This window comes from Athene noctua, chromosome Z (genome assembly GCF_965140245.1).
Source record: "Athene noctua chromosome Z, bAthNoc1.hap1.1, whole genome shotgun sequence".
In the NCBI taxonomy this organism is placed as follows: domain Eukaryota; kingdom Metazoa; phylum Chordata; class Aves; order Strigiformes; family Strigidae; genus Athene; species Athene noctua.
In genome coordinates this window covers 50,715,519-50,787,607 of record NC_134077.1, presented here as the reverse complement: position 1 = coordinate 50,787,607, position 72,089 = coordinate 50,715,519, and the positions used below count along the sequence as shown (strand labels likewise).

At 40.7% G+C, this 72,089-nt stretch overlaps 1 protein-coding gene and 1 long non-coding RNA gene across 2 annotated transcripts; one reads left to right on the top strand and one right to left on the bottom strand.

The window, feature by feature from the left end:
- Window positions 1-27,593: 27,593 nt before the first annotated feature.
- MFSD14B (major facilitator superfamily domain containing 14B) lies at window positions 27,594-66,272 on the bottom strand. The gene is made up of 12 exons (XM_074931351.1): window positions 65,924-66,272; window positions 54,159-54,254; window positions 50,664-50,726; window positions 48,711-48,838; window positions 47,732-47,846; window positions 45,800-46,018; window positions 44,544-44,657; window positions 37,744-37,815; window positions 35,698-35,810; window positions 34,741-34,838; window positions 32,729-32,886; window positions 27,594-29,218 (listed from the first exon to the last, which is right to left on the bottom strand). The coding sequence occupies exons 1-12, from the start codon at window positions 66,128-66,130 to the stop codon at window positions 29,015-29,017; spliced, it is 1,587 nt and encodes a 528-aa protein (XP_074787452.1). The 5' UTR covers window positions 66,131-66,272; the 3' UTR covers window positions 27,594-29,014.
- A 2,389-nt stretch (window positions 66,273-68,661) lies between these two features.
- On the top strand, window positions 68,662-70,546 carry LOC141973906 (uncharacterized). Its single transcript, XR_012635621.1, has 3 exons — window positions 68,662-68,766; window positions 69,275-69,382; window positions 69,914-70,546. It is a non-coding gene; the product is annotated as an uncharacterized LOC141973906 (long non-coding RNA).
- The last annotated feature ends 1,543 nt before the right edge of the window (window positions 70,547-72,089 follow it).

Below are 72,089 nucleotides of genomic sequence, written 5' to 3'. Positions count from 1 at the left end.
CATCAGCAAAACAAACATGAAATGGATACTAAAGGGACAAGAAAAATGCAGGAGCATAAATTTATAATAAGGTGTGACTTTGTAATAATTACACTTACAATATTAATGATGCATCTTTCTAAATTCCCTCTGCAATCTAGCTTCAAACTGGCTGTTTTGTGAAGTAGAGTGTAAAGGAATAGGAACACAAAGTAAAGTAAAATACATTGTAAGAGAGAGTAGAGGAATGGAAAGAATTGATCCTAAAGTAAATGTCATGTCCTGCAAAAACATATACACTTAACTGTCTTTCTATAGATCACTGGCTATGCTACCTTTGTAAAAATTAAGTCAGTCAGTATTTGCATGTCAGGATATAAAAGTCATAGAGCAGAATACACATCTTGGAAGCAGAGAGTTCCTAGAGATTAACATAAAACAATTGAATTTGTAGGAAATTATATAAGAAATTACAACTAACGAAATTTTGAAGGCAAGCTTAAGATGCTACGAAAAGTTATCACCAAACAGTTTCTATTAAGGCATTGCTGGGATTAATACTGGTTTAGTATGCTAAAGGGTGTATCTGTACCACCATTTGCAAGCAGTTTTAAACTTTGTCTGTCCACACTTGGTTCAACTGGGATTGGGAGCTACCATCACCTTGCAACAAATCTGTCTTAATTCATCTCACCTTGTAGCCAGATTTTTTTGTGTCGGCTTAATTTCTGAGCTAGCTGTGGTTATGAGGCCAGGCTGGCTCAGAGTGGGAACACACCAAGGTCGTGCTGCAAGGAAGCACCAACAGAATGAGTCTGGTTTTGCCTGTAAAGGACCAGCAAACATATCCTAAAACACAATCTGTTTAAGGGCCTTCCAGCCTCAGGACAACATTCTGTAAAGATTTACATATCCATTTAATTGTATTCTGACTTCAGCAGAAGTACTCAGCATGGACAAATACAAGTGTAGCAGGCATCTTTGCAAATGATTCTGATAGCCAGGATAAGTACAAGGTGCAAACTGAGACTGAGTCTGAAGACCAAGTCCACAGTTGTCTGGAAAATTGTGCTGTGATTAAAATTCACCCAAGTATCCCTAGAGGAACAGATCTGTCAATAAAGGCACAGAGCTACTACTGAGGACTGAATATCCGTCCTGACTCAGAATCCCCTAAAATTATCCACTACCTGTGATGTAAGCCCTAATTTAGGGGGTGTCTTTAAAAAGGGGAAAGAAGAGAGATTTTACCTTTTACCCTTCAAGAGGGATTAAAGAAGGCAAAGAAAAATTTGTTCCCTTCAGGCTTCATCTGCACTAGCTATTTCTTTCACAGCAGTTTTGAAACACTTCCCTTAATTGTCTCTACTGAAACAAAGAAATTGAAACAGTCAGAATCCAATATTAAGCAGGTACTGGCGTCTCCCTGGGCATTCTCCACCATAAGGGTTCCCAAGAACTAGCAAGGCACATCAGTTTACATACACACAAATCATACATATTCATTAGATTTTCTGGAAAGGGGTGTCTTATTCATTTACATAGTCTGAGCATGCGTAGTAAAAAAAGAGTGGGAGTCTGGTAGTCAAGGGAAGAAGTAGTCTTCTTCACAGTAGTTGACCTTCTTCCAGAGCATGGTTGTAATGTAAAGTCCAGGTGTCTTCTTCCTACATCAGCAAGATCATCCCCCCTATAATAGGATCTCTGTGTCCTTTTGTTTGAGTCCCCCCGACCTTAGTTTTCCCATTCTAGGAGTTGCCCAAGTGTCCGTTGAAGACTTTGAGTCTGCTATCATTGATTTACATAGGGAGATCTAAACAGACAAAAGAGGTCTAGGGAAACAGTTAAGGAGTCCTTGGGAAACAAAACACACAAGCAAGGATTTGAAACAAACGAAGTAAAACACAAGCAAAGCTTCTATGTACCACAGTTTAGTCTTAATCAATGACTGTCAGAAATTTATTTGATTGAGCCCTTTCACTACTTAACAGTCTCTTTGCTCGGAGTGGTTTTCTTGTACATGGAACAGATTTCTTGGGCCTTGTACAAGGTGCATCTCTAAAGAAAATCCAGCCAGTCCTTAAGCCTTTTTCCTTTAGCTATCTCCAAACCACATGTGTGATGGAGACTTTTGGCCCAGGGGACCAAGCTTGATGTAATTCAGAGTAAATGCCTTGAACCACCACTGTAAACAGAAACAGAAGTTCAGGACCACACTACTGATCCCCTTCTATTGTGCCAAATGATCTCCTAATGTAGATATAGCAAAAGAAACTGAGTAAACAACTCAAAGCCATCCTTCTGTTACATTGGTCATCACTACTAACAGAAAGTAAATCTTCAAACACAGAAGAAGCTTGTTCATTAGCAGATTATTTGATTAGCCTCAGCAGTGTCAGGTACTGTGAAGTGCATATGTAAGCTTCCCAAGGCACAAGCGGGTTTGCTGTCAAGCAGGGGAGTTAATAATTTTAGTTGGGTCATTGTCATCCCCACAACTGCCCAGAGATGACTTCGATTTTGCTAACCAACACAGTGCACCATGGAGCTCATTCATTCAAGTTCTCAGATTCTCCTTAAATATTTGCAAAGAGTATCCAGTTGCTGTGATACAGAGAAATGATTATTTGTTTTGAGACTTATTTACTTACAGAAAACTGCTTAGCAACATATTTACTTACTTATAGCAAGTTACACTATTGATTCGCGGAAAAAGACTGTACAACTCGAATAGAGTTATACAGCAGGTATGTTTGCTCTGGCGCCGGGGTGCAAGGGGATTTCTCCACAAAGCTTGCACACCCACCGCACATTTTACCAATCCACATTTTTCCCAAGAGCATGTGCAGATTCTCTTGGCCAATTCCTTGAATAACAAGAGTGTTTTTCAGCTGGTTTACTCATTCTATCTTATCTAAAAGAACCCATAGAACTTCTACCATTCGTATATGGCTATCTTTACTCATTAGCAAAATTCCAACTAGTTAGAGCACACCTGTTCCTCAAGGACAAAAGTATAATATTTTGCTGAACATTGTGGTCCTTGGTAGATTTTCACAGTAAATTGCTTTGTTTTGATGAACACAGCAGTCCTTGGTAAAATTCCACAGAAGAGTCTGGGCAAGCAGGATTCTTAGCAATATTTTAAAAATATTATAACTTGTTATAAGTATGTAAATAAGTTTCTAAGCAGTTTTCTATAAGTAAATAAGTAAATAAATATCAAAACAAGTAATCATTTCTCTGTATCGGTATTACTTACAGTATTTCTGAATATTGCTAAGAATCATTCTTGCCCAGCCACCACCCACTTTACTAAAATGCTGTCAGTCATGACAGGGCTTTTAAATCACTTGGGTATTTGTGGAAAGTTAGTGTAGCAAAATTCAGTGCAAGATGTTACAGAAGAGGAATGTAATTTCATTTAACTAAATGGTCTCAGATCCACTGTTCATACAGTTGCATACTAAAAAGCACCAAGGCATGTGACTAAGCAGTCTAGCCAGGATCGCTTTGGCATGACATGGAGGACAGGGAACACTGTCTACTCAGATCTCACACATCTTGATTTCTTTTTGGTTGACTATGACACATTGACGGGGGGATGTGCTTTTTACAGTCCTTCAGTGTGGACACTGCTTGGGATCTTTCACCTCTGTAAGTTTTCTCACCCCTTGTAAACCTTGAGCAAAATGCCCAAGACTTGTGGTTCTTTTGTTTTCCTGTATGAGTATTTTATGGCTCCAGACCTCTCACCTTGTCAGCATTAATATTTCAGGGTTTTTTTTCTTTCTGTCAAGTCATATGAATGAAACTATTTGTAGCAATTAACATATACTATATCCATGTTTGGCTGGTTCTAAGGCTTTAAGACTTCCTTCTGTTCAGTCATACCAATCTTAATATTTTTCATACAAATCTCTATACATTCTTTAGATTAATTATCTTAGTTTGTTTCCATTTGTTAACACCACAGAGGCATGGCTCCTCCTGTCTGACTACTTTCAATCACAAGTTCATTTAACACAGTGGCTGACTCTTGCCAAAGGTATCCCACTGTTTGCCACGTTTAATTACAAAACAGGAACATGTTCTACTTTCCATCATCTGCTTTAGCACATACTTTTCTACTCACAGAGGGTAATTATTTTGGAAAAAAAAAAAAAAAAAGTTTAGTGCAATCCAGACTAATCTGTACACAAACAGACAGAAGACAACTATTCAAGATTACTAAAACTTTTCTGAGCTGTGAACAACAGAGACTATACTGCATTATGCATGAGTATGTGAGGATTTTTATCCATTCACAGAATGCATAAATGAAACTAATCTCAGATTTCACAGCTGGCAAAGAAATCAACACATAGACTCTTCACTCCCTCAGCCTGTCCTTTACTGGGGGTTGTCTTATGTAGCATTAGAAACAAAGTTTGCATGCAGTTGGTAAAGCTCTTTGTGGTCCTTTGAGTTGAAGGGTGATGCCAGATGTAACTTTTTTAGATTGTTCAATAGCCTTTAACCAGAATGCAGGACTGTATTTTCTAAAAGAGCTGACAAGAAGGTCTCAGACTAACATCCAAGAAATATGTGTAATGTTTTACCCAAGCATTTGAAGCTCAGTGCCGTAAGGCACTTTCTAACTCAAAAACCACAGTGGGTTTTGTGGATGGATATAGTACTTCCTCAGCCAATATTTTCTTCTTAGGAATAAAGTGGTACAATCTTTTTACAAAGACACTTACACCTTGAAGTACTCCTGAGACCATGATGTGAAGGCTAACACTGTTACAACAAAAGTCAAGATTTCCTGATATTTTTACTACACTAGTCTTTCTAGACTGCTGCAGCTAGCAGTGTCACACACTTCCAGCCCCTGCTGTCAATGGATTAATCATCTGAATCTTGGCTAGTAAAAAAAAAATGCAGTCAAGACTTAAGTGACCAGGACATACAATGCTCTAAATAGCACTGCTGTGTCACCCCTTTAGATCTTTTTTATGCAGGACAAAAAGGACACCAGAAAGCATCAAACTAGCTTTCCTCTGACAAGCCACATCTGAACACTTCAAGCACGGTTATTTGCTGCTAAAGACTGTCACGTACCAACTACTAGAAATCTTCTGTATGGTCAGAAAATAATTGTCATCTCCAGGGGAAAAAAATATTGGAGCATGAACAAATAAAAAAAAGACATTTTTACAGCACTGGTGTTAAGAAAATTTATCCTACTGGAATCAGCTGCCAAACGGACACTAGGGACTGCAGCAGTCGGGCTCTCCCAGCTTTAAAGAACAAGGTACCTGAAGCTGTAAGTTTTCCTCTAAGAGGATGAATAAATACTGGAAAAGCTTGTGACACCCAGGGTATCATGAGAAAATTGGTCTGTGAGACGGGGTTGAATTCTATTCTTTGAAGGCCAAGTTTTTCAGTTTTCAGAGATTAAGTTTGGTGTGCAGGTTTTCCTACAACCTTTGATTCACAGGATTAATTTTTTAAAATCTGAATATATTCTAGATACAACCTTGACCAAAGTCATTAAGCAATGGCATGTCAGAAATATTTCATCTCAAAGCTAGGTCTTACTACAAGTAAAGCACTTTTTACCTGAATGATTTTAACAAACCTACTTGCAACCAGTACTAATCTTTGTTGTATCAACTACCAGATAAAGCTTGCTTATTTCATAAGATTTTTACAGGGTTTGAAAACTAAGTCTGTAAGGAGCTCATGCCGCTTTCTTTCCTTCTCTCTCTACAGTAACCCCATGCAACCTCAGATGCACTTTTATTACACTTACCTTGCACCTTAGATGAGTCAGCATTTCTAGTAATTCTGTTAGAAATGTAACAGCACAAGTTGAAAATCTCAGGCTGAGTTTGGAGTCTTTCCAACTAAGGAAAAATGAACATCCTGTTTAAAAATAAAATTTTAAAATATTATCTCCAAAGACAAACACGGAATCTTTCCTGTTCCATTTTTATAGCCCATTTTCCAGATATAGCTACATTCAACACTGAAGAAAAACAGATAAATTCGAAGATATTTGCCCTGGTCTCCTTCCACAGAGATAAGCTTTCACCTTTATGCATTTCCTAATAAAATAAAAGACCAAGACTTCAACCAGCTGCTTGAGGCACCTGGACAGAACTTTTTAATATTATTGCTACATGGTGGCTTGATGTTTTATCCCCCCTAGAGATAGGAGAAATAGGGCAAATGGGTTGGTTTTACTACCTTCAGTTATTGCCTATAGTCATGAGTTGTTTTCCTTTTGACAGATACTGTAATGTCAAGGTGGTACCAGCCCACTCTTGGTGAGGCTCTACCCTAGGAAGTGTTTTGCTCACAATATGCTGACAGTCTGACCTGTATCGTATTTTTCTTTTCTTTCATCTTCAGGAAGGGCAGCTGTTGTGCTGCTTAGGTATTGCATATACAGATAAATAACTTCAGAATTATTATCAAACACTAAAAATTGAACTCTTCCCTTGATTGTGCCATATATTCTGGTTTTATGTGGTTTGTATTAAAAACAAAAAATCTGAATTTTTTTTTTAATACTTGGCTCCATAATCATTAAGATTTTTCAGTGTTCCATATTTCCTAAGGTATTTGCCCAAACATGACTTCATGTTTGAAAAATGAAAGCTAATTCACTGGCAGGGAAAGCTTGCATCTTGAGGAAAATGGAAACACATTGTTCAAGAACATAAAATCCTTAACCACTCAGTTAAGATTGCAGATTAGCAGCTCTGCCAACACTTTTTTTTTTCTCTAAGGACTGCACAGAGGCCTGCAACCTCTCCCAGAGGTCAAAATGCGTGCCTGACAAGGATCTACAGAATGCAATTGGCTTTACGTGGCATAGTCTAGCCACTACATTCTTCAAACTTCTTTTTCAGTTTTATTTCTCTCTGAGTGTTAACAAAAATATAAAATGTTCCTTTTGCACACTTCTTTAAATATTGTATCTCAAGAATTCTACTAGCATTTAAGTGCATGTTTAAAACTTTCTGGGATCACTAGCTGCATTGAATCAAAACTCCCAATGCATTTAACAAGCTATACAGGCTGCAGGCCTAGATGGGCAAGCCTACAAAGGTCTGATGTTGCAGCTTGTTGTAAGACAGTTACAGGTGCAGCCAATGATTACCAAATACATTTCAGTTATTATGCAAGCATAAAGAAGTAAGACATCAAGAAAAAATGCTTTGGAGCTTTAAGCAACATGGAAAGATGCTGAGACCTGTATGTTTCATTTTTTCTTAAGGTACTTAACACTTTAGTCTATTACTAGAAAAATTTTGTCATTTTTCTTCCTTCACCATTTTTGACAGGGATGTCTGAATCACTGCAGTGAGAAAAGACACCAAGTTATCAAAAGTGGTGCCTGCATACCATACAGCAGACACCTCCTGTTTGTTTAAGATGAGGTTAAATTTGGTAAGAGACGAATCCCTTTGGATTCTAGCTGATCCTCAGAGATTAGAGGGGCCAGGGGAGGCTGGACTTATCTTGTAATAGTTGTGCCAGTTGGGGCCATAGCTATACGCCTGACACCAGATGTACAAACAGCCCGTATGCTGTAGGTCTGTGTGGTGTTTTAGGCCCTGCCGGGACCCGAGACCACGTTGCCGTTGTCCATCCCCCACCCTCAGACTGGACAGGGCAGGGAGTGAGATACAAACCCCAGCGTTGAGATAAGGAAAAATTTAATACATCAGTGTAACAAATAATAAAGTGAACAACAACAATAGCAACAGCAATAAAAATAAGCAGTAATAACAATGAACAGGACAAGAAATATACAGAGATGTACAAGGAAAGAGCAGAAAAGGGTAATGATGACAAACAAAAGCTGTCGCTGCTCTTCCTGCGCCTGGGCGCCCAGACCTGATGTCAGCATGGTATTGAATAACCCGGCTAAGAGCTCTCTCCCCACTGCTGGGGAAACTTAACCCTATCGGGGCCGAACCAGGACATAATCCACCCCTTTATTCTATACCATCTGCGTCATGTCCAGCTGCCATTTAGCAGTTAACAATAACACAACAACAATTTACAAAGGCACAGCATAAGTCACGGTGTTCTCACTCAGAATCAGTTCCCCCTGTGGTACGCATTGGAACTCTCCACCCTCCTGCATCACCACCAGGTACACCCAGGACCCTGAGCAAAAGCAATCCCATAGATAGGTTTGCCTTTGCCTGGCGCAGGACTAACCCAGATCATTTTTCCCAGCACATCTCTCATGCACACCACAGGGACTTTATTCCCATCTACAGCACGTGGAGGTTTTGACTGAGCTGGGCCAGCTCGACTGGCAGATCCTCTTGTGTTGACTAGTCAGGTGGCCTTTGCTAGATGCATGTCCCAGTCTTTGAAGGTCCCACCTCCCAGTGCTTTCAATGTGTTTTTTAACAGTCCATTGTAGCGCTCGATCTTCCCAGAGGCTGCTGCGTGGTAGGGGATACGGTAGACCCACTCGATGCCGTGTTCTTCTGCCCAGGCACTTATGAGATTGTTTTGTAAGTGGGTCCCATTGTCTGACTCAATTCTCTCTGGGGTGCCGTGTCGCCACAGGACTTGCGTTTCAAGGCCCAGGATGGTGTTCCGGGTGGTGGTGTGGGGCGCTGGGTAAGTTTCCAGCCATCCAGTGGTTACTTCCACCATTGTGAGCACGTGGAGCTTCCTGTGGCGGGTCTGTGGCAGTGTGATGTAGTCGATCTGCCAGGCCTCTCCATATCTATATTTCAGCCATCGCTCTCCATTCCGCTGGGGCTTCACCCGCTTGGCATGTTTGATTGTGGCACACGTCTCACATCCGTGGATGATCTCTGCAATGGTGTCAATAGTGAGGTCCACCCCTCGATCTCGAGCCCACCTGTATGTTGTATCTCTACCTTGGTGGCCCGAGGTCTCATGGGCCCACCGGGCTATGAACAGTTCACCTTTGCGCTGCCAGTCCAAGTCCACCTGAGCCACTCTGATCTTAGCAGCTTGGTCTGCCTGCTGGTTGTGTCGATGTTCATCAGTGGCCCGACTCTTGGGTACATGGGCATCCACATGGTGCACCTTCACAACGAGGTTTTCCACACGGGATGCAATGTCCTGCCACACTTCAGTGGCCTAGGTGAGTTTACCCTTACGTTTCCAGTTGCTCTGCTTCCACTGATGCCGCCATTTCCACAGGGTATTTGCCACTGTCCACGAGTCGGTGTAGAGGTAGAGCTTCGGCCATTTTTCCCTCTCAGCAATATCCAAAGCAAGCTGGACAGCTTTCACCTCTGCGATGTGGCTCAATTCACCCTGTCCCTCAGCAGCTTCAGTGACCTGTCGTGTGGGACTCCATACAGCAGCCTTCCATCATTGATGTTTTCCCACAATGCGACAAGACCCATCAGTGAACAGGGCATATCGCTTCTCCTCATCCGGCAGCTCATTATATGGTGGGGCCTCCTTAGCACATGTCACCTCCTGTTCTGGTGACATCCCGGAATCTTTGCTCTCTGGCCAGTTCGTGATCACCTCTAGTATCCCTGGGCGGCTGGGATTCCCTATTCGAGCCCGCTGTGTCATCAACGCAACCCATTTACTCCACGTGGCATCTGTTGCATGATGCGTGGAGGAGGCCTTTCCTTTGAACATCCACCCCAGCACGGGCAGTCGGGGTGCCAGGAGGAGCTGTGTTTCAGTGCCGACCACTTCTGAGGCAGCCCGAACTCCTTCATATGCTGCCAGTATCTCCTTCTCAGTTGGTGTGTAATTAGCTTCAGACCCTTTGTATCCCCGGCTCCAAAAGCCTAGAGGTTGGCCTCGGGTTTCCCCAGGTGCTCTCTGCCAGAGGCTCCAGGTAGGGCCATTCTCCGTGGCTGCGGTGTAGAGCATGTTCTTAACCTCCTGGCCTTCCCGGACTGGCCCGAGGGCTACTGCTTGGGCAATCTCCCGCTTAATTTGTTCAAAGGATTGTTGTTGCTCAGGGCCCCATTCAGAATCGTTCTTCTTAGGGGTTACGTGGTAGAGAGAGCTCACGATCAGGCTGTAGTTCGGGATGTGCATCCTCCAGAACCCCACAGCGCCCAGGAAAGACTGAGTCTCCTTTTTAGAGGTTGGTGGGGCCATGGCTGTTATATTGTTTATCACCTCCATTGGGATGTGGCGACGCCCATCTTGCCATTTTATTCCTAGGAATTAAGTTTCCCTTGCAGGCCCCTTAACCTTCTTTCACTTGATGGCAAAATTGGCCCTCAGAAGGATTTCAATTATCTTCTTCCCTTTCTCAAAGACCTCCTCGGCTGTGTCCCCCCATACAATGATGTCATCAATGTGCTGCAGGTGTTCTGGAGCCCCACCTTTCTCCAGTGCAGTATGGACCAGTCCATGGCAAATGGTGGAGCTGTTGTTCCACCCCTGGGGCAATCGATTCCAGGTGGACTGGATGCCTCTCCAAGTGAACACAAACTGTGGCCTGCACTCTGGCGCTATCGGAATGGAGAAGAACGCGTTAGCAATGTCAATCGTGGCGTACCACTTGGCTGCCTTCAACTCCAGTTCATACTGGAGCTCGAGCATGTCCGGCACTGCAGCACTCATCGCTGGCGTAACTTCATTCAGGCCATGGTAGTCCACAGTTAGCCTCCATTAGCCATTAGGCTTTCTCACTGGCCATATAGGACTGTTGAAGGGTGAGTGAGTTTTGCTGATCACCTTCTGGCTTTCTAGCTGACGGATCAGCTGATGGATGGGGACCAGGGAATCTCGGTTGGTGCGGTACTGCCGCCGGTGCACCGTCCTGGTAGCAATCGGCACTCGCTGCTCCTCAACCTTAAGCCGCCCCACCACTGAGGGATCCTCTGAGAGGCCGGGTAAGGTGGACAAGTGTTCAACCTCCTCCAGGGCAGCTACACCAAAAGCCCACCGGTACCCTTTTGGGTCTTTGAAGTACCCTCTCCTGAGATAGTCTGTGCCCAGGATGCACGGGGCATCTGGGCCAGTCACAATGGGGTGCTTATGCCAGTCCTTCCCAGTCAGACTCACTTCAGCTTCCAGTAAGGTCAGCTGCTGGGATCCCCCTGTCACTCTGGAGATGCAAATAGTTTCAACCCCACTGTAGCTCGATGGCATCAGGGTGCACTGAGCGCCAGTGTCCCCCAAAGCCTTATACTCTTGTGGGTCTGATGTGCCAGGCCATCGGATCCACACTGTCCAGTAAATCCGATTATCCCTTTCCTCCACCTGGCTGGAGGCAGGGCCCCTCTAATCCTGCTCACCATCACTCACTTCTTGTAAGAATGCCTCCTGCAAGAATGATTTACTAGTCCCCTCAAGAGGGTCAGACATAACATTCACCATTCTATTCTGTCTGGGGGATTTCCGACTGGACACTGGAGCTGCGCTTTTCTTGGAGGACTCCCCTTTTCGTGATGGTCTTCCCTTTCAGCTGCTCTACTCGTGCAGCTAGGGTGGCAGTGGGCTGTCCATCCCACCTCCTCATGTTTTCTCCATGGTCGTGGAGGAAAAATCACAGGGTGCCTCGTGGTGTGTGCCTTCTGCTGCCTTTCTCTTGGGTGGGGAATCGTTTACGGCTAATGGCTGAGACATCAGCCCTTGCAGGTGGAATGCTCTTCCACTTTTTGGAGCCTCTGAGACAGCTCCTTTACAGCTGAAACCCAGGAATGTTGAGATGAAGGGAGTCTGGTTTTCTGTATTGGGGCGACTGATACCGGCACTGGCTGTCTCTCTGGCTCAGTCGCTGCGCTGGTGGAGGCAACTGATACTGGCTCTGCCTGTCCCCCCGGCCCAGATGCTGTACAAGTAAGTTCATTCTCAGATCCTGCAGCCCTCTCTCCCCCTTGAGGGCAGTGAGTAGTGTTAAGGATGATACGGTAGGCATGGGCAAGTCCCCAGCACATCACAGAGAGTCGTGTCTGCTGGGATTTGTTAGACTGGCAGCACACCTGTTCTAAGCACTCCACCAGTTTATCAGGGCTCTGCATTTGTTTCAGAGAGAAATTCCAAAACGTTGGGGGTGGCCACTGACTCAGGTACTTGACCATCTTTTCCCACACACCTTGCCACTCATAACTATCTGACCTCAGGGCAGGTTTCTGGGTGGTGCCATTGTTGGAGAAATACTGCATGGCCCTAAACAAGATCTGGCAGGCATTCAGAAAGCATTGTGCCACGAACACACTGGCCTGCAGGCTCCAAGGATAACTGAAACTCTCAAAAACTGAGAGGATCTCCTCCCCTGGCTCATCCATAGAGGGGGTGAGACCCCTAACAACAGCCCAGGCAGCAAACAGGTACCGGCTCACCCCCACAAGCAGTGGTACAAGCACATTATAAGCAGTCAGTAGCCAATATAGCAAAATAAGCCTCTTTGCACATTTTCCATCAATAACAAACACCAGCACTGGGATCACACAATGGATATAAGGATTAATCCAGTCCCACCACGCAAGCAAGTGGGCCAGCATTGAAAATGTTCCTTATCAAACAACGCAAATAAAACCAGAAAGATTGCACCTAACAGATTGCTCTAACACACTCTATCTGAGATAAGGTTTGTCTTGTGCCCCATGTTGGGTGACAAAAATGCTGTGCTGGTTTAGGCCCTGCCTGAACCAGAGACCACGTTGCCGTTGTCCCTCCCCCACCCTTGGACTGGACAGTGCAGGGAGCGAGATACAAACCCCGAGGTTGAGATAAGGAAAAATTTAATACAACAGTGTAACAAATAATAAACCGAACAACAACAATAGCAATAACAATAAGTAGTAAGAAAAATGAACATGACAAGAGATATACAGAGATATATCACAAGGTTAGAGCAGTGAAGGGGAGCGACGACGAACAAAAGCTGTCGCTGCTCTTCCCGCGCTTGGGCACCCAGACCTAACATCAGCATCGTATTGAATAACCCAGCTAGAGCTCCCTCCCCACATGCCGGGGAAACTTAACCCTATCCTCGCTGAACCAGGACAGTCTGGCTGCATTCAACAGAAGCAGTCAGGTTCACAAATAGTACGGTTTATTTTTTATGCAACATTTACAGATTCTTAAAGATTGCCTGTGATAAATGCACAAAATGCAGGTTGTTTATATAGCACTACACACAAAAGAAAAATTATTGCAATCACACACTTAACTCCCAGGTAATCACTCAGCATAGCCAAGGGAATCTTACCAGAAGCTGTCCCTTCTCAGGGGGAGGAGCAAGAGCACAAACCTGTCGATCTGTCCCTCTGATTTGATGTTGGACTATGATGCTCACCAATTAGGTACAAACTTGGGGTGATATTTATCATAGCATGTATGTGTGAGTGGGTGAGACTGTGGTCAAGCAACTGTTTCCTGAGTAATGACACAGCACATTCCTTGGCGCGAGGGGTGGCTGCTTTTTGTGGGAGAAGAGGAAGGGTGAGAGACAAGGTGGCAGACTACTGCAAAACAGTCCTTGAGGGGAGAAGAGTGAAAGAATGGGACCATGTGGCCTCCACCTCCCTTCACATTCCTCCTTGGTGCCACAGAAAACACAAGTCACTGGATCTTCATGGTGCCCAGTTTGTTCTGGGCACCATGTGTCAAGGAAATGTGTGTTTTGCAGATTTTCCATTGTTTTGCTTTTCCACACTTCCAACACTTAACACTTCCCTATATGATTAAGTATCTCTAACAAAAGAAAACTCATCACTTTCAGAAAAGACTGCAATATTTTTCTGGAAAGCATAAAAATATGCTTAAAAATACTCTTTATCAAAACTAGGAGGAGGACAAAGGAAAGAAAATATAGCTGTCTGTAAGACAAAGTCTGCCTATAAGTCAGATTTACTGGACAAAACAATAAAACCACAGCAAAGTTTTCAAGAGCATCAAAAGTTCCCACATGTGAAGAAGTCATTTGACATGGCTGATGCTGTCCACTGTCAGTTTTTGTTGTATCGTCACTAAATAAGGCCCTTTTGAGCAGATTTTTGCCTTCATTCCGATGGAGCAGACCTAGCAGCACAGTTTCCTTTACAGCCTGTTTCTTACACAATTATATTAATACATAAAGCATTAAGAGATACATAAGGCATCAATTAAGGGACACCAGATACAAGCAAATTTCTGAAATCCATAAACCTAAATTCTCATTTGGGTATGCAATCGGAAGTGGCCATTGTTTCCTACCAGTGAAGCCAAGGGTTATAAAAAATATTCTGACCTCAAAATTGTTAGCATATTAATTCAGTTGATAGCCTTTACATTACTCAGCTCTGTACTTCTCAGGGATTCAGCAACTGATCCAGCAATTTCATTCAAATTAAGGAAATATTTAAACACTTTTGCTAAGTTGCTGATGCTGAATATGCAATACATAAGAGAAAGACACCTTTGTATCAACACAAAATAGACAGGCTGCCAAGGGCCAGGGAGTAGCAATGCTAGGCCTGGGAGTGTATCTTGATCCTTGCCCAACATCTTCCATCCTCTTCTTGCAAAGTGTTTAGAGAACAGAGCAAGGCTTCTTCTTCTGAGGCAACGAGAGATATAAATAGTCCCTTCTTTTCTGCAAACCTTATTCAAAAGTAATTGTCTAGAAAATAAAAAAATGGTTTAATACTGTTCTTTAAACACATGGGATTCAAGTGCTTCCCTCTACTCTTGGATCAATCTCCTCCCCACTAAGGTCCTGAAACACAACACAGAAGACAGCATGCAAATAAACAGAGGATTAAAAATCATGCTCGTTTTCCTCAATCATATGAAAAATTAGTTATTCTGCTTGTCTTCTTATCCTGTTTACAAACATTTTCAGGTTGACCTTGAAGTGTCTGAGCTTAGCCAGTTAAGCTTGGAAGATTCTATAAGTTAAGGGTTTTGGACCACATCAGCAGGAAAGTCTGAGCAGGAGATTTTTTTAACAGCTTTTTAAATCAAATTCTCTTCTCATTAGAAGACATTCTGATGTCAGTATATATAACAGATTGGTTAACACACTTGTTAACACACTAGATCAATGTTTTATTATAATATGTAATATTGTTTTATTACAATATATAACATGTATGTTATAAACAATGTACAGTAGTATCATATTTTTGTGATAAATGCACGTACACAGCAGTGCAAAATCTCCGCAAGAGGAAACGGAAACAAGAATTCTAAGCATAGTTTTACAGATCTTTCATCTCTCTTCCCTTTTCCCCTTCCCTGCTTTTGTGGGGGCAAGATTATGTTATATTTCACCTGAAAAAAAAAAAAAAAACAAAAAAAAAAAAAAACCAAAACAAACAAAAACAAACAAACAAAAAAAAACCTTGTGCCAGAACAACTTGAATTTTGTTTCTCTGGCAGGCAAGCAAAGCTCAACACAACTGAAGACCAGCAGCTGCCCTAAAGAAGCATGCCCACAACCTCCCTGAGGAAATGTGGCACTGTCTTACTGTTACTGCACATTCTTACACTACAATAAAACATGCTCTGAAGCAGTAGTCTCCCAAATGGGGGGTGAATACCTCAGGGGTGTGCAAGGCAATCCACTGGGTTGCCGGAAGAAAATATTAGAACTTCTGTTTATTTTTATCTAAAAATGTAAGAAAGAAATCAAGCTTTATTAATATTTAATGTCTTGACATTGGCACCTTCATTTGGTCTGTACATCAGAAGTATCCTTGGGGAAGAGTGGGTGTTTCACCACACAGGAGAGGGGCTGACAGTAGCACCCTCACTCATTCATTCACTTTCAGTGCATTGTGACATACTGCAGTTTACATGTGCACAGTTAAGGGCATCTATGGATTATATTATCTAGCTGTAACAAAACCCTTATGACATGACCAAGTAGCTTAAAAAGATTCCTGAAAATAAAACTATAGATTGAAGGTAGTACTAATAATACGAGTACAAACAAACAAGAAAGTTGCAGAGCTGACACTTCTGCTCCTAGTAAGAACCCATCATCAATCAGTTTGCATGGTAGTATCAATGACAATCAGACTGACAAAAAATTGGCCAAAAAAATCCAAAACTACCAAAACAACTATATGAAATACAAATGTACATCCACTATCAGTATCAATGAACCCCAGTTTAAGTGTATATTGTGCCTTTAGGTTTTAGCTAATAAGAGTATGAAGTCATCACCATTAGCAGGGTATTTAGAAACTAACCATCAAGGACATGAAGACAAATCTTTAGAAGATTTTTCAGCAGTGTTTAAAGTCATACAATACCCAGTCCAGGACTTCACAAAATTTTTTAGAAAGCATTGATGAAGATTTGAAGAAACTTGTATTTAGAACAAGTTATAGGAAGTTTCCTATACAGAATCACAGAATCATTCAGGTTGGAAAAGATCCTTGGGATCATCGAGTCCAACCATCAGCCCTACTCTACAAGTTCTCCCCTACACCATATCCCCCAACATCTCATCCAAACCACCCTTAAACACATCCAGGGATGGGGATTCCACCACCTCCCTGGGCAGCCTATTCCACTGTCTGACCACTCTTCCTGTGAAGACTTTTTGGCCTAATGTCCAGTCTGAACCTGCCCTGTTGCAGTTTAAAGCCATTCCCTCTTGTTCTGTCACTAATTACCTGTGAGAAGAGACCAACACCAACCTCTCTACAATGTCCTTTCAGGTAGCTGTAGGGAGTGATGAGGTCTCCCCTCAGCCTTCTCCTCCTCAAGCTAAACAGTCCCAGCTCCTTCAATCGCTCATCATAGGATTTATTCTCCAGGCCCTTCACCAGCTTCGTTGCCCTCCTCTGCATTCGCTCCAGCACCTCGATATCTCTCTCGTATTGAGGTGCCCAAAACTGGACACAACACTCCAGGTGTGGCCTCACCAGTGCAGAGCACGGGGGGACTGTCACCTCCCTACTTCTGCTGGTCACACTGTTTCTGACACAAGCCAGGATGCCGTTGGCTTTCTTGGCCACCCGGGCACACTGCCGGCTCATGTTCAGCTGCTTGTCAGTGAGAACCCCCAGATCCTTCTCTCCCAGGCAGCTCCAGCCACACCTCCCCAAGCCTGTAGCCATGCAGGGGGCTGTTGTGGCCCAAGTGCAGGACCTGGCACTTGGCCTTGTTGAAGCTCATCCCGTTGACGTTGGCCCACGGATCCAATCTATCCAAGTCTCTCTGTAGAGCCTCCCTATCCTCATGCAGATCGACACTCCTGCTTAACTTGGTGTCATCTGCGAACTTACTGATGATACACTCTATGTCCTTATCAAGATCATCCATACAGATGTTGAACAGAAATGGTCCCACCACCGAGCCCTGAGGAACACCACCTGTGACCGGCCACCAGCTGGATGTAGCTCCACTGACCACCACTCTCTGGGACCGTCCAGCCAGCCAGTGCTTGACCCAGCAGACCGTTCGCTCATCCAGGCCATGGGCAGTCAGTTTTTCTATGAGAATTCTATGGGGAACTGTGTTGAATGCTTTTTGAAAATCCAGGTAGACAATATCCACAGCTTTTCCCTCATCCAATAGTCAGGTCATTTTGTCATAGAAGGAGATCAGGTTTGTCAGGCAGGATCTGCTTTTCATAACCCCATGCTGACTGGGCCTGATCCCCTGGTTGTCCATTATATGGCTTGTAATGGCACTCAAGATGACCTGCTCCATGACCTTCCCTGGCACCGAGGTCAGACTGACAGGTCTATACAGTTGGATGAAAGTACAAGTGTTCCTAACCTGTCTCAGTTTATGGTATTTGCTAGATTTTTAAAATGATTAAATACATCAAGAACAACGTTTTTTGTCAGTCACTAAAGAAAAAAGGTATTGGAGAAGATATATTCTCAACAGTAAACAGCTTCTTTAATAAAAATAATGTTTTATGGAGAAACTGTCCAAGTGTAACCACCGATGGAGCGGTTGCTTTGACTGGAATAAAAAAAGGATCTCAGGATAAGGTTATAGTAATAGTGAAATTGGATTCACTGGATCACCCATGGGCAAGCTAGTGCAGCAAGTCAGAGCCAGAAGCGCAAAAAGTGCTAAGAGATGCCATCAATGTGATTAATTTTATAACAAGACCTTTCAATACTAGAATCTTTATAATACTTTGGAAAGAAATGGAGTGTGCCCATGAATGTCTTTTTACCACAAAGTTTCACTGGTTATCTCATGGCAAAGTGCTTAAAAGAGTTATCAAACTTAAAGATGAATACACATTTTTCTTTCACAGAAAGACAAGCAAGTGTTCCAAATCTGCTGATGTTTTCTGTGATGAAAAAGGCCTGTTAGTGCTACACTACCTAGGCCAATATTGTAGAAAAATAAAAGCATTTAATCTGTCTCTTCAAGGTAAAAGTGACATTTTAACAAGAACCGATTTTTTTAAAGAAACTCATTATATGGAGAGATCCTTTTGCAAACACGTTTGGAAATGTTTCCACCACCATGGGTTTTTCTGCAAAAAGCAGTGCAAAGGTATAAAAACTCTCACATCTGTACACTTCAACTTGGAATCCATTTTTTAACTTGTTTAAAAATCCTCAAAATGAAGAGTTTTAGTGGGTTTTCAATCAACTTGTTAAAAAACACAAAAATTAAAGACCTTCCAGTTAGCTTGCAAGAACAACTGATTGTTGACATCAGGGAAGATGCAAACTTACTAGCTGAACTTTAACAAACACTTTTGCATAATTGGTGGATGGGACTGAACAATGAACATCATGATTTAGTAAATACAGGCAGAAACACACTTCTTCCATTTGGATCTATGTATCATTGTGCGGCATCTTTTTCAGCAATGACAGCCACTAAAACCAAGTACCAAAGTAAACTGAAATTCAAACCAGACCTTTGAATCACTGTAACACTGTGTTAAACCAAGATTTTAAAAAAACAATGAAGCATATTCCACAGCATTTTACTAATTTTCTAGTGAGATCAAAAGGGTACTTGTACCACTAATAAACTTTTTTGTTTAATCTCTCCCCTTTTTTATTTTTATTTTAATAATGTACTCTATTAATACAGTAGTACATCTATGTGATTTATAAATGGGTGTCTGGGTGCATGCTCAAAATATTTCTTTGCATCTAGCTCTGGGTTTCCCAGCACAAGCCATTGACCTGTTAGTTAACAAGTCAATTGGTCCAGAAGAGGGCCACAAAACTCAGGGGGCTGGAACACCTCTTCCATGAAGAAAGGTTGAGAGAGTTGGGGTTGTTCAGCCTGGAGAAGGCTCTGGAGAGACCCCTTCAGTATACAAAGGGGGCTTTTAAGATAAGACAAAGGAAGATGTTTTACCAGGATCTGTAACAGGACAAGGGGCAACAGTTTTATACTGAGAAGTATAAATTTAGATTAGACACAAGGAAGAAATTTTTTATGATGATGGTGGTGGTGAGACACTGGAACAGGCTGCCTAGAGAAGCTGTGGCTGTCCCCTTCCTGAAAGTGTTGAAAGCCAGTTTGGATAGAGCTTTGAGCAACCTAATGTAAGGGAAGGTGTCTCTTAAAGGATCCTTAAAGGTCCCTTCCAATTCCAACTATTCTATGATTCTGAGATTCTACTTTAAAAATTCAAAATTTGATCCATTGCTGGAACAGTATTAGCAGTAATAAATTTGACACTTGCTACTTTTAACACTAACATACTGTATGATCTCTTATGTTCCATACCAAGTTTAAAACATTCTACACTGGGATCATGCAAAATCAACCTGTCTGCCATCTGACCTGCAGCAAAAATAAAATACTGTCCCAATCCAATGTCGGGGGAGGTTTCAATATGATCCCAAGAGTGAGATTAAGACAGAAACGAGGTCAAATGCCATACTCCCAAAACAGGTTTTTATTTATTAAAACTGAAGAGGTGTAGTAATAGGACAGAATGGAAGGTAAAGAAATCAAGCAAGCATCTGGTATAGAACTGCAAGAATAGTCACCACCATGGATCCAGCAGCATCCCGTTGGTCCTCAGTCTTCAGTTCTTCAGTGGTGGGTACACAGGGATCTAGCTTCCATGGCGGTGCACATAGAGCAAAGTTTTCTGTTGCCTTTTAAGTTCACCATTATCAGCTGATTAGCATATCTACAAACCTGCAGTTTTTCCACTCTTCCTACAGGTTTTTGCTGACTTCATGCTTCTTGAGCAATAATCCAGTTTCTAAGGCAGAAACACCTCTTGTCAGTTCATTATCAATGCATGCACGGTGTCTGGACTACACAACAGAGCCGCAAATGGCTACACGATGGAGCCAGCGATAAACACTTGGTTTTGCTCAGTCCATGTCTGCCCCTTTGAGGCTTATGTAAGAAGTTTAACAGTGCATCTGTAAGGGAGTGGGGGTGTATCCTTCAATACACTCCTCCTTCCTTGGGTGACATTCCTTAGACTAATCCAAAGGCTGCAGCTTGTTCTTGAGGTTTGCACAGACACAAGCAAGCTTTGAGACAGACACCTACATTTCATCTCTCACAAATATCCAGCATAAAAGTCCAGGCTTGAATTCTAAGTAATTTAAAGAAACACTTAAGCTTCATCAGAAAAAGCATCTTAATTCTGTAGTACTGTTCAGATCTTCAATGCGTTTTTTCTGGGTTGGGTTTGTTGGGGTTTTTTTTTAAACTGACTCCTTTCCACTTCTCTATCCCAGTGGACACCTGAAATGCTGGGGTTTCAACCCCAAGCCCCAAATTAAGGCTGACATATGGGTGATTCCCACAGCCCTTCACAAAGGGGGGGTGAGTTTGCCTTTAGGCTTCCCTCCAGGGTGGTGCCGGCCTTGCAGACAGAGCCATTGGGTAAAGGAGCCCCAGGTGTCTGCATTAAGGAAACAAGGGTCAGGTGTCCCACTGAGGGATAAAAGCTGGGACCCCTTGCAGGAAGGGCAGTGTCTGTCTGTGAGGTGGAGGCACTGTGCAGAGTTCCCTGTTGGGGAAGGACCTCCTGCCTCCCTGGGACTGGGCTCCAGTCAGGTCTGGCTTTTGTAAACGCAGGCTCTGTAGAGATTCAATGTGTGGCTTCCTTGGTCTTATGTATTTGGCTTGTTGACTCGGTTGTCTCCTGTCCCTTCTATGGGAGACTGTATTTCACCATTTATTCCACCCATTGTTGGTCATGGGGTGTCGTTGTTGGGGTCAGTGGGATTGATATCTGTAAGGGAAAGAATGTTGTTTTCGCATATTCAGCCTGAGGGGAAGGGCAGGAGAGATTCACCAAAGCAATTAACGAGAACAATTCATTGAAAGAGCAAACCATTGAAATTCCTGGCCTGGGGTGAGAAGACAGGTAGCCCTTTTGTCAATTATAATGACCAGTACTTAGAAATGGCTTTAGATGGGTGCAGATACTGAGAAACTTGGGGAACCTGAATTTCAAACTTTCTCTGTCTTAGTATGCTTGCATGATGAGCCCATGCATATTAACTTCTCTGCCCTGGAGAAAGCCAAGGTTCATTTCTGTGAACATGTGATGTATGTTCACATACATGAAGGGGTGTATCAGTAGGTGGTTTGGGAAGTCTGTACACCCTGTAGTACTCAGCCAATGAGGAATCAGGGGAGGGAACTCATGGTCAGAAGAAAAGGATATAAACCATTGCATGATGGCTGTTTCACCTGGTGGGACCCCGGTCTTGCAAGAACGTAATAAAGAGTGCTTCACACCACATCCTGAGCTGTTGATAATTGGTAACTAAGTGTTTCTCACAATCTGGGGGCTTGTCCGGGATCAAAGTCCTCACCATTGAGGGTGAGGAGGCACGCCCTGTTGATTTCAACAGTCTCACAAATCATCGACAGTGACTCCACAGGGACCAACTGAAATCCTGAAACTGATAATATAGACAGGCCTTGCGAACCACTGGGGGCAGAAGGAAAAACAAAACAAAATTAAAAGGACCCCTGGAAAGCGCCGTTAAGACCAGGTAACTCTGTGCACAGACCATGGTAAGCAAATTGGACTGTTAAGTACTGCCTTGGTGGTCTGAGAGATTCTGGTGGGTGGGAGTGAGTGAGCCGTATGTTAGTATGGGCTGAAGGTGGAGTCCACAGTAGCAGCTCTGCTGTACCGTGAGAAAAATGACCAGAAGTCTTGGGAAACAAGAAAAATGGGAAACAAAAAGACTAGGCTTGGTGGGAATTCAGGGAAGGTCCCTGAAAACATTCCCCCAGACAGTCCATTGAGGAGAATGTTGATAAGATGGAGGAATGTTCCGAATACAGAGGGAAAGGACAAAGAGAAAATGATATATTATTGTAGTTTTGTGTGGACAAAGGAGTCCATTTTGGGGATGTAAGGTTTTCTGGCCAAAATATGGGTCAGCTGGAACTGGTTATGTCAAGACTTAAACTTCTATCTCAGAATTTCATAAAGGCATTTGAGATTCAACAAGGAAAGGACAAAACTCCATCAGCCTTCTTACAAAGGCTACAAGGTCAGATGAGGAAAAAGTCCACTTTGCACAAACGCATGGCCAGACATCCAGAAGTGATAGAATGAGAGGCCACTAGAGGACCTACTAAGAGGGGCTTTTTAGCTATAAATCCCACTAAGAGCCCTTGATAAATTTGAGGGTGGAACCCTGGGAGCAAGAAGTGATATTCTTAGTTGATACTGGTGCAAGCAGGATGTCTTTAAATTATATTCCCTTGGAGTTGGAGCTATCAGACCAATGGGTGTCGGTGGCCGGCATAAAAGGGGAAGGGTTTACGGTTTCTGTATTTAAAACTACCAGTTTGATTATGTCCCAAAGGCAGGCAGTAATCTGCTGGGCCAGGATTTGGTGATACAATTAGGATTACAAATCCACACTTAATAAGGAATATATGACTCTTACTAAGGATGAAGCAGATATAAATGCCATCATGTGGGTCAAAGAGGGTAATAGGGGAGGACTAAAAATCCCTCCCCTTGAAAATTGTCTTATTGGATGGACATGACATAGTATGACAACTAGCAGAGGGGCGGAAAGCTTTTCAACCAATAATTGAAGGGTGGCTTAAGGATGGACTGCTAGAACCCTGTATGTCCCCTTTCAATGCCCCATTTTGCCAGTTCGAAAAACATAGTTCTTACCAATTAGTACAAGACTTAAGAAAAGTAAATGAAATAGTCAAAGAAGTGATATTGATTGAAAAAGGTGACCTAGTATTAACAACAGCTCATTGTTTGAACCCAGCCACCTTTCTGTGGAAGGGCGAAGATAAGGACAGAGACTCTGACTTGGAACATGATTGTTTAGACTTAATACATTACCAAACCAAGGCAAGAGTGGATGTCAGGGATGTGCCTTTGCATACAGGACTAAGATCATTTATGGACGGGTCCTCAAGGACAATACAAGGTAAAAGACATAATGGATATGCAGTAATTGAAGGAATAAAAAAATGAAGTAAAAGAGGGAGTGGCTTATGAAGAGTTTATCAGACAGGTATTAGTCAATCTGATGTTGCCAGCTGAAATTGCCATGGTGCATGATAATGGACATCAAAAAGTGGACTCTTTTTGTGCAAGGGGAAATAGATTAGCAGACAAAAAGGCCCTAGAAGCGGCCTTAGGGCCTGGGATAATAACCATGAATTATCTTACCCCTGAGGTACCCATTTTACAAGAAACACCAATTTTTGAGGAAAAAGAAATGCTCAAGGAAATGGGGGCTAGTGAACTGAATGGGAAATGGGTACTCCCTGATGGGAGAGAAATGTTAAATAAGCAACTTATGAGGGAAGTCTTGGTCATCCTGCACCAAGGGAGCCATTGGGGCGTAGAAGCCATGTGTGACCTGACATTCCAAAAATATGACTATATAAGAATTTACACTACAGCCAGACAGATTTGTGAATGAAGTCTAATGTAAAAAAAAAAAAAATGCTTAAACAACTTATCGGAGGGCGGAGTCCAGGTCTAAGACCCTTTCAAAGTATTCAGATCGACTTTATGGAATTGCCTAAAGTAGGGAGAGTGAGGTACCTGTTGGTGTTAGTAGATCATTTGTCAGCTATAACAGCAACAGTGGCCAAAATAATTTTGGAACAAATTATTCCTAGATATGGGATAGCAGAAAATATTGATTCAGATCAGGGACGACATTTTACCTCAAAGGTATTACAAGACTTAATGAGAAGCTTAGACATATCTTGGGATTTCCACACTGTTGGCACTCTCCTTCATCTGGGAGAGTGGAACACATGAATCGGACAATAAAGAGACAAGTATCCAAGCTGGTATTAGAAACCAAACTGCCTTGGACTAAGTGTTTACCTATAGCCTTATTAAGGATCCGAACTGCTCCTTGCAAGGGTGTAGGAATCTCCCCTTAGGAGATAGTCTTTAGACTACTGTACTTGAAACAAAGAATGTATTTCATAAAAACTATATACTTGGGCTGTCTTCTTCATTATCTTTTCTCAGGCATCAAGGACTATTAGCTCAAACTCCACCATTAGAATTCACAGTTCATAAATTCCATCCTGGAGATTAGATCCTAATCAAGTCCTAGAAGGAAGCCAAGCTCCAGCCAGACTGGGAAGGACCTTTCCAAGTCCTCTTGACTACAGAGACTCTGGTACCAACAGCTGACAAAGGGTGAACACATACACGATTCAAAGGACCAGTTGCCATTCACAGAGTTCCTCTGTGGGTTCAAGTCCAGACTACAGAGGATCCTCTACGGATGACATTTTAAAAAAAAAATAAAGCATCCATCTACCTTATAGATGTGAATAAGCGAAATATTGGAAGTAGGAGCAATTGCGGTCATGGTCTTAAAAGTCTGGTGGTAAAAATGCTAGGAGGAAATTGGATGGCGGTAATTATGTTAATAGTCATGGGCCTTAATCCAAGTGACAGTATAAATAGAAATTAAAAGACTGATGATAAATGGAAGGGAGGGGCTGGGTATCCTGTTAAACTTTGGATAAATGTATCTAGGACAGAAAGACCTCAAACTATCCAATTTGATGCCTGTCAGGTGTTGAACTGTAGAGGTGTTGAAACCCAAAGACAACTAAGCAGTGAAAGTAAGTATCTATGCCCTGAGACACAAATTTATAGGGGGCCTCCATGTCCTGGGTAGGATCATATATGGTGGACTACCACCTACCAGGGACAGACCTATACACCTCCCCTGTCCAATACAGCAAAGGCATCAAATAAGCATATCGAAAGGGGTCTCCAGTTCCATCTGCTCATCTTTACAATGTAATCCCATAGTAATAACCATCAAAAAGGCTGATAACCTTGTAGATAGCACTTATGGCCTTGGAGCAGATGTAGCAGGGAAGGACCCTGTAGCGAGATTTAGAGTAGTAGTATGGGCATTACCACCTAAGATCATTAAGGAAAAAGGCAGCCCACTCAATCCCCTAAAGATGGAAGACTGATCCTCCATAAAGACCCTAACATTGCGGCAGTTGTGGAGGTAAAAGATCTTAAACAGACTTTTGAAATAGAGACAGGATATGGGGATACAAATGTCTGGGTAGAATGGATGAAATATATGGTACAGAGTTTAAAACATAGCAATTGCTATGTCTGTACAACAGGAAGACCCACGGCACAAGTTGTTCCCTTCCCCTTGGGTTGGACTCAGGATCCACGAGGCATGAAGTGCATGATTGCCCTCTACCAAGAGAAGGCTGCTTGGGGTAATGAAACTTGCAAGTCTTCAGCATTACTATTCCCTGCCGTTCAGAACAAGGATACCACCTACTTTCTCCACCGTCTCCGGTAACCATACAGCCTGTCTCTCACGACAGGGTGGGAAGGCTACTAGATTTGTGGGAGAATTCAACTTGTGCACAAAAACCTTGAATATGACTAACAATGGTGTGGGAAACTGCTCAGCATTAAGTATCCCCAGAGCAGACCTGTGGTGGTATTGTGGAGGAAAGATCCTACAACCCATTCTAGCAGTGGATTGGAGGAGAACGCGTGCAATTGTTCAATTGGCCATCCTATTTACCCTGGCATTTGAAAGAAAAGCAGAGCTGTCAGGTAGATAAGCGAAGAGGAACCTAGGAGTATCATTTGATTGATATTGGAGTTGACTCTATTGGAGTTCCTTGGGGGGTCCCTGATGAGCATAAGGCAAGGAATCAAATATGAGCAGGGGTTGAGTCCTCCTTATTTTGGTGGGTAACTATAAGAACATAGACTGGATAAATTATATTTATTATAATCAACAGAGGTTTATAAATTATACCAGAGAAGCATTAAAAGGGATTGCTGAGCAACTAGATTCCATGAGTAGAATGGCTTGGGAAAACAGAATAGCTCTAGATATATTAGCTGAGAAAGGAGGTGTATGTGTAATGCTGGGGAACAAATGCTGTACTTTTATCCCAAATAACACAGCACCTGATGGGTCTATCACCAAAGCATTACAGAGACTTACTACCTTGGCAGACGAACTAGTAGAGAATTCAGGAATAGACAGTTCACTAACTGGGTGATTGGATTCCTGGTTTGGGAAATGGAAGGGAATGGCTGTATCTATGCTCACTTCTTTGATTGTAGTAGCAGGTGTCTTTAACAGCAATAGGATGCTGCATACTCCCTTGCGCCCAAGGATTGGTACAGTGTCTCATTGAAACCACCTTGTTGAAACAGATGCCTCTAGAACCAACCCCCTATCTTGACAAGATGCTGTTACTAGAGGGAGATGAAGATGCAAGAAATGACATCAAAAATGTGAAATCATGTTGTCAACACTTGAAAAATGTTCATAGAACAATACTCTGAGAATATGCAAAAAGCAACAAGAGTATAAATAAAAACAGGGGGGAATTGTAAGTGAATGTTGTTTTCGCATATTCAGCCTGAGGGGAAGGGCAGGAGAGACTCACCAAAGCAATTAACGAGAACAATTCATTGAAAGAGCAAACGATTATTGAAATTCCTGGCCTGGGGTGAGAAGACAGGCAGCCCTTTTGTCAACTGTAATGACCAGTACTTAGAAATGGCTTTAGATGGGTGCAGATACCGAACTTGGGGAACCTGAATTTCAAACTTTTTCTGTCTTAATATGCGTGAGCTCATCATACAAGCATCCTAACTTCTCCACCCTGGAGAAAGCCAAGGTTCATTTCCACATACATGCAATGTATGAACACATATATGAAGGGGTGTAGCAGTAGGTGGTTTGGGAAGTCTGTACACCCTGTAGTACTCAATCAATGAGCAATCAGGAGAGGGAACTCACGGTCGGGAGAAAGGGATATAAACTATTGCATGATGGCTGTTAGGGATGTCCACCTTGCAAGAACATAATAGAGTGCTTCACACCGCATCCTGGCTGAGCCGTTGATAGTTGGTAACTGAGTGTTTCTCACAATGTCAATTATGTATAATCTGACTTGTTTGTACCCCCAGCGCTCACCCATGTACTGACCCTTTTGTATCAAATACAATTTGGTTATTGGTTCATCTTTATGCTAGGCCTAATAATTGGCAAAACCACACTTTGTCAGACACAAACAGGACTTCTGAGCAAAGCATGCTTTTCACCATGCTTGACAACATAGACAACAGGACAGTAGGAATTCAGGTACTGTAATCCAGCACTAGGATTAAACCCCTTCTGTTCTTGAAGCAGAAAAGACACAGTAGTGAACTTGGAAGAACACACACTTACACAGGAAACCTAAAAAGCTCAAGATAAAGATTTATTATGCATTAGGAATCTTATTAACTTAAAAACCAAACCGCATAGTACAAAAGGTTTGTAATCTCTGCTCAATGTGGAACAAGTTTCAAAATATATATTTTTAAAATTTGTTCAGTCAATACACAATTCTTTTAAAAAACTGTATATCTGTCAGTACTCTCATTACATTTATAAATACATGATTTACACAGCACCCCATCTCGAAAAATTAAAACTCCTTACAAATATCTACACATATTGCATACATATAAAAAATTCATAGGAGTACTTCATTAAAGTTGAGTTTAATGGTCCATTTACATTGCAGCAAAATACACATAAATCTGTGTATTTTTCATAAAATGTCTCTAAAAACTAGTACATTCGTAGCCATAATTCCTTTAAAGCATCTTTTAGAAAGGAAAGTTGATATGATATATCCATAAGATTCAGCAGGTAAGAGTGACATGAAGGCTAAATATGATTAATAACTGAACACTAAATAGCAGTTAAGGCAGGGGTGAAAAGAATTAATAGGAAAAATTATTTCATATGGCAGATAAAGTGACAAAATGCAATAAATACATGTATTTCTTGATGTAAACTACTCTGGCACCCACTGTTTTTCCTGTCTCAAGAAGTCAGGAGCATCCACATTTCTGATGTTGCTCATTTTATAATTAAAATTTTATATTTTATCAGCAAAACATTAACGTGACCAGTGCTCTCAGGTGCCATTTGGATTTGCTTTAACCGCTCAGAACTGACTGTTCCAGAACATGGATTTCAGACTTCAGTAATGACCTTCATTTATGGGTAATGACTGTCACATGTGATCCTACACCTGAGAAGTCATCTCAGCTTCATCATTGCTTTCTGGTAACTACTGGACTTCTTGTTACTAAATAGTATTTGAGAATGTGTCTTCAGGAAATTTAATTACTTTTCTTGAAAACCACTATTTCATATACCAGAACCATATAGCCCAGTCTCTCTCACATCATGAGGTCTACACGTGGCAGACATGCAGACAAAAGGCACAAGAAACAAAGAGCAACCTCTAACAGTCTTGACAGCAAATGTTCTGCTTCAAATCTGATTATTTTGCATACAACTCTGGGAATTGAACATTCAAACTTTTTTTAGAAATCCATTATGTCTGTATATTCAGGTTTCTACTCAATACCAGGATTTGAAGTAGCATTTGCAGTCCAGTATTGGGTAGAATCACACCTAGTTGTGACCTGCCATGCTAAATAAACCCTTCTGCAAGTGTGGTATCAACCCAAAGTATTGTACAGCACGTGACCTTCCCTGCACACAGCTACCTTCCTTTTAGAGGCCAGATACTCTGTATGTCGCACCAAGTTTCCAGAGCCACAATTCAGTGCATGAATTTGTTCCACAGTCTCCTCAGAAGTTAGCCTTCATACTCTGCTATCTTGCAGCAATGGTTCAATGTCCTCTTCACTGCTTCCATCTAGGTTGTTACTCAGAGTACTGCTGATGCTGTTGCTCTGTTTTCTGGTACTGCTGGCTTTGCTGTGCTCAGGAATCAATAATGCAACTAGAAAAGCCAGAAGAACAATGCATGCTCCAACGAGGAAGGGTGGACCAGGAATGATTGCTCTCTGCAGGGAAACAAGCATATCAAAGATTTCATGAAGTTTTAGACATTGAGCTCTGCATTAACAACTATACCATTAAGGCAGGAGGTAACGGGAGATGCAGACACTATAAAGTTTATGCAAACAAGTTATATGCACTGAAACATGAATTTTCTGCATCTACAATCCCTAAGAATTCCTCGCTTGATCTGCACACTGATCTAAAAAACAGAAACACGCACAAAATTCTCAACTGACAACAGGATTACCTAGCAGATGAAACAGACATTGACTGATGCTTCTTTGCAATTTCTTTTTCTTTAGGCAACATACCTGTTAAAATCAGCAAGACTTCTCTGAAAATTAATAGGATAAGTTTTCAACAACCAGAAGTACAAATGCTCAATAATTTACTTTAACTTCTCTTTTTTTACTTAGTTCCATGGTTGACATACTTTAGCATCAAGTTAGCTCCACAGACAAACATCCCCAAAAAACAATACATGCATGAAGAAAGTAACAGCAGGCTATGCAATACATACTGTCCTCACTGAAGAGACAGGTTGTTGGCGTGTATGATAACTTCATATTTGGAGTTAGGCTCTCTTGCTTCTAAGCAGTATATTTTAAAATTTAAAATACATCTTACCCATACATAACCACAATAAAAAACAAGCACCAGAAATGTTATAAACCCAATTTTAAACCATCTAAATTTGATAACAAGGCTCTACAAGCAAAAGTTATCAGCAATACAGCAATTTTCTTGTTTTTTAATCTTAAACAATTTTTCTGTATTTTTGCCAACTAAATAAATATCAGAAGATGAAATCTGTCAATCCAGTGTACCCTTTTTCCCACCAAATACAATGAAGGAGTTATTCTAGCATGAAATGGGAAAGTAGCTGAAAATAAGCATACAGTAACAAGATATTTCCCTTGCTTCAACTCCTGTAACAAGCAGAGGCCTAATATTTCAGCTGACAGTCACTAAGTTTAAAGTATATAATCATATGAACAGAATTTACATTAACAATATAATTTAAATCTTCAAGTGGTGCTAAGCCCACAAGTACATAAAGAATGTAATAAACTCCCATAAATTAATATCCTCATTTGCAGTATAATGGCTGATTTATCTGAGCAGCTTTTGAATATTTCACTACTGCAGTTTCACTGAAGGGAATAAGAAGCTTTGAAAAGCAGTTCTTGTTCATGGCATTACCAAGTCTTATTATTACTCTCCAAACACAGCCTCTGACTACACTGACTGCTGTAAGCACTCCTTGTAGATAATTATAATGATGCAACCTCACCCTCTTCATTAGGCTTTCCAGTTTTGAAAACATTTATTTAAATGGGAATTAAGACAGATATGCTTAACTTTTACTACTAATGCTCTGCAGAGCAGATAGACAATCTTTCTTGAATAGGTGCATCAGATCTTTTCTTTGACAGAACAGAATCACAAGTGTGACCTGTGGTAACTTCTGTGAGAATTAGTATTTTTTTGTAACAAGGTACTTGACCATTAAAACACTTCTCAGTGAACATCTATTAGCATTTAATAAAATCAAAAGAACATTTTTTCAAACTACGCATATCTGTAAAGCAACTCCCTAGTTAACGATTTCAAGTATGGAACAAAATCAAGAGATAGGTAGCTTGCATTTGGGCCTTGCAAATCCAAGGTACTAGTACTAGTGTTGTAAAACATGCTTGTAATACATTTGCTAATTGCCTTGCCTAATCTTGGTGCATTCCCTAGTTTTTACTTCCACTCATTTTACTTAGTTCAATTTTTAAAGCTATATAATACCTAAATTGTGCAGTTCCTTCCCACTGTTAGACTTGAACATAAGTAGTAGGAAAAAAATTGTATTGTTGTTTTCCTGTATTATAGTTTTACATGTTAGGTGCCTGGTAACTATTAACAGGGAGAAATGTAATTAGAGACATTTAACAAAGCTTATGAGTACATACATAATTAAATATAAGAGCTGTCCCACTGAAATTAGAATAAAAAGCAATCTTAGTTATGCAAATACTTACCGATTTTGCTGTACTGCTAACTAAAAAATGACTACTTACTAAGTAGGTTTTCAGGAAAACAAGGACAGTTCAGTTCACACTTACAGCTTAGAAAAATCATTATTTTATAAGGAAGCTCATACATTAGGCTTCAGTGCAGGAATTTCTTCTACCAAAAGCTGCAAAAGATTCCACAGCAGAACTTCTGACTAGTTTATAACTTACTGGAACAGTCAGTTCTCCACTGTAATACATCTGGACTACTTCAGTAAAAAAAACCCACATGGATATTCTTAAAGTAACAGAACATACTGAAATTTCATTGTACATACAGAAATTTGTATATCAATAAGCCAACACACTTCCTGCCCCCAAGAAAAGTTTATTTGATTTGATGTTTTAAAATACAGAGATCAAGAGTGAAATCTTAACCAGCAGAAGCATGACAAAGCTCTTGAAAACCTGAAATCATTATTATTAAGGTTTTTGCATACTTTACTACCGTTTCCTCTTGTACAACAAAAAACTTGTCTTTGCCTCCTTACTACAAAACTACTCAGTTCACTTGAGCAAACTATGGAGCACCCCAACATACACACCACAGTTGAGCAGTATGTTCAAGCACTAGCTACAGTTAATACCTGGAAAGATGCACAGATTGGGGGATGAACAACAAATAGTTGCTTCCACAAGTAACAGCTGCCAGTTGTTCACATATTCAGCTAATCTGTTTTCTGTCTTAATCAGCTTAATGACAAACTAAGAGATCATCACCATACTACTTAGTATTTTGAAAAAGCAATAAAATTGTAGCTGAAGAGGTCAGAGCAATCAAGAAAAAAAAAAAAAGGGGGGGGGGGGGGGGGCAGATTCCGTAAGACTCTCCAAACTCTGGTAAGCATATATTTGGTATTTTGGAAGCCAAATAGGAGAGAACAAAGCAGACAAAAATGCAGACCTGAAACAAAGATGGAAGGGATAAAAGAAAAGACTGAAGGGAGTTCCAAAGAAATACTGTGTAGCGCTGACTTCTCCCCTCCCCCCCAAGTTTCATACAGGTGAGGAAAGGTGATGAACAGTATTGTTACTGCCACTGAAAATATCTATGTCCACTGTATACTGAATTACTGTATACATGAATAATTAACCTAATGCTGTGAGGTAAAAAGATAAACTTCTTACAGTTTACTGAGTTACCAAAAATGACCTTCCTATTGTCAAAATTTCATGTTTCGCTGTAATTAAGCCGTTTTGAGTAATTTACATCAAAAGAAGTTAACTGGTTCCATTAGAACACTGAAACCAAAGCTACTACTACTATAAATCTAAATATTTACTATCAAATTTAAATTATGACTTACCTTAATAGTTCAATAAACCTGACAAGTGACCATCAACTAGTTTAACAATTAGACATATGAAAATTTTAAATCAAGTAAAAATGACAGATTTTTACCTTTATGAGTTCTGCACTTCAAACTTCACATTAAATTTTAAACTTACCTCATCACTGGGATCTTGCATTGCTTTTTTTCCAGAAGTCTGATCAGGTGGCAATTCATTGAGCTCCACATGAAACAGAAAGAAAATAAAGCCATAGAGTGCTGGTCCCAGGCCATTGCACAGACCTCTTACTCCAGTTATTATTCCTTGGACAACACCTAATAAAGAAAAAAAAAAAAAAAAGTTGGAGTTTTTTTAAAATCAAGAATTAAACAGAGCCAACAGCTCTGACTGTATTCTAATGGCTGTTCCAAAATAGCACACTGCATATTTATTTCTACATACTAAGATCTTAAGAAATATATTGAAGACAACTTTACTGGACTAAAATAATCCTCTGCACAACCTTAGTTCTGTGACTGTACTTGCATACTGCTGGAAGCAATATGAGTTTTCAGTATGTGTGAATAAATTTATGTGCAAGTCTAATTTTCTGTATTAAGAGTTCTTCCACCCTCACCCAAAGCCTGCAACGAAGAAAGCAGAGGTTAACTGTGGTACCCGTTGAATTTATTTTCAAGTGAAATTTAGAGTAATGTATCTTTATGTTAAGAGTTGTTACTGCAAAATATGCACAAACTGTAGCAGATTTCTTCCCCTCACTAGTCTAAAACAAGGATTTATTTAAGTACAAAGTAACTTATTCAGGGCAGTAAATTCAGCAGTAGTGCAGTAAATGCACACCAGCTGACTGTTTGCAGTTTTAGATTATTTTTAAAGCTTGATTAATCAAAAGTCTATGTGTGTATTTCTGTTCCAACTTCATTAAGTGACTGTGACAACAGTGTAAAAAGTTTTTTGATGATCCTACAGATTAAGATTCTACAGAATGCTATTTTTACATTAGTAGTTGACATATCCCCTTCCTTCTTAAGGCAGTAACTTGTAAAATGGAGGGAAAGAAAACATGCCAAAAAACATGCAAAGAAAAGTTGTCCACATTTTTTTTTCTTCATAGGCTGACATGTCAGCTTAAAGTATTTGTGCCACTAGGTGGCAAAACTTCACTCTAGAAGTATGACTATTAACTATTGTATGCCTGAGCTATTAATAGTAGTTTCCTCTATGTAAAATGAAAGATCAAGGACTTCTGCCAACTTAACTATTCAATTCATTATATAAATAGAAAACAAGTATTTTAAAACTCATTTAAATGTCTCTGTTAGAAACAAAAATGTGGGAGAGGAGAATAGTAAGAAGAGCCATGTAAAATACTGTCTTATACACCCTTCAAATTCAATAAAAATCTTGCTTCTAGAACTGCACCTCCTTTATATTTCCCCCTATTAACTGCACTTAACTTCAAGTTATACAATGTTAAAGCAAGACTAATACTTAGGATTTCTATGTGCAGGATTTTTAAAAGAGAATGCTAAATTCAGTTATTATACACCAGTGTTACACTTTGTGATGACTCCCTCCCTCACTATATTTTAAACAGTTATTTCTGATTGTTCGTTCCCCTTTACTTCAAAACCAGTGAATTCTTCTGTCTTCTCAGATAACCATTTACTTAAGCTTTCTTTTCTATTTCTTTAAAATCTTAAGTATTATAGTAAATAGGGCCAACTTTTTCACACAGAATAGAGCTTCTTCTACCTTCTTGTAGAGGTTTATTTTAATCTGGTAAAATGTGGTTTTAGTTTCCATTTAAAAGATGGTATTGTTACATTAATCCTCACTGTCTACTTAGAGAACGTTACTTTTATTGAAAGAGGAAGGAAAAAACATTAAAGTTACAACTGGTTTTATTGCTTTTGTAGTACTTTTACAGGAAGCTAGAAGACAAGTAATGGTCAGACAGAAACTGTATTTTGCAATGCAAATTTTACAAATTGGTGTACCTCCTTCCACTGTACACAGATTGGCAGACTTCCACAGCTGCTACCGAAGAATCTCATTACTCATTAACATACTTGAAAAGTACACCTAGATTAAGTTCTGCTTTCTAAACAGAGTCACCACCCAAGAAAGCAGTCTGATGCTGAAACAAAAATTAATTCAATACTCACCTTGTTGATCTGACTCTGCATTTTGTGAAACCAGAGCACTGATTGCTGGGAACGTAACGCTTGACATTGCTGCTACAGCTCCTGCTGCCCACATCATCCTATGTTAAATACATAATTTGAATTAAAAATGAGACTGTCCACATAATTACCTCCCAGCCCCCAGAAAGGGCCACAAGGCTTAATGTCCTTCCAGAAGTACTCTTACTATAATACCTAAAGTCAGGGCCTTCTTCCTGCTCCCCTCCCACAAATTACCCTGAACTTGTTGGAACACTAGATAGTTCTAAACTAGTTATTACAGCAGAAGAAAAGAGGGGAGAGGGACTGAAGTGATGCACAGGCCTTCCCTCTCCGAAGTCTATACAAAGGATCAATTTCACAGGGTGTCCCAATGGGGAAGTTCTCAAACTTGTATAACTCACTAGGAAGTGCTCTGATAAAGAAGCATTCACCACTCTCAGTATGACAAACTTTGTAAAATAAAAGCTGTTCCAGTTTTAGTTCACTTACAGTATTCCAACAAAAGAAGCTCTATACAGTTTCCAAGACCAAATATAGTTATAGTAAGAGAATGACATGTTAGAAAAAAAGATAGAGATCTAATAACTGATTGATAAAATGGATCTAGTGGAATTACTGGAGAGAACATACTACTTACTAGCTTGTGAGTTTAAGGAAAAGTTTTAAAACACATTTGTAGACATAAAACTCAGTGGACCAAAATGGTGCAAAACCTCCTTTTTCAAAAGGGCTGATAGTCTGTAACTTACACTATACACCTGGAAAAGTCTATCATTCCTACATGTGAAAAATACAGATCAAACTTTGGCAGTGTAATGCAAACAAGAATGTTTAATTCACAGAACATTTAAATACACATGATAACAGAACTAAATGGTAGAATCTCTTGGAAAAATATTATCAGTTCCTTATGTACGTAAGAAAATGTGTGCTTACCAAGACCGAGATCCAAAACCATACCAAGCCAACTGAAGGATTTGAAAGCCAAGGCCAAGAAGAACTGTATTTTTGTTCCCTATAGACCTCATCAAGATACTGAGAAACACAGTCTGCAAGAGAAATCAGTTAATCCAAAAGTTATTTTAAAAAAGCCAGATTGCTAAAATAATTTCTCCTTCTACACCAAGTAATTCAGAAGACCCTTCAACTGCCGAGGAAATTCACTATTTGTGCTCTTACTTCCCCTGTAATTACATTCAAAATGCAGACTAGTCACATCAACATTTGATGTGCAGACATTCTTCAGAGGTTTCTACTTCAAGACATCAAGAAACATGAATTCTCCATGGACAGTACATGTCAGTGTCTGTTTCTACTGCAACAGGATCTCATTTTCACCTCTACAATTCTGCTTCATTACAGACTAGAGAGTTCCACAATAAATACTGGTACCAAGTTAAGATAGTACAGGCTGGATATGGGCTGAATTTACCAGTATCTACAAATACTAGAAAAAAAAAGTACTGTTAGCTCAGAAAAGTCATCTCTTCAGGACAGGTACTATTCCAATCTACAACCAAAACTAACAAGTAAATCCCACATGCACTGAAATTTGGCCAAGGCCAATTCTTAGGCATCTTTAATTACATTTTCTGCTGACTCTTTACACCACTGATACAGCCTCTTTATTTGCCCACAGAAACTAAACCTAATGGAAGACCATTGTTTTTCATCTGTTAAAAGTGTTACTGCTGAGGGGGAATGAGATCCCAATTCATATACAACAGCAATACACTCAAGGCAACCAGGAGACTATTCCTAGTAAGGCAAAGTCCATATGGACAACTTAATTCACTTAGAGCAGGCATTTTTCTTTAACATGAAAAACTCAGCAATACATCAGTACCTGAAGAACTGCAGAGCAGAGCACAATTCCTCTCTCATGTACATCTTATACTAGTCTTCTTGTTTCTCATTCTTAGACAAAGGTAGTTTGAAAACTAAATAGCAAAAATACCATCATTCTATCTGCATGGGATCAGTTCTTTCTGGAGATATCTAGCATGCCAAATCATTATTTATGAAACAAAGATTATTTCAATAAGCTGCACTCTTCAAAGAGTTCAAGAATCAATGCAGTTCCCTCATTTTAAGACTGAAAATTATGAACCTGAAGCGCAGCCATTTTAGAGATGTTTAAGAAAAACAGTGGTCTGAATAAAGTATGGTTGACAAACGTGAGTGTACATAACAGCATCAGAACAAACCTCAAAGATTAAAATAATTACCTAAATTTATAATGGACAGAACTGACACAAGCAAAACTGGTAAACACTGAAGAATTCATTTTCTACATCAAAACAGTAAGACCTCCACTCTGCTAAGGATGGTAACAAGGTTACAGCACATTGTATGCGTCATTCCTCCTGTTGCAATAGGCAACAAGACAATCTGCACCCATAGAGATACCGAAGATCACATCATAAAAACTGTTTGATTTCTAAAATGTATAAAGGGCCTGTCAAAAAAACAGCTCACTGTTGCCAATTAAGAGGTACGAAAGCAATATACCAGGGCCTCACAGCTCCTCAGCCTCCAGTGCTGCATCGAAGTTACACTGGACAGACCATGTCACTATCTGCATCGTTTGTATGCAAGTTTTATAGCATGAGCCAACTGAATAGATGCAAGCAGCATGACTTTTGCTTAAAGTAACACATTTCCCCTTCAGAAGGCTTTGCATTAAGTAACCAATCTCTGACATCATTTTAATAATTTAAAGCCAGAGTTCAGTAAATTTATTGAGTCAAGCTCAGCAAATTTTAGTCTCACTTCTTATGCCCAGGTCCAGTATTTCTAAGGAAAGCCAATTTAAAGCAAGACATTTATATAGACTATATATGAATGTAGACTTTAGTTAATGCAAGATAAACTGGCATTTAAGAGCACGTAAGAAATGTACAGATAAGCTTAAGTCAGAAGAGTGTGTCTTGGCATTCACTCTGTACTGTTTAATAAAACACTAAAAAGAATAAAGCTTACCTGAGCTATTATAGACAGAATGCCTACCACAGCTATAAATGCCGCAATGCTAGCGGATCCAAAACCTATAATCTGAAGAGAAACAGAAAATGCATAAAACAAATGACAAACACAATTCAGGACAATCACTAGCAAAGAGTTATATCCATCAAAATCAGTGGTCCCTGCTTAATAATCTAAATCCATACAGGAAGTGTCCACTTCCAAGAATAATCCTTAACTCAACTGCCTGCCATAAAACTCACACAAGAAAAAATAACTGCCTTAAAAAAAAGGAGACAGAGGAAGTCATTTGTCTGGAAATCAAAGTTCTCTATCCCCTCTGTCCTGGGTTGCAGTGTATTCTATTACCATCCTCATGAGCTGTTGAAATCAGGTGGGGCAGTGTTTCCTTGCCTCCCCCCCCACCCCCTCCAGACTATCTTTCTGTTAATGGCCCATCAATGCCATGCAGCATGACTCATTACCCCATTGTGAGATGCTCCACCCAGAGGGAGAAAACCAGCATTCCATCCTGGATATAACCTGAGATTCTGAGTACCAGAGAGGCTCACTTTTCCACTGGATTTCCAGAGGACAGGAGCTACTTAGCCACCACTGGACTTTTCTGAGGAAGAGCAGACCTTCTCTCTACAGGATCACCGCTTCGGGGGGACTGCAGCCACCATTCTACCGGACTGCTACCACCACCCTGATTAACAGGGTGTCAGGTTGTATCCTGACTCTGTCAGTTTAACCCAGTGTTATCTGCCTTTATAATTTTTTTTCCCCCTTTTTTTTTAATTTCCCTATTAAATTGTTATTCTGACTTGGTGTCTCCCACTAGTTTGTTTTCAAACTAGCACATATTTTGTCACCCAACGTGGGGCTGGCTGCTGAGAAAAGTCAGAATTACAATTTTGTATTGTAGAAGCCACCTACTCACTATGATGTTCGACATGCTTACATGGGTCTTGTACCTAGCTCTCTATATTTTTCCGCACATGGGGAACTATCTGCCGATTTTAATGGTCTTGTGTAGACCAGGGTATGGTATAAAATTTGCTTTATTAGTCTATTATGCCTACTGCATGATAACCTCCAAGACAGTGAACATAATTCGGAATATATACTCAACATTGTCTGCATGTCCTACTTTAGGGTGCTACATCTGGGGCCTCAACAATCATACCCATACCCCGGGGGGAGGATTAAAGAGTGGTTTTTTCCAGCTTTTCAGGCCAGACACAGCAGTTTTTGGAAATATTGAGCTCTCTGTGGATGTTAAGGATGGCATAATCTTCTTGTCAGTTCTTTTTTCTTTTTTCTCTATGACCTGCACTGCGTACACCATGCTTAGGATCAGAGCTATGGCACAGCGTCCTCAGGATGAGAGGGAAAAAAAGAGCAGAGCAACAAGCACCACGTCTACACAGACTGTCACAGAGGAGAAAGAAACCAGATGCAAGACAACAGCGTCCATGTCTACGCAGACTGACACAGAGGAGGAAAAAAACAAAGGCGCTGAAAGCATCTCCACACAAACCGTCACTGAACCAGAACAGCCTAAACCGATTGCAGTTGCCCCCGTGCAGAAGAAGAAATCAAAAAGCAAATCAGTCTGCATAGTGACTGACAAGGATGCAGCAGGACCTTTGCACCCAGCAGAAGAGGCAGAGCCAGAGATCATCACTCGGTCACTTTCCCTGGGTGAGCTGCGTGACAAGCGGGGGGAATTCACCTGCCAGACAAACGAGTCTATCCTGACCTGGCTGCTCCGCATCTGGGACGCTGCAGCCAATGACACCATTCTGGATGGAAGTGAGGCCAGACAACTGGGATCTTTGTCCCGGGATGTGGTCATTGACCGGGGATCGGGAGAACCCAAGAAACTCTCAGCCTCTGGCAGCGACTGCTGACAAGTGTAAGGGACAGGTACCTTTGTAAAGAAGACCTCCAGGTGCACCAAGGAAAATGGAGCACAATGGAACAAGGTATCCAGTGCCTGAGGGAATCGGCTGTGCTGGAAATAATTTTCTCAGAAGATGGGAGAGATTTCCTAAGAGCCCGGATGGTGTCCAGTGCACGTCACAGATGTGGTTGAGGTTCGCAGCCTTGGACCAGAGACATACTCCCATTACCTAGCAACGCTGCAATGGAGGGAAGGTGAGGACAGGGTGGGCGTCTTGGTCAACAAACTGAGAACTTACGAGGACACTGTCACAGCCCCATTTCGCACTCATGTCTCATCCGTAGAAACAAGGCTGGCTGAGCAAGTTCGAAGCTTGATTGAAGAGGGCCATCAGAAACTGAAAAAGGAACTTAAGGAAGAGATTTACCACATCTCGCCAGAACCAACAAGAGTCTCTGCCATTAGGAGCAGGCGTCCCCCAACCAGGGAGAGAGTATACACCCCATGAGGTAATCTCTGGTTTTTCCTTCAGGAACATGGAGAAGACATGAGTAAGTGGGATGGAAAACCCACCTCCTCTTTAGCAGCCTGGATGCGTGAACTAAAAAGAGGGACAACTACCACAAGCAGCTCATCTAGAGTCAACGCTGCTCTAGTCTCTCGCGCACAGAATTCCAGACAGTATAGGAATGATAATATGACCGATCCTCTTGAAGGGACCTCAGGAGCATATTCACTGGAGGGAAGCAACATGTACCATGACCAGGAATAGAGGGGCCCTGCCTCTAGCCACGTAGAGGAAAGGGATAATCGGATCTTTTGGACTGTGTGGATCCAATGGCCTGGCACATCTGACCCACAAAAATACATAGCTTTGGTTGACACCAGTGCTCAATGTACTCTGATACCATCAAGGTATGTGGGAGCAGAACCAATTTCTATTTCTGGGGTAACAGGAGGATCCCAGCAGCTGACTGTACTGGAAGCTGAAGTGAGTTTAACTGGGAATGAGTGGCAGAAACACCCCATCGTGACTGGCCCAGAGGCCCTGTGCATTCTTGGCACAGACTATCTCAGAAATAGATATTTCAAAGACCCAAAAGGACATCGTTGGGCTTTTGGGATAGGTGCTGTGGAGACAGAAGATATCAGACAACTGAGCACATTGCCTGGCCTCTCAGATGACCCCTCTGCCGTGGGACTGCTAAGAGTTGAAGAACAACAGGTGCCAATCGCCACAGCAACAGTGCACCGTCGGCAATACCGTACCAACAGAGACTCTGTGGTTCCCGTCCATGAGATGATTCATAAACTGGAGAGCCAAGGGGTGGTCAGCAAGGCCTGTTCACCTTTCAACAGCCCTATATGGCCTGTGCGTAAGACCAGTGGAGAATGGAGACTGACAATGGATTACCGTGGCCTGAATGAGATCACGCCACCATTGAGCGCTGCCGGACAGGCTAGAACTTCAGTGTGAGCTGGAGTCCAAAGCAGAGAAGTAGTACTCTACTACTGACATTGCCAATGCCTTCTTCTCCATTCCTTTGGCAGCAGAATGCAGGCCCCAGTTTGCTTTCACCCGGAGGGGTGTGCCATACACCTGGAACCGACTGCCCCAGGGGTGGAAGCACAGTCCCACCATTTGCCATGGACTGATCCAGACTGCACTGGAAAAGGGTGAGGCTCCAGAACATCTTCAATACATCAATGACATCATCATGTGGGGAAACACAGCAAAGGAAGTATTTGAGAAAGGACAGAGAATCACCCAGATTCTTCTGGAAGCCGGCTTTGCCATCAAAAGGAGCATAGTCAAGGGACCTGCCAGAGAGATCCAGTTCCTGGGAGTAAAGTGGCAAGATGGACGACGTCAGATTCCCACCGAGGTCATCAATAAGGTCACTGTGATGTCTCCACCAACCAGGAAGAAGGAAACACAAGCTTTCCTAGGTGCCATAGGTTTTTGGAGAATGCACATTCCCAAGTACAGCCAGATCATGAGCCCTCTCTACCTGGTTACCCGCAAGAAGAACGATTTCCACTGGGGCTCTGAACATCAGCAAGCCTTCGCTCAGATCAAGCAGGAAACTGCTCACGCAGTAGCCCTTGGCCCAGTCAGGACAGGACCAGAGGTGAAGAACGTGCTCTACTCTGCAGCCGGGAACAATGGTCCGTCCTGGAGCCTCTGGCAGAAGGTGCCTGGGGAGGCTCGGGGTCGACCACTGGGATTCTGGAGCCGAAGCTACAGAGGGTCTGAAGCCAACTACACTCCCACAGAGAAGGAAATCTTGGCCACCTATGAAGGAGTTCAAGCTGCCTCAGAGGTAACTGGCACAGAAGCACAACCCCTCCTGGCACCCCAACTACCGGTGCTGGGTTGGATGTTCAAGGGAAAGGTTCCTTCCACGCATCACGCCACTGACACCACATGGAGCAAATGGATTGCTCTCATCACACAGCGTGACCATACTGGAAACCCAAATCGCCCTGGGATTCTGGAAATTACAACAAAGTGGCCTGAAGGTGAGACTTTTGGATTATCTTCTGAAGAAAAGGAAGAGCAAGTGACTCGTGCTGAGGAAGCCCCACCATATAATGTGCTACTGGAGACTGAAAGACGTTATGCCCTCTTCACTGACGGTTCCTGCCGAATTGTAGGCGCTAACCGGAAGTGGAAAGCTGCAATATGGAGCCCCACACAACGAGCTGCACAAGCTACCGAGGGACAAGGTGGATCGAGTCAGGTTGCAGAGCTTAAAGCCATCCAGCTGGCTTTGGATATTGCTGAACAAGAGAAGTGGCCAAGGCTCTATCTCTACACCGACTCATGGATGGTAGCTAATGCTCTGTGGGGATGGCTGGATCGCTGGAGAAAGGCCAACTGGCAACGCAGAATGAAACCCATCTGGGCCGCTGAGATTTGGCAGGACATCGCCACTCAAGTAGAGAAGCTGACCGTGAAGGTTCAACACGTGGATGTGCACGTACCCAAGAGTCGGGTGAATGAAGAGCATCGCAACAATGAGGAGGTGGACCAAGCTGCCAAGGTGAAAGTATCTCAGGTGGATCTGGACTGGCAGCACAGGGAGAATTATTCCTAGCTTGTTGGGCCCATGATGACTCTGGTCATCAGGGGAGAGATGCAACCTACCAATGGGCCCGTGACCGAGGGGTGGACCTTACCATGGACAGCATCTCACAGGTCATCCACAGTTGTGAGACTTGTGCTGCAATCAAACAGGCCAAGCGGGTGAAGCCTCTGTGGTACAGTGGACGATGGTCAAAGTACAGGTATGGGGAAGCCTGGCAAGTTGACTACATCACCCTTCCCCAAACCTGCCAAGGCAAGTGCTACGTGTTGACCATGGTGGAAGTAACCACTGGATGGCTGGAGACCTACCCTGTGCCTCATGCTACTGCCCCGAACACCATCCTGGGCCTGGAAAAGCAAGTCCTGTGGAGACATGGTACCCCTGAGAGGATCGAGTCAGACAACGGGACTCATTTTAAGAACAGCCTCATCAACACCTGGGCCAGAGAACACAGTATCGAATGGATATATCATATCCCTTATCATGCACCAGCTGCCGGGAACATTGAACGCTGCAATGGACTACTTAAAACCACCCTAAAGGCACTTGGTGGGGGGACCTTCAAAAACTGGGAAGTGAACTTAGCAAAGGCCACCTGGATGGTCAATACCCAAGGGTCCATCAATCGAGCTGGTCCCGCCGAGTCTGAACCCTTGCACACAGTGGATGGAGACAGAGTCCCTGTGGTACACCTGAGAGGTATTTTCGGCAAGACTGTTTGGATTAATCCCACCTCAGGTAAAGGCAAACCCATCTGTGGGACTGTCTTTGCTCAAGGACCTGGTTACACTTGGCGGGTAATGCAGAAAGACGGGGAAACCCCTGGTGTACCACAAGGAGACCTAATCTTAGCTAAGAACTGTGTGTAGGGTTTCACTGTATATATATGGGGGGTGGTGGTGGTGGTGTAGAGTTTAAGGAAGGTATTGATTTGGGATGATGTAGATGATAATAGAATAAGGGGTGGATTATGTCCTGGGTTGCAGTGTATTCTATTACCATCCTCATGAGCTGTTGAAATCAGGTGGGGCAGTGTTTCCTTGCTCCCCCCCCACCCCCCCACCCCCACCCCCCGACTATCTTTCTGCTAATGGCCCATCAATGCCATGCAGCATGACTCATTATCCCATTGTGAGATGCTCCACCCAGAGGGAGAAAACCAGCATTCCATCCTGGATATAACCTGAGATTCTGAGTACCAGAGAGGCTCACTTTTCCACTGGATTTCCAGAGGACAGGAGCTACTTAGCCACCACTGGACTTTTCTGAGGAAGAGCAGACCTTCTCTCTACAGGATCACCGCTTCGGGGGGACTGCAGCCACCATTCTACCGGACTGCTACCACCACCCTGATTAACAGGGTGTCAGGTTGTATCCTGACTCTGTTAGTTTAACCCAGTGTTATCTGCCTTTGTAATCTTAAATTTTTTTTTTCCCCTTTTTTTTTAATTTCCCTATTAAATTGTTATTCTGACTTGGTGTCTCCCACTAGTTTGTTTTCTAAGTAGCACACCCTCCCACAGACACAACAGCTCTTCAACCAGCAAGATCCCACCTCAAGACAAACAAGCTGCTGCACTGAATGGGAACAAAGGTCTGCTTAACTTTATGAACACGTGCTTAAATTGTGGCAGGGTTTATGCATCAGAAGTCAAGTGTTATTGAGTTCTTGGCTTAGCAAAGTACCCTGCCTTTATTTTTTAGAGTTGTATTTTGCCAGAAAGAAGTCTTCTGAGCAAAGTCTTCAACAAGAAATAGGTCTTACAGAATGCTTGTTTAAACACCTTCAGTAAGATGTGAAGACACCAATATTTTACCTGTCGCAAGTATAGAAAAAAGCTAGAATACTGGCCAGCCTCAGGCAGATAGGAGAGAAATACTGTTATGCAGATCGGGAGAACCGCAGAATCTTTTCTAACCTTCTTCAGAGACTGTAAAACGAAACAAAACAAGTATTGGAACATTTATACAAAGTCTAACGAAAGCATAAAGCAAACAGAAGGTGGATTAACTTTTTTAAAATCCATTTTTACTCATGCATACGAATCGAAAAAATCACCCACGGAAACAGTTAAGCTGAAAATTAAGTAAGGAACAACTTCCTGTTATATAAGGTTTGTGGTATCTGATTCTTCTGCAGTTTCCATTTGATTTTTGAAGCTACTTTTCAGTGCTAAATAACAAGTATTCACTGAAAATAGCATTATATAATATTTAGGGAAATGCATAGTATCTTCTTCATAGTATCTTCATTTTATCGCCATAATAATCTGTTCTGAAATATGGTAGCAAATAATACAACCTCATTACAACTGTTTCTCTTCTCAAATGATGTATTTTTCCTTGTAGATTTCTTAAGCTTTTTCACCCATAATGTGAATCACTTTAAGCAACAAATAAACTGCAGAAAACAAATTCTTTAACTGCAGTGTTTCAACCATGTCATTCCTCTCTCAACATGCACAACCAGTTTCCAGCAGGATGGATCTCATGAAGAACAATCACTCTTTCCTGTCCTAAGATATCAAGGTGTAACACAAATTAGCTGACTAAGTGTGAATAAGTGAAAAAGTTACTCGAAAGACTCTATGATGTTTTAACTCTTCTTACATAAACCTGTAGAAAAATCAGGCTTTACACACCCATTCTATATTAAAAAGAAATCATATACAACCAAAAGTGGAATTCAAGAATGGGAAGAGATATTGCTAACCAAAGGTACAAAAAATAACATGAATACGGGAAAGCCTTACAATATCAGGTTTTGGGGTGTGTAACAGTGTAAGAACTCAGCATTTCTCTTACAATATAAAAGTTAGAAAAGTAAAGCATTTTCCCTTTGGATTTCACACTGAACATTTTTTCCAATTCAAGAATCATTTAACCCACAAAGGTTGGTTTAGTTTTGGTTTTTAAGTGTAGCTAGATCTTCTTGTGCAAGTGCAGAGAAAAGAGATTGTGGTATACTGAATAGTCAAGCTACCAATAAGATTAAAGATTTTTCAAGCTTACAAAATGCAATTACTTATTAGTTAATCATCCATTATTTATTACTTATTGAAGTACATCTTACTGCAAAAGGGTCTGCTTGCTCCCATGATATTGAAGTTCCCCATGAAGCAGGTCTCATTTTTTCTGGCAGAGATTCTGGTACAGCTAGCAGGATGAAGCAGATGTCCACCACAGCCACCAGTGTGGCCACTAGTATGACAAGGTTGTCTCCGTAGCTGGCAGACAGGTATGCTCCAATGGCAGGACTAGTTACCAAACTTGCTGCAAAGGTGGCAGACACCTATGCACAAGAACAGTTTACAAACTTGTCGAAGTGGTTATTTTGCCACTGAAGAAAAATGAAGTAACTTGCTCAACACCACCACCCCTCCACAGAAGTATGGTTTTAAAAAAACACCAGTCAATACTTAAGTTAAATTAATTTTCTTTTTTTTAAAAAAATCACTTATGATAGTAAATACAGGTCCAACTAAAGTTTCTCCAACCTCCTCCAAAGCCCACCATAAAAGACAGGATTTGCAGGGAAAGAGCAAGTTTGGCACGAAGGAAACCATTTTTTGTTTTCCAATTTGATTAGATTGCACTCAAAAAGTTGTCAACATATTTAAATGCCTGCCTCGTGAACCTGAGCCTCAGCACCAGGTAATATAGAGTAATACATAATGCCTTTGTAACAGTTTGCATTTTGAACACAACAGCTACCACTGGATAGCACAGCAAACTAGGAAATCATTAACTATGACAAAAACTTCAACAATAACTGTATCGCTTAATACTACATTGTCATGACTTGCAGCTACTAACAGATCACTTACTGTATTCACGTACAGCAGAACATGTTGAAAAATCAAGTACTGTAGTTAAATTTCACTACAAAAATCATCAGGTTAGAATAAAGCTAGTTTGTTTGGATATTTTAATTACTACTCTTTTTCCAGTCCCCAAAGCAAAAACGCTCTGCGTAACTATTTTATAGAATAAGAACATGAGCTAGAAATGTAGCTTTATACCAAGCTAGAAAAAAAATCCTAAGGAAAAAGTGTAACAAACTGACTAGAAAGAGATACAGACCTTAACAAAATAACTGCAGTTTTGTCTACCGCTTTACAGAATTTTAGATCAAGATGTTTAACAAAAAAATGAAGGCAGGAAAATACATGTTGCAAACATACTTATGGTCCTCTTTACAGGCAGAAGAAATAAAATGGGAAATCCAGGACTTCTTAACCTGTTCTGTGCTCTGCTACAATACACACAAGTTTGGTTCAAGAGAACCAAGTCCTTTGTTTTCTTAACTGTTAAATCAACATCTGAGGAAACTTTAAGAGCTCGAAGTACAGTACAGTCAGTCAAAAATCAAGTCCATGAATATCTGTATAGTGAAAACAGATGCACAAAGAATGAAAGGATAAATGACGTTCAAAGTCTAACAGTATATACCAATGGGCCTCCAAAACCTAAACCAATATAGATATCCAGGAAATCAAACTAAGCAGGAATTATATTACAGGAAAGGTTAGTTTGTACTGTTTCCCTCTTGCTAATTCAGAAAGGTCATGACCAAATTACTAAAAATACTGCATTATGCATTTTTGCCCTTCCTGACTGTTTTGACTATAGCAAAAGCCATTCTGTATTAAAAAGAAATCACATAAACATCACAAAGTACAATTTACAGGTCATGGGAAGATATTGCCAGATCAATTTTTAAATAACTTGCATTGCTTTTAACATGTTTAAACTTAAAACATGTTTTGTTATACACGTCCTCTGTGCAAGTAAAGTAAAAATTCTTACTCTATTCCAATGAGCACTGAGCAGTCTGTGCATCAGTAAAAAGTCTAGATTTCCCAAACTCTAACACAGTGCCTTGATGCATGGTTCATTCCTTTCTCTATCAACATCATTAATCAGGAAACAATCTCTGCATCAAAACACAAATTCAATACAAAGGTCATACTCTGACCTTTTCTTCAAGTTTAGCGTATCTTACCAGTCCATAGGCTGTAATTCTTTCATGTTCTTGTGTTATATCAGCTACATAGGCAAATATTACAGAAAAGGTAACAGAAAAGATTCCAGATACCGAAATCATAGCGAAGTACCACCTAATGATTTAAAAGCAACAATTAGAAAGTTTAAGCTAAGACCTCTTGCTTTTCTCTTACTAATCAAGCAAGTTTGTGTTTAAGCTATGACAAGTGTTCCTCAAGAACTAACATAGAGCTTTAATGGAAATGACTGTGCAGTCTCACTTCAACACTGGAAAACAGCATTTTCATTCTACTGTTTATTCTACATCAGCCTAAAAGAAGCTTCAGCACCTTCAGGACATGATACCCACACATTTTCACACTCTCAAAGCTGAAACAAGTTTAAGTTACAAAAAAGGAACTATCTTAGTAATCAGTTTCTCAAACCAGTTAAGGAATAAACTATCATATATAATGCTTCAGATGGTGAATTCTGAATGCACTGAATGTACACGAAGTTCTTCTGTCATCCTCTTAAATTTCAGAACAAATGTAAAAGAAACTGAAACCAAGTCAATTCCACTCAGTTAAGATGTCAAAGTCGCCTAATCAAACAGCTAAAGATCTCATTTGCAGCAATTACACTTTTCAGTAGTCAATAAATTCTAAAGTTCATTTAGCTTTAAAAATGTTTATTACAGCATTGCCAGTCCTCAGGGGAAAAGAAAAATTAACAGCTGAGCTTAAAACAATGTCAAACTATTTCAATTACTGTTATACTTGCGTGAATACAGTAACTAAATCATATTCCATAATTTCTACTTTTAAGATACACAGTTTTAACCCATTTTAAACAGAAAACCTCCAAATAATTCAATGACATCTTGAAAGGAAAGTGGCTTTCCTCTTGTCTTATTGTCCCTCTCCCACTTCCCTGGACTACTGTGATTCAATTTCTGCTGTACTGACAAACTTGCTACTACAGTTGGTACCACTTACCATGGGCTTATTCTCATTAAGGGAATTGGGGCACAGGTGAAGAAAACTGTAAGAAGAAGAAAAGATTTTCTTCCCCATGCATCTGATAGAGCACCTATCAGTGGAGCACTGAGAAAGGACAAAAAACCCTGTGACAGAATAAAAACAATTAATATGTCTCAATTTTTATTTCCAAGTTTCACTTTAACCACAATATAAAAAGGGGCTAAAGTTCTAATTTGATTTGAAATTAAACACAAAATAATAGATAGGTGAAATTGTACACAATTTCTTCTAGTCTATTTTTTTCTGTGATTCTGATGTTTTGTTTCAAATCTATTAAACCTGAGACCATTAAAAAAATAAAGAATTAAAAAAGAATTTAAAAAATAATTAAAATAAGCAAAGCCTTTCACAGGTTTGTTAACTGCAAAACCTCCAGACAGACACATCCTCCTCCTAATTAGTATATCGTTCTCTCATCAATTCAACTCTGCCATAAATCCAATCATTAGTAAATACATGGTTCTGTAAGGACCTCAATACACTGGAAGTCTACTTCAGCTGACCTTAGCTAACCTCTGATATTCAAATATAGTCACCTTCAAGTTTAACATATGTGTAGACTACTGTATTAAATCACTATTCTGTCAAATCCTAACAAGTCTGACTCCAATGATTTCAGTAAGTAAACTGAGAGCAAAAGCTACAAAGCCACATAAAGCCACACCACCGGATCCTAGGAAAGCTAGATGCCTTACTCAGTTGAAATTAATGTTTTTGCTCATTCGAGTCACATTTCAGTAGAATATGAACATGTTTTGCTGTCACCCCAAACACTTCTGATGTCTCATAAACAGCACTTAAAATAATGCACAATGAAGTCCAGCCTCGCTCTGGTCTATGCTCCCCTGTTTATTACACCTCTTAGAGCAATACATGCATTTAGACCATGATATTAATGTGCTTTTCTATAGATATGGTCTGTAGAAAATACATAGGGAACCCTTCATTCACTACTTTTAAGTGATATCCATAGTTACACTGCACTATGAACGAACAGAGTTGAAAGAAAACACCAAGGGGAACATGAAAGCTGTTTTTCTAAAAGAACAATTCAAATTTAACTTCCTTTTTCAGTTTGAGACACCCCAGCTTCCACAGTGCATGGGTGCTGTGCAAATCCACCATTAAAGATACCAAGACAGCAAGTCCATCCCAAGTCACATTCTTAGAGCTAAAAGCAACTTTTTAGATTTGTTACAGAATACAAAGCTAAATAATTTCTGAGTTAGAGAGAAATTACACTAAGTGCTTTGAAACCTCTCAGTATGACAGTTGGCAGAGAAATTTTCAAGTTTTAGTTATCCTAGAGAAATTCTGGAAGCTTTTTTTGTGGCAACAATCCAGCAGGACCAGTGTATGAATGCAGTAGTATGAGCAAGCTACAAACTGCCTTGAATATCTTGACCACCACAGAATACTCAAAAACTGATTAAAAAAGAGTGGGGCAGAGGGGAATAAACAACCCTGCTGAAAATTAGCTTTTATATCACATCGTGGACAAAATCACGGTGTTTAAGTGCTTCATTTTTTATCTCAGTGTTATCATCATGGCTGCATCAATCTGCTTTTGATATAAATCATCTAACATTCGGAAGCAGACATTAAAAAGCTAGCTTCATTCTCAGAAGGATCCTTACTAAGATTACAATAGCTACAAGTGGTACCTATTCAAATGATGGGAATTTAAACTTCTGGGAAATATTCCACTTGTTTCAAGATGCTGCCATTTAGCAGTAAAATTTGAACTGAGCCCAAAACCACAACCATTAAAATAAAAAAAATGGTTTAAGAATTAATTACATTCTCATTGTTTTCTATGTTCTTATGTAAAATGCAGGAGATACAAATTAGTATACAGGAACACAGAGAATATTTAGGTCAGAAGTTTGTTCTTTAAAAAAATCTTACCTTAACACCTTGAATAAGACCATTCATTAAAAATGTATGATGAGAAAATGTTTCATGTAAAACCTGATGGGGAAAAAAAGCATTACTTGAATCAGGAGAGACAGGTGAAATGTTGACTCAGAGACTAAGTCTGATTTGTAAAACAGGATAGCTCTACTGGGTCTTGTAAAAAAGTATCTTATCCTAGAATTACACTCTTATTTGTCTTCACAAGACAATATCACAAGGTTTAATATCAATTTATTGGCATAAATTCCTTTGCTGACACAGACCACACTGTACTGCCCAGAGTTTGATTTAGAGTACTTTGCTCAGAAAGGTGATCAATGTAAGAAGAAAGCACCTCCAGGTGGTACAAATCATAGAATTTGAGCTAGATAATTTCTTCAAAAGGTTGATTCAATCATTGTACTGATTAGAAGTGAAAGTGATATTCAGCTAACTTACTCTATCAAGAAAAAAACAGCATTATATTCACAACTACCCCAAAAGACACTATGCAAACTGTTTCTGAACAAATTGGAGATATTCAGTAGTCAGTTAAAACACTTCCAATGAAAAGTAGATGTTTATAAATACTAGCAACAGTTCTGAGTGTTTAATATATCCTTTAAGTACAGCTATGAATTCATTTAAGGTGCTTTACCAGCAACCCTAATTCAAGGGCAAGCATGTTAATCTATACTAAACAGATTTACCATAAATATGCAAGAGAGTTAAAAGGCCTCACAGGTGCTACTGTGTTGATTTTAAAAGTTATTGCAATGGTCACATGCACACACTTCAAATTAATTTACTGTTTTCATGTATAGATAAGTGCCAATAACTACAAAAATTATTTTTGTGAATGTTGAGAAAGCCACTAGCCTGAAGAAAAACAATACTTTAGGGTCACTGAAAACAATCAACATAATTTTTCAAGGATTACCGAGTTTCTCAAATTATGCGTTTAATAAAGGTAGCTGTTCCCATGTTAACTACTGGTCAGATAATTCTGCTTATTTACAATTTTTTTCCTTCAGGTGTTATCTTCTGTTTAGGTATTTAAAACAATTTTGCAATTTGACCGCTGATTTTATGATATGAATGGAAAAAGAAAGTCAGCATTCAAATTAGAGATCTAAAAGCAGATGTCTTTCAAGTCCAAAAAAAGGGCAAACAAGCAGGAAGTTCACAGAGTCAAATCTATTTAATCTTTCTGTAACGTGTTTTCCAATACTTTTCCTGGTAGGCAACCACACCTGACATTGTTTGAAGCTTTCAAGATTAATTTCTGTTACTTTCTAGACAAGAGAAATGCAAGTTGACAAGCTGGAAGAGGCAGCTGTCTTACTCAAGTTCTACTGACAGAAATATTTCCATCTTCAAAAAAGATTATATTGAAGACAGAATATGCCATTTAGGGATTAATATTTTTATGATGATTTACTAATATTGGCTTCCAAGTCCATAGTAAGAGTAATGAGCATAAACTTTGGGCAGTCTGTGAACAAAATGGCCTTTGTGTGCCATATAAAAGGCTTTAAATCTTTTTTCTCTAAGTGTAGTGTCATGTAACAAACACTACAGCTTTGCTGGCAGATGCCAAAAGTAGTGAAAAGGTAATCTAAAAAATGAACTTATTTAAAGCTCAGCTAACACAAAATACATACAATTCCTTTTGATAATAAACAACACAACATTTTTATCTGATTGAATGTTGACAATGACCTGGAGAAACACAACACAACCACAAAAAAATCTGAGTGATCATGAGCTTTGATCACATTTCCACTTTCATCTTTTCTACCAGACAAACCTGCTTGAGCAAGAGGGGCAGTTGGCAATTCAGAGGCTGAACCTAGCTCATAAGAAAGCTCAGCATGACTTCCAGTACTGCTGGCTGATCAACAGGCCAAGGTAAATTACCACAAGTGCATTACAAGACTAAAACAAAGTATCAAACTAGATTTGAAATTATTTTAAAAACCCAGCATCCTTTCAGTGTGTGCAGAGCTGATTAGAAATAAAGATGAACATGCCCAAGAACACAGTAGTCATTTACACCTGTATAAAGTTGTTATATGTAACTCAGTGCTTTTAGTTTTCAGTCCGATGCAACAGCCTAAGTATTCAAGACCAAGGAACACAACATTCAAAATACAAGACATTGAAGACCACACCTGTACTGAACCCACATACTTCAGTTAAAGAATTTAGCTTTACATAAGAAGCATTTCATAACACTCTCATCAGACACAATACAACATAAATACTAATTACAAGAGAATTAACATTCCAGCTGCATGTGACTAACAGTAAAAAATCTTACAGAACTATTTCAATTGGAATACTTTTGAGGAACTGTTTAAGAACCCACCTAATGTATAGTTTTATTTAAGTGGGGTTTTTTTCAAGACTGTAAGAATTACTATTTGCACATTACCCCTTTAAGTAAGAAGTGCGAAGCTTGGGCAACCAGAGTTGAGCATTTTGGGTAAAAAAAAAAAAAAAAAAAGGAAAAAAAACACAAACAAACAAACAAAAAAAAACACCAAGAAAGACCAGCCAGCAAGCTTCCCCATATTTCCATTTTTTGACACTGGCAAGACATCAGAACAGGATGGTCATTTAGTGAGACATCTACTTTATGGAAATCTGTTAACTGTTTATACGGACTTTTTTATTATGAAGCTACATTAGAAGGATCGGTGATTGTCTTTAGGAACAAACACTGTTCAAGAGTTCTGCAGATCATTTTATATGGAGCTTGAGGAAGGGAAATAATTAACTCCAAGGTCTTTCAATCTCACAAAAACCTTGCTCATCATGTACTCAGAGAGCTCGCGTGTATTATTTGATGAAAAACTGGACTATTAGATCTTTGATGACTTCTCTCAGGCAGGCCTGATTTCAATGAATAAGATATATATCTTCAGATGAAAGGCTTCCTATTTTATTACCAAACACTCAAATTATCCATTAATCTGGAATATAAATGTATTCCAGAACAGATTAAATACTTATAAAACCCATTTCTTCCATGAAAGCCTTTATATTTTACTACTTTACCTCTTATTATTTTACTTTGCTTTACTTAGCAAAACAGCCAGCTCAGTCATGTACAAAGTTGACTATGGCATGCATAGTTTATTCAATTGTTATGACTCGGAGATGAATTGAACGATTAAGACCTAAAAAACCCCAGAATTTTCAGAGAGACTTTCATCAATACACTAAACCGATGTAAGGTCTCTTTTACTCTAAAAGGTAAATAAAAGTTAAAATATTAGTACAGCACTTTGATAATTTATTTTTCACTGTCTTTTGGTCTTTCTGCAGTCCAGATCTCAGCTGGAGTATACTACTATTGTGCAGTGCTGAATGTTAAGACTCCTGGAATTCAGTTATTGAGGTAAGCAGACAGTGTGAAACAAAATAAAACCCCAATCCCTAGGAATTAGCAAATTAACTTTTGTCATTACTGCCAAGATGACAGCAGACAGTAATACTTACCGTTAGCATCGGAGTTGTCAAGAGCCCCCAGGCAAAGAATTCTAGAAATATGACCACCACTACATGGTAAACGCTTGGCCGACCAATACCTTGTTGCTAAGAAAGAAAAACACAGGCAGTGGTTGTACACATCCAATTCATTACATGTGCAAAGATCTTTTACAAACATGTTTTGAGCATAACCAGCTTCCAGGATGACCTACTACCAATCCCCTGGGAATAAGCAGCCTAACAAGGGTGGAGAATAATTATTACAAAATGACTAAAGAACTCCAGGGAACTTTCTGAAGTTTGTTCCCTCAAACTCTTGCTGAATGAAGAGAGCTATTTTTGCACATTCCTCAGAGTGGCCTATACTGCTCTCACCTCCAACATGCCTTTAGGCTTCCTCCCCTTGAGCACTATTCACAACCCTTCCACAGCAGTGTAACAGTGTAACTCTCCCCACTACATCCACAAGTGACAACGAGACAGATCTATTTTGTGAAGCTCACATCACTATTACAACAGAACTATGACAATGTACATAATCGGAAGAGCATCATTTTTGTATTTGAAACTGTCAAAGTATGAGAAAGGAAGGGGCATCTTATGTCATCTGTACAACTGCTTTCTGTTGGCTACCGACCAACTGATTTCATTCTTGCGTGAGCCCATAGACTAGAGACCCAGAAGCTCTTCTGTTGGTCAACAAGTAATCCGAGGAAGAATTAGCAAATGATGGAAGTGCTCATGATGCTGTGAAACTGCTAGCATACAAGGCTCAAGGACTGGATCCCAGACGAGAGATCTGGCACCTTTTTATTTAGACGAACCAGGAAGAACCCTTGGGTAAAGCAGATTTAACCAGAACTGCTGCACTGCTGCTTTTCTTTCATTTTTGTGTGCCACTTGCCATAGTAACTGTTTTACAAAGGTTTTGGGTTCTATAATTACTCATTCAATTTCCCCTAACACTTGTCCTGTAGAAGATTGTTTTTCAGTTTTTCAGTTTCTAGCCAACACAAAGCCGTTATGCTCCCACAGGACTAGCATTTCTTAGAAAGGAGCAGTACAGTGCTCTCATCTGGTACTCCCATACATACCTGAAGTTTACCCAAAACTTAAAAACACACTTCTCTTGCACATTGAGCAATCCAATAATGCAGGATTCAATTAAAGAGACATCATCTAGTGACAAATATCAACCACTCTGTGTCATTTAAGCAAGTAGAGAGTAAGGAGAACATTAAACCAAGGCTCTCCCACTGAACCCAAGAAGACAGACTACAATGAAGGTATAGCAGAGATGCATTTGGTGATTCTCCCCTGCTCAGTACCTTTCATCTAGATTGGTAGGAATTATACATTTAGAAAACACTTGTTATTACAAAATTCATTTAAACTAACTGCCTACAGTACAGATTTTTAAAGAAATCCCTACTGCCTGGACAGTCTAAGTGCCCAGATCTCTAACAATTTTTTTTAATCTATCAGAGTCTATCAAAACCTGTAGCAGCAAACAAAAAGTAACCCAGAGAGCACTTTTTCTAGGTAATAAGATTCAAACTGTTTTCTATATTGCAACTTGTTTGAAAGCTTGAGGATTTAAAGAAAGCAGTTCTTTCTCCTGGGAAATGATATGGTAATATCATAAATCAAAGATGGTCTCTGGGAGGCTGATGACTTGCAAGCATTAACATTTCTCCATAGGTTACCATACGATTTTTAATCCCTAAATAGCAAAGACTCCAAAGTTTACAGGGGGGAAAAAATACGCCTCATGTAAGAAGTCTGCAAGTACTTCCACAAAACGTAATAGGATAACAATTTAAAGAACCTTTTTTGCCAAGACGTATGTCAGTCAGACTAGCACTTTACACAGATTACACTGAAGTCTGAAGAACCTTCCACAGTAGTTTCCTCTTGAAAAGGCAAATTTTACAGTAGAGAGTAAGTAAAGGACTGCCCAGCCTTTCTCCTGCCTTTATCTCTCCCCCATCTCTATATCACTAAACATGTTTCTGGACCAAAAGCCTCTGGTCTGCATTCAGCAAACAGTTCTAATGCCACTAAAAATGAACTTTTGGAGTGGTTTTTGGTTGGTTTTTTTTCAATAATGCAAATTTAAGATTTACATGGTTTACCAGAAAGATGATGTACATACATACTCAAAAAGACATACATGGTTTCTTCCTCAGAAGTCTTTTAAAAAATTCTGTGAAAGAAAAGTATTTTTGCTGTACTGTGCCTAAATGAGTACTTCCTGGAGATTAAAATAGTCTGAAAATTGTTTGTGATAGTATCATGCAGCTTACAGACAGTTGCACCAAACTCCTAAAAAAACAGAAATCTCTACAGCCTTTGGGATTCAAGACATAATGTGGAAAAGTAGAATTTAAATCCTAAAAGGAACATGCATCTGTCAAAATGAAATCAAACATTCCACATCAGATATACTAATAGCTACTGATCTATGATCCACACAGGCTGTAGTTGATGATTTTCAGCTTTCTTTACAGAGCCCTAATGTCTAGATTAATTCAAGAACACTTGTGCAAATAGCTGTATCAGGAAACTAAAATCATGCAAACAGGAAAATTCACTGACATTGTCAAATGGACCAATGCAGACAGTTACTCCTGGATGCCCATCTTTTCTGTAGGTCCTAAAAACTCTTATCACAAGAGCTTTCAATTTTTAATCAAGCATCAAGTTATTTTCAAGAAAAAAAAATAGCTTATGATCACGTCCACAGTCTGGACCACTGATAAAAGCGCAACAGTAACTCTTTACTTATTCTGAAATTAAAGAACTTTCTAAAAATACTTCACACTTGCTTTTAAGACGCAGCTACCCCAGAAGTAATGGGTGTGGCTCATTTATATATTGAGAAAATACTTTGCAACAGAATACAACTCCATGAAATTTACATAAAGCATGAACTTGAGACACATGCAAAAAATGGTTATAGACTTGAAGCACAAAGTGGTTTAGGTTTCTTGAACTAGACAATATGGGGACAACCTACTGAATTGTTTATGGTTTAAAAAGATTTAAACAGAATTTCAGAAATAGCACAGATATGGTCAACATACAAGCTGCTTTCACCATCCCTTGCCCCCAAATTTTAAAGTGTTAATGTTAAAAATTAAGTGCCCTCAGGAAAGTCTTAAAATCTGTTACGGGCTTGTTTTCTATCCACTCAGACCTTCTTCACATAACAGCACAGTGTATGGGCTGAGAAACTATGTATGAACATTATGACTTGTTCAAATGCAGCTGGTGGTCAAGCTACTATACTTGCATAATGAATAATGAGCTAAAATTACGTAATCTCAAATACTTAACAATAAAAGTTTACGGCCGTCATTATAAAATCCAAAGTCCTAAAAGTTCTAACAAAAGTTCTACCATTTTTCCAGTTTTAAACTTCTGCTCCTTTTATGCTTCTTTTTGCCCATACCCAATTCTAAAAACCATATTTCTTCTGCCTTTATTGGAGGCAGCATAAACCCAAAAATTAGTCTGAAGACAACAGGGAGAACTCTTGGGATGCAATACAAACTTTTTTTTTTTTTTTTTTTTTTACGAGAACACAGCTGTTGAACATTAATAAACCCATGAGGAGACATCAAGATCATAAATCCAGCTGGCGAGGAATTGCTCATAGAAAAGGGGGGGAAAAAATGCAATAAAATATCAGTAAGCATACCTAAACTTGGACATTTTGATGGACAGCTAGTACCATTCAACGTAAAATATTTCATAGCAAAAGGCAATTTGATAGCCAGTCCCAGCTCTTCAGAGCAAGCTAGAATTGACAGTATTCTTTTATTCACACAACTTTTAGGTAACTATTTACCTGTTAATTCAAATCTGTAATTTAACAATTAAAATTGCTTGAATGGCCGCAAAAGCACCTTAACATCCGATTTCAAACATGATTAACTGTTTATTTCTCTTAAGCAAGGTGCTTATTTCAGAGCAAAAGCACTTCTCACTGTTCAAATTCTGAAGTCCTCCATAGCGCCTTTCCAAACCTTTTACATTTCGCTGAGGTCCAGACAGACCTGCTAGGTAGATTAAGAAAAAGACTCACCTGCATAACTAACAGCATTCTTTTTTCCTCCCAAGAAGGTGAAGCAGCAGAGCCCACCGCCTTCTTCTTCTGTGAGTGGCAGTGGTTTTTAGTATCAGGGGAGGGGACTACAGCAGTGGCCCCTGTGAGAAGCTTCTCAAAGCTCCCCTGGATCCAAAAATCAGACCCACCTTTGCACCAAGGCCAGGACAGCTAGCTATGGTGGCAGCATATTTGTGGTAATGTATTTAGGACGGGGAACCTGGAAGGATGAGCTGTAATTGAGGAGCTGAGAGGAGAACATCTGTGCAAATACCAAGGTCAGTGAAATAAAGGAGGAAGGGGGGAGGTGAGCCAGAGCAGAAACTCCCCTGTATCCCATGGTGAGATAGCAGGGCTGCCCCCCCTGCCACTCATGTGGGTCTACGGTGAACCAGATGTCAATTTGATGCCTGTGGGAGGCCCCCATGACAGAACATGTGACTGCACCCAAAGAAGGCCAGGACCCTGTGGGAAGAAGCCCCCGCTGCTGTAGTTCAGCACTGGGAGGATTGCAACACACAGGGGTGATCCATGCCAAAACAGCTAGGAAAACACTGCAGCCCATTGGAGGGGCTCATGTCAGAGTTTGTGGAGAACTGTCTCCTGTGAAATGGGAACATTGCGAAAAGTGCCACCCCCTGCCCCAATCTGATGTGGAAGAAGCAGCAGCACTGACCACACACCCCCATTTCCTGCCCCCTGTGCTGCTGGGGGAGAGGAGGTAGAGGTATCAGGAGCAAAGCTGAGCTCAGGAAGAAGGGAGTGGTGGGGGGAAGGTGTTTTTACGATGTGGTAATGCTTCCCACTGTCCCACTCTGTCTGTTAAGTGCTGTTGTTAGTGTCTGTATTAAATATATGTTCTTTTTTTCTTCACCTAACTAGTCTGTCTTTTACCTGTGACTATAAAGTGTGGACCACCCCTCCCTATACTTATCTCGATTCCTGAGCCTGTTGCTTTACTTTACCCTTCCCAGTGCTGGAGGGGAAGGGGGCAGTGAGTGGCTGCATGGTCCTTGGTTGCTCTCTGAGCTCAAATACCCACAGAGCCGGATACCCATTCTTCATCCAAAGGGTTTCAATACCTAACTGGAAAAGCCCTAGGCAACCTGCTCAGGCCTCACAGCTGATCCTGCCCTGAAGAGGAAGATATCTCCTTGAAGTACCTTTCCAGTCAAATAATCCTGTTATCTCTCAGGTAAGTAAAAAACTCAAATTGAAATTCTAACAGACAATCACAGGAACTTGCCCTTCTACCCCCACACCCTCCTCTGTTAAATTCTTTCCCACAGAGCATCAGAGACTCTTAAGAGAGCTTGACAGTTGCTTGTTCTACTTCCAGCACAGAGACAACTTCGCAAACAGCACCTACTGTCCCTCTATAGTATAACACTCAAGTGCATTAGTATGAAAAGTTTTCTTATTTTCTTTCTAAAAAAAAGTGTCTGCAGAAACATTTTCCCCTCACAAAAATTAACGGCTACATTTTTTTTACACAACCACCTGCACTGAACTCCACTATGTAAACTCTCATGTTTTCAAGAAAACAAATAACAGAATCAGTAAAACCTTGAGAAACATGCTTCCACATATGGAACATTCAGACTCTGCATTTCCTTTCCACATTTATCTTCACCGATATTTTCTTTGTTTCCCCCCAAAATTCAACCATTTCAAATGCAAAATTTTGCTGATATGCTTCACTACATCACTATTTAATCATTTTAGGTAATTCTAGCACAAGTATATTACACCACCGATACATCTCACTATGTTATGGATGCTCTTTTCTCCACACATATTACCGAGGTAGCTCCCTAGGCATATTGCATATTTACCTTTTATTGTCTTTACTTTTCAAACAGAACTATTTAGGAACCACCTTAATTCCAACTGTTCCCCACAAATGCCCCATTTGCTGGAACTGGCAAGAATTCACTCCAGTGCCAAAAGTACTCTGAAGACCCTAGCTGCCTGTCACATGAAGCTATCACCAAGTGATTGTGGACGAACCCACATGTATGCAGTGCAAAAATACACTGAACACAAGAGTTCTTTTCAGTCCAGCACAGCCTTTAACATTTTAGATGTGCTTTGTGAGCTACAATATAAATCATAATTAATTAATTTTATACATTGACCAAATCTGTATTTCAGTTGCAAAAGAAATACCTTAAGGAGACCTATATCTGGACATTAAGATCATGACACGCTCTCTCAAGAAAAAGCTAGGCTAAATCATATTCCACAAGTCTAGAGTACCAGAACCACAACTCATTCAAAATGCAACAGCCCGTGCAGATTTTTTAAAGAATAATTCTGCCTTAAAAAAATCCCTGCAGTTCTCAAAAGAACATGTATGGATAAGGGACATCAAGTTAATAAGTCTTCTGAAAATACAAGTACACATACTCAAAAGACCCTCAGCAAAGGAGCTTAAAGCAGAAAAGGGTACAAACTTTTCAGGGGAATTAAGAAGTTTAGGGGAAAAAAAAAAGTAGAAAAGAAACAGGATACATTAAAAAAACCCCACACACAAAACAATCAATTTTCACAGCAGAGGGAAGTTATCAGATGAGTCCCAGTGCTCCATCCAAGGCCTATGTAGTTCAACACACTCATAACTGAGCTGGCAAAAAGGTGAAAGCAAAGTGACAAAGTTCACTGATGACAAAACACAATTCACATTAGAAATGTCTTTCACCATTGCCCTCACTTTCAGAAGTTGATGGAATCAGTAAAACAAATTAAATTGCACAGTAAAATTAATGTAGATAAAATAAACCATGCAAACATGAAAAAACAATTTTAATTCCACATATCGTATGACTACTACTTAGGAATGTGGTCCTGGAGAAAACAGTTCCATGAAGGACACCAATTCAGCATTCAGCAGTGGTTTACAAAACTATATGCAAAGATACACCCCATTAGAAAAAAGATTTTCATTATACTACTGCATAAACATGTGATGTGCCTTTCTTGCTAACCCTCTTCTACTGGTGTTCTAACCATTTTTATCAGATTTATGTACAGATCCTCCCTCTTAACTCATGACTTGTTTTGTTCACAAGCTTCAAGCAATACACATTGTTGAACAGTCTATTTTACAGAAGCGCAAGTGAAAGAGGTCCACAGAAGGACAAAGAACATTGCCAAAGGTATGGAGGAATGCTGAAGTAGGCTCCTCCAGGCTGCAGTCAAAACATCTGCAGAAAGATACAGCTGGGAGTTATTAAACTAGGAATGACATGAAGGGTGTGAAAACAATTGTCACTGATGCCTTATGCTAAAATACAAGAATATAAGTAAAGCAGGACTCAAGACAGCAAGTTTAAGTTGTATGAGACTTAACATAATTCACTCCCAGAGTCTAAAATGTTTTGCCACATCATTTTTTCTGCTGGAAACACATTCTTGTTTAAGTTTAGACTGGACTAGCTTATAAAACAGAAATCTTCTGAGTAGTGTAAACCATGAAAATATACTTTCTGGTTCAGTCTTTGAGGCTGAGGCCATCAAGAGTAGGAAGAGCATCCAAGAGAACAATCGTCATACACACTGTCACATGCTGAAAGCTCAGCTTTAGACAGTACTGTATTGTCTAACTACTTCTTACAGAAATGATATATAACCAGCATATTCTACTACACCAAATTGCAAGCTGATTTATCCATTGCTGAAGTTTTCCTCCTAAAATGTAGAAAAATGCATGATACTGAGAAATTCCTCTAAAAAGCACAGACTGCTTAGTTAATTCATATGCTTCTCCAGGGGACAGGTAATTAATTACTCAAGCTCATTGCCCAGTGGTTAAGTTTGGATCTTCAATACTAAAATATCAAGTCTTATTTATATCATTAAGGTTCTATTGCTCTAGACTAGCATACTTCTCTCTGAACACAAAACCTTCCAGATTGCTAGAACCTGGAGGATCAGTAAACTCAGAAAAGCAAAAGTGCCCTCTAAGCATCAGTATAAGCAAAAGTGACTTGTTTTTAAAGACAGCAGCTCATCACTCCTGGTAATGGTTCAGACTAGGTAAAATTCAGAATTATATTGGCAACCCTGAAAAGGCAGCACTGTTCATCTCTTAACTATTCTGATTTAACAGGAAAAATCGCGCTCCACAAAGGACTGCTCCACATCCAAACTGTCAACTAGCAATTCAGTTAAAATCCTACAAGCAAGAAATTTAAGGAAACAGCTTAATGGACTGGAAGGTTCTTCAGTAAAGTCTCGTAACATTTGATCATGCTGCCTCAGTTTCACTAACCTATATTTTTTATGAAGTATTAAAAAGAAAAATGCTAGCAGTAAGGGTAAAAACCTGCAATTTTTGGGGTATATACCAGTTGTGCTTTGCTGTGTAAAACAGTTTAATGAATAATGGCTGGTGAACTTCCAAGATGAACAGTTTCAACCCTCAGAATGCTTTCATTATGTTTCTAAAAAACACATAGGTCTTCAGCTTCACAATAGCTGAGGCATTTTATAGTGTCCAAGAACATGAAGCTAATGTATGATTGATTCTCAAAGAGGTACACAGGTGTGTGGACTTCTCCCATTACAAGCACTTTATTTAGACAGTACGGTACTGTACTTTGCTATTAGTGTGGCATCACTGACAATAAGTTGCATAGAAATTAAGTATGTGTTATGAATCTTCTGAATGTCATGCTAAGTTTTATACTACCCGTGTTCATAATTCAGGTGGATCAAGACTGCAAAACCAGTAACAAAACATCCACAGCATCATTTACTTCAACTGCTGAAGATCACCGAAACTGGTGTGATACAGCCAACAGAAACTGGTTTAATTCCAGTGGGATTTAGCTAAACATACTATTGTTCTTATAAGTTTTGAGCCAGTAATTCAATTCATAGAGTCATTTGTTCAGCATTTGAGTTCTTCAGTGAAGTCAATGCATTCAACATGTGAAGTTAGTTACAGATAAATCAAAAACCAGAAGCTTGTTACTCCCAAACTGGAGGGGTAGAAGTAGAAAGACTTAAGCAACCTGATAGACTAGGTCATACTCTTCTACTTTGTCCTACCAACCTGATGTAACAAAATTATCAGAATAAAAATTTAAGTTAAACCAACCTTCACAGACCAAAGCAGCAGCTAACCAAAATTTCACTTCTTCAGCAGCAGTAGCCTTTAAAAGGCAAGCTTCCACCTTCAAATGCCAAAGATGCACTCCCACTGATATCAAAGAGAGCTCTGTGATTATATCTAAAGCCATGATCTGGTCCCTGATTTAAGTCTGAATAAACTCTTTCAATAAAGCCTAGGCAGAAAGAGTTCTAGCAATATGACAGCCACATGAGAATCACAGGAAGGTGCAGGAACTGCAATAACAAAGTAGGAAACAGCCTGTTCAGTCAGGAATTGTGAAGGACACCCTAAGCTGATATAAGTGTAATTGTATTACTGCTATACCAATGTACAGAAGATAAGGCTAGAGCCTCATGTCTGTCTTTCTTGTAGGAGATGTATTATGAGAACACCAAGTTCCTTAAGGGCACAACTAGGAGGGAGGGGTAAAAAAAACACCCAGGAAGCAAAAACTGAGATAATTTCATATATTAAGAACCTTGTCATTCAGAATCTAAATTTTCAAACTCATAAAACAGAATATTTGAAGTACTCAAAAGCATTATTTTAATTCTTGATCCAACTTCAACACACATTCCCTCTATTAATATTATTAAAAAAACGGTTAGCACCTTTTTCAATTACAGATTTATTTTCCATTTGAGTTGTACTCTTCTTCAAAAGTAACCAAAGTTTTGAATTTTATTTCTCTACCCATACCCTCAATTTACTACTGCCTGTTCATTTAAATTAGTCTGTTTTTCTTCTATATAATGACATATTTTATTTCTTTCACCACAACATCCGTGCGGATAGAATTGAAAGCTTACATTTTTTAACTAAAAATTTAACAAACTTCTTCTAAAGTTACCTTCCTGTTCTGACTTCCAAACGGGTTACTGCATCATATATATCTAGTTGTAAATGGGAGCTGCTGTACAGAACCCTAGAAGAGCAAATACACTACACAGCAGACATGAGTGGCGCTTCTTGAAGGAGTCCAATCTGCTTTTTGGAAGACATAACCATTTCTAAAAGAGAACTGAAAGGCTCGTATACAGAAGAGATCAGTTACAAGAAGTATGAAGCAGTCACTTCAGAATTAACTTACATAAAATAACTTCACTAATTAATTCCACAGAACATTTTTTTACATCTTCCCTGGGTTAATCACATTCTAAAAGTACCTTAACACTGGTATCTGATAAGTATAAGGGACAAAGAACCTACTGATATCAAACAGATGTTTTCAAGATTATTTTTTTACATTTTTAAGCGCCATGCATGATATCACATTAATTCTACATTATTAACACTCAAAGATATTACAAGTTCATTCACTTCATATTAACATAAAACAGTAAACTATCCTCTCTCTAATATGCTTATCTGTGGGAGGGTTGGTGACACATGTAGCAGATGTCGGCTCCCTGACACAAACTTAACGTTATAAACTTCTTGCATAAGCAGTGCTTTCAGCATATCCAATTTTGTGAGTAAACTAATATTAAATATATTATTCAGGAACACCCAAAGATTAATATACTCTAAGAAATATTAATAGTTAGTAAGTCAGGTTACAAATACAATTTACATGATTTCAACTTGCCAAAAGAGATTTATCGTGGCAAGACTTCTAGTTTTTTTATCTGTACTCCTTCAAAAACCGTCAATAACAATGTCACTTTGTGTGCTCCTTTCGGTTCCTCTACTTCCATCTTATGTTCCGGGCTCACCACCAACAAAATAGGATGGGTTATAACGTCTCATCTGGGACGAACCTGCCTGAAACAAGTTACCAGTTCCCACCTACTGCTGAAAGCTCAGGGAGTGTCATCTGTTTTTAAGGCATCTTGCAAGCATGCACGTATAAAGGGAAAGGCTTAAGCCACTCAAAAGTAGTTTCTGCTGGGAAGTAATTACACACCACTGTCACACTTACAACTTTCCCAGAGATGCCTTCAAGTGAGCGCACAGGCCACTCCTTTACAGCTCCTTTTATTCGCACAAGGGCATCTTAATGCTTAACATAGTGGTAAGAAACGAAACAGAAAGCGCAGTAAAACTACTAAAACTGCACGATAGCGGTTTCGGTTCACCAAGGGGCACTGCCTAGAATTCCAAGGAAAACTAAGCTTTACGTCCAAGCACCTCGGATTTATGTATTTTTAAAAAAAACTTATTTACAACCCCCTGCTTACAGGTGTCGCCTCGGCCCGGGATGAACGAGTAACTTATGTCCCGGGGCTGGCAGAGACGAGGCAGTGCGCCCGGCGGGAAGGCCAGAGCCGGTCCGGTCCGGCCCGGCCCGGCTCGGCCCGAGGTGCCGCCGGCTCTGGCTGGTGAAGCACGGCACCCCGCCGCGTCCCAACTTCCAGAAAGCTCGAGGGCCGCGGGGCCACTCGCGGGACGCTGTGCGGGGCGCGGCGGCGGAGCGGGCAGCGGCCGCCATGGGCCACCCGGCCCGGCCCGGTCAGCACCGCGGCGGTGCCCCCAGGCCCGACAGCGCCCGCACACCCCCGCCCCTCGCAGAGACCGGCGCTCCCAGCCCCGCCCCGCACTCACCGCGCTGCCGCCGCCCGACTTTGGGCCGACCCTCTTCACCAGCATGATGCAGTCTCCACGCCTGGCGCCGCCGCCCTCACTCGGCGGCGGCGGCGGCACTACTACCGCCGCCGCCGCCGCCGCCGCCGCCTCCTCCTCCTCCTCCTCCTCCTCCTCCTCCTCTTTCTCCGGGGCCGGGGCTAGCGGCGGCTCCGGCTCCGGGCTCATCTCGCTCCCACCATCTTCCCAGAGAGGCCGGGCCGGGGGATCAGCGGGTACGGAGCGGGCTGGGGGCGGCGGCCCGCGCCTACAGCGGCCGCCTTCGCCGCCGCGCTGCCTGGGCGGGGCGCCGCCGCTGGGCCCACGTGACCGCGCGACCCCACCCTGCCCCCGCGGAACTGCTGCCCGTCCCGCGGCGGGTTCGAGCGGAGGCGCGCGCGGATGGGCCGTTACCGGCGGAGGCCCCGCCGCCCGCCCCGCCCGCCGGGGCACTCCCGGTGACGGCTCCCGGCTGCCCTCCGGGAAAGTGAGCGTTCCAAGCGGGCGTCCCGTGTGGCTTCCTTAAACCCTGCTGAGCCCCGGAGCCCTTCGCCGTGTGGCAGGTGTGAGAGCTCACCTTCGCTGAAGTGCTGTAAGACCAGCCGGCTGTAAGTAGAACTGCTTACTCCTCAGTTCACCAAATGGGTGCAAATGGAGTATTGCGAGATAATGTAGTGCTGGAAGTAAAGATGGTGACTCCTGACAGACCATGAAAAATCAGTGCGGCAGACCAGCGGCCCATCCGGAGTAAGCTGACTGCCAGAGAGCTCCAAGCGGCTGTACATGGCTCACGCTTTCATCCTGCCGGCACTTCTTCCACCTTGATCTGTTACTGCGGTCAAGCCACTGTCTTCCCTCGTATCTCAGATACTCCCTAAGTAGCAAGCTGTTCACAGGATCAGAACTTTCCCAGTTCTCCATAATGATAAACACTAATCTTAAATGCCATCTTCTATTTGCTGTGCCAGTGTATAACAACCTATACACTTGCTCAATACATCACGTTGTGAAATTTATCTTCTATAGTATGTTATACAACAATTTAACAGACATTTGCTTTTAGGAAGTAGCATCTGTTAACCTTAAAGCATTTCTCTATATGACCTTCTTTTGAAGCTCTGTTTTGTTTACATTAAATACCAGCATTTTAAGAGGAATGTTGGATACTGTGAACTAAGATATGCAAGATTCTATTTCTTATTACATAGGAATGAGTAAATCAACACATATTCTTTAAAATCAGTTTTTCCTAGCCAGCCCAAGCCAATTATATGTAGAATGTCATGCTTCCCTTCCACTTTTTTTGTTCTGGTAGCCTAGAAACCTTACAAAACCTTTCATTTCTTCAAAAGTAGTCACCACTATGAAATATAGTAATATTTTTGCTCCTTTGAAGACTTGTCTGGTTCTCAGTTGACTTGAAAAGTAAGAGACTTAATCCCTTACAGTTTTAGGTGTTTGGGTTTTTTTTTTTAATAAACAGGCTTCAAAATACTGAGTTGTTTGTTTGTTTTTTTTTTTTTTTTTTAAATTTAAACCGATTCATCAGTTAGAAAGGTATGAATTTATAAGCTTAATATATCAGCTTTTGTTGGTGGACAGACTTCTGGCTACCACATCAGGTTCATGTAAAAGTATCACTTGAAGTCATTATATTTTCAAAAGTTCAGTGTTAAAATGTTTACATATAGCACTTAAGTATTTAATCCAGTTCACATACAGATCAGTAGAAAGTCTTCTGTCAACTTTCATGGCTGTTGATTCAGACTCAATAGACAGCTACTAGTAATTTTATGTCTTTATGTCCTTGTACCATACACAATTTGAAGTTGGAAAGGTTTTGTTCACATGCTGAGCTAGGAATATAATATTTAGTAAGAACTTGTTAACCAAATAACTGGAAACAAAATGAAGGAATAAGTACTCAGTCTAGGAATGGCCATTACTAGTACATTTCCTCTCAATTCTGTGATTTATGCTTTGTAGAATATTCCTAAGCAATATGTTTAAACTATCTGGAGGGGGGATTAATAATGAAGATATAAAGATTATTTCAAAATGCTGTTCAGCATGATCAAAAAAATAAAGAGCTGTATAAGAATATAATGAACTTTAGTGAATGCTAAAATGTCAGCCAAAAGTGTTGATGAATGAAGATAGGTCGTCTACGGGAAAATAATTTTAATTAGTCAATGGGTTTATAGATATCTGAATTAGCTATTTCTACTCAGAAAAGATACTAAAAACTGTATAAATAGTTTTCTGAATGCTCAGAAGTGGTTAAAAAGGAAAACAGTAATTCTGATAATATTAGAAAATGAGTACATGAGAAAAAAGTTGAAAACACTATGTCAACATATCATGAATCCATGAAGTCTCTATGCTGTTCTCATCCCCATGTCAAAAAGGAAGTAATTAACAAAAACAAAAAAAAAGGAGAACATGGAGACCAGGATGAGCAGTCATGGAATGTCTTGAGTATGTGAGAGATAACTGAGGGAACAGAATGATACGATATCAATTATACAATCCTGTTATCATTACTTGCTGTTCTCTTATAATGCAGGAAGAGGAGGTGATATATGAAATGTTAAGAAATTTGGTACATAACTAGTAAGATGGTTGTAGTAGGCCTAAGAGTTGTCTGTTTAAGCTAAAGAGTTTCTGAGCTGTAGGAACAAAGAAAGAAACACACATAAACATAAAGTCTCCAAGGACAGAAGATGTGGAACCATGGCGACAGAAGATAATGTGCATTGTATGACCCAAAGGATTAGGCCCAGGCCCTGGCAACAGAAGATAACAGACATCACACTCGAGTTAAGGTGGGCAACGAAGGATTTAGTCAGAGGGGTCTGGATTTTAGGGGCTGGCGATTTCGAAATTGGGGAAAAGGTGACAAGGAAGACTACTGGCCTTCCTCCTGAAGACCCCCGAAGATCACCACCAGGAGGCGATGCACAGGCACAAGAGTGACATGATTGTTTTAAAACTGCTGATAAAGTTTTTTGGACTAGCCACACCTTAATAGTAAACATGTATGTTTGTGCTGTGCAATTCTATGAATACGTATAAGGTACCTGCATGTAAGTGGTAAATCTAAGGGGCTTTGTGTGCACGCTTGTGCAGGAGCAATCCCCCGTGCACCCAGCGCTGCGATAAAGAATGCCTGCTTTCTAAAGGTCTGATTCTGAGTCTTAGAGAGTTTTTCTTCAACCGGCTTTCCGGTATCATAGGCACTAAATGGAATGATTAGGTAACAAGTTTAAAACCAACAGAAGCAAGTGTTTTTCCAGTCAAATTGTCATTAAACCATGGAACTTGTTTTCACAGGATACTTTGGCTCAAAAGTACAAGCGGTTTAAAAGGCAATTACACAAATCTGTGGAATAAAAACTCCATTACGCAACAGAAAGTCCCCAAGCTGCTGGGTGCGCAAAGGTCAGTGAGTTCATTGGAAGAGACCACTGATATTGCTTATATTTTCCACTCTTTCTTTAAGCATACACTAATGTCTCAGAAGCAGGATAGGTGGAAGTTTGGTGTAGCTCTGCATATCAGCTCTTTTATTTTAAGGCTCAAGTCTTGGCAGCCTTTAGACTCTGTCTTTGGAACAGAAACCACATCTCTCGATAGGTGGGGTAATTACTGGCAGAGAGGGCTGTCCTGGACAACTCACTCTGATAGTTGAGATAACCTTGGGCTAAATTAAGGTGATGTTAACACTGAACAGTCGATTGAAAAATTTATTAATGGCAAAAGCTTATTTTAACAGAAGCCGGTTAAACCTTTTAAAAGCTAATTAGACCTCAAAGCTTTGTAAACTGTTTTCAACAGTGGATAGTAAACCCTGTTATTTTATAAAGGGCCGAATGGTTTGTAACATATAAAAGAGGGAAAGAGATATAGAAAGATAGAAAAATAGAAGTGGAGGAGTGTGAGAGACTGAAATGTCCTATGTCTGTCTCAAAGCTTGATTGTGTCTGTGCAAACCTCCAAGAGAAGCTGCTGCGGCCTGTGGATTGGTCTGGGGGATGCTGCCCAGAGCAACAGGAGTGTATTGAAGGATGCACTCTCCACTTCTTGGCGGTTGCATTGTCCGGACTCTTCGGACAAGCCTCGCAGGGGCAGAGGTGTGCTGAGCTGGCCCCATCCTGGAGCCGTTTGTGGCTCCATTGTGTAGGCCAGACCCCATGCATGCATTGCTGATGAACTGACAAGAGGCAAACAGTCCTGCCTTGCAGCCAGATGCAACAAAACCTGTTGGACCAGAGAAAAAGAAACTAAAGGTGAGCAGATCAGCTGGTGATGAACTTTAACAGGCAGCAGAAAATCTTGCTCTTTGTGCATCTACCATCGAAGCCTGATCTGTGTGCCTTTACCATCAAAGCCAGATCTGTGTGCATCCGCCATCAAAGCCAGATCCGTGTGTGCCCACCACCGAAGAACTGAAGACTGAGGACCAAGGGGATGCCACTGGATCCATGGTGGTGACTATTCTTGCAGTCCTATCCAGAATCCTTGCTTTATTTCTGTCTTTTCTTTCTATTCTGTCCTAATGCTAGCTCTCTTCACTTTTTTAATAATAAAAACCTATTTTGGGTGTACGGCATTTGACCTCGTTTGTGTCTTAATCTTGCTCTTGGGATTGTATCGAAACCTCCCCTGACATTGGATCCAGACAAGGAGAGATCTGGATCACCACCCTTAGTTCCAGCCATGTCTTCTGGCCCAGTTCCTGATCTTGTTGAGACTGTGGTGGGTGCACACGGTGCTATGGCTTGCTGTTCCTTAAATACGTTGGCTCATTTGCATACAAGGTGAGGAAAAGGGTGGGCTTTCCTGGGCTTATTTACATGTGAGGTGAGAAAGAGTGCAGTGTTCATGTGCCAGTTGCCACCTCTTTGTAATAAACTATTGTAACTAATTTGCTAAGTTAAGCAAGGTGGGTGATGTAATAAACTATTGTAACTAATTTGCTAGGTTGGGCAAGGTGGGTAGGTACACTTGAATGACCTGTAAATGTTAAACAATTAAATGTAAAGTGTGCCATTCGGACTGGAACAATGTAACCGTGTCTCAGAAACCCCCCCTAGAGCTGACATGTAACTGCTGTTTGAAGAAAAGCCCGCCGAAAGGATGAGATCATGGGGCTTTTAAAAGATGCAATAGGAGAAAAGCGCGCCAGGAGACCAAGGCCTCGAAACTCTCAAAAGACCCAATAGGAGGAGGACATGCACCCCAGCAACCCAAATGACCAATGGAAAAGAGCAGGACAACTATCTGATGGGAGGAGATTGGTTAAAGGCGATGGCACAAGAGTATAAAAAACACTGTGTTGGAGAATGGCTCGTAGAACAAGGCCATAGCTCCCTGCAGGAGCTGGTCACAGCTACCTGAGGTAGACAGAGGAAAAAACCCAGGGTACAGTTATGCTAACAGGGAAGGAGATTCAAGGCTCAGTGATGCTAACAAGGACTGTTGTGAGAACAAAGAGATAAATTGGGGCACATTATGGCCTTGGGGTGATTGAAAAACAGCCCTGGGAGAAAACAAGTTCAAAGGAAGAAAGGTGTTTATGCATACCTGAAATACCACAAGGGGTTGGGATATTATATGTAACCCTTTAGATTTATCCAATGGCTGATATATTATAATGTAACCTTTTAAATGTATCCAATAGATTTGGGAGTAGTGTATTGTAGAGTGCTTATATAAGGTGTGATTTCTTTCAATAAAATCGAAGCTTGCTCTATCATTCACGTTGAATCGGCTGCTTGCTTCCTCCACCCGTCGCACCTACAACCCTCAAGAAAACCCCATTACAACCAGTGATGCATATGTGTTTGACTATAATTTCACATGGAACATGGGATGGTGCATCTAACTCCCAAATGTCTATAACTGGACCCCTTTTAGGGTCAGGGCAAGTACCAACGCATCTGGTCTGTGAAACAGATTAAACAAAACCAAATGAGAGAAATAGATGCACCCCTAGATCCAAGACCAACATCCCTGAGTAACCCCTTATTTAATTGCACAAAAGTTATCCATTGTATCCATGGCCCTGGGGTTCCTCCAGAGACATGGTACCTCACCGAATTCTTGTTTGAGGTATGTGTAATGCTGGGGATATTCCTCTATGGGA

What these genes read in the sequence shown, in the direction of transcription:
- MFSD14B (XM_074931351.1), bottom strand. Translation starts at nt 66,130, where the DNA reads ATGAGCCCGGAGCCGGAGCCGCCGCTAGCCCCGGCCCCGGAGAAAGAG. An exon ending in TTAATGAGAATAAGCCCATG is followed by an intron (nt 47,847 to 48,710) that starts GTAAGTGGTACC and finishes TTAAATCATTAG; the next exon opens with GTGGTACTTCGCTATGATTT. An exon ending in AGCAAGCAGACCCTTTTGCA is followed by an intron (nt 44,658 to 45,799) that starts GTAAGATGTACT and finishes TTCGTTTTACAG; the next exon opens with TCTCTGAAGAAGGTTAGAAA.